This window comes from Muntiacus reevesi, chromosome 9 (assembly GCF_963930625.1).
Source record: "Muntiacus reevesi chromosome 9, mMunRee1.1, whole genome shotgun sequence".
NCBI classification, from domain to species: Eukaryota; Metazoa; Chordata; class Mammalia; order Artiodactyla; family Cervidae; genus Muntiacus; species Muntiacus reevesi.
In genome coordinates this window covers 55,514,631-55,586,003 of record NC_089257.1, presented here as the reverse complement: position 1 = coordinate 55,586,003, position 71,373 = coordinate 55,514,631, and the positions used below count along the sequence as shown (strand labels likewise).

At 48.5% G+C, this 71,373-nt stretch overlaps 1 long non-coding RNA gene across 1 annotated transcript; it reads left to right on the top strand.

Moving 5' to 3' along the window:
* Window positions 1-37,745: 37,745 nt before the first annotated feature.
* On the top strand, window positions 37,746-46,225 carry LOC136175282 (uncharacterized). Its single transcript, XR_010664446.1, has 3 exons — window positions 37,746-37,875; window positions 38,607-38,836; window positions 45,947-46,225. It is a non-coding gene; the product is annotated as an uncharacterized lncRNA (long non-coding RNA).
* Window positions 46,226-71,373: the final 25,148 nt, after the last annotated feature.

Below are 71,373 nucleotides of genomic sequence, written 5' to 3'. Positions count from 1 at the left end.
ATGCTTGTGGATTCAGACGGTAGGAACAGGATCCAAGGCGGATTTTTTTGTCAAGAGAAGATGAGAAAGAATGTCACTTCCTATTTGCCTGACTTCTTCATGAGAGTGAAACGGTTTATGAAAACTCCCAGCATTCCTGGGTATGAACGAATCTCAAGGGCCAGCCTCTCATCTGACATCAACTTCTACAGGCCTAGCAGCCAAGAGTGGAAAATGCTGCACTTCTGGAACCATCGCCTCCACTGTGGTTGGGAGCGGTTGGCTGATTTCTCAGCTGCTTCTGCGGCAGAAGAGAGTTCCCATCCCGCTGTGCAGCCATGAGTTGGCTCAAGAGTGAATGATATCAGCCTCTAATGGTCTGGGGTCTGGAGGTGGGGTAGTGGACCGAAGCGAGGCGGGCCCTTAAAGGAGACTGGCCAAACCAGCCAAGCCAGTGCTGTGGATCCAGAGGTTAGTGACCAAGGCCTGGAGAGGGAAATCAAGGGCTCTTGGGGGAGAGAGGGGAGGCACTTCGTTGCTCACACCCTGGGGCCTGACCACCACCCTGGGACTCTCACTTCGCCTTTTGTTTGAAGTAAATCTGTGCTGTTTTCTGTTTGCAAAATTTCCTCTCCTCTTTCAAAGTAAAAGTGAAGTCACTCAGTCGTGTCTGACTCTGCGACCCCATGGACTGTAGCCTATGAGATTCCTCTATCCATGGGATTTTCCAGGCAAGAGTACTGGAGTGGGTTGCCATTTCCTTCTCTAGGGGGATCTTCCTGACCCAGGGATCGAACCCGGGCCTCCTGCATTGTAGGCAGACACATCTGAGCCACCGGGGAAGTTCCTCTTTCAAACCCCACCCCAGATATTACCAACTTATCATTACCTTATCAGGCCTCCCCCTGCTCCCCGGGCAGTTTCAGGCTCTTCCAAGGTATGTGGAAAGAACCTCTATGATCACGTTATCTCATTGTAATAACCTGTTTCTGTGTCTGTCTTTTCTGCTAGATAACAAGCTACTGAAACCAAGGACTGTACCTTGGTCCTCCCAGCTCCCAGCACAGTGCTTGGCACAGAGTAAGTGCTCAACACTTGTTTGTGGAATGAATGTATGAGTGGTGGCAACTTGGCCTCTATGTGTGTTACAGATGCCTCTGAGCATCAGGCTCTTAGACGGTGGAGTGAGGGAGCCTGTAGAGGTACCGTGGTATTAGTTATTTCATTGGAGAATATTTTTACTTGAAACATCTGTAGTCATTTGAGGGAGACCATTTCAAGATGGAGTGATGGTTTCTCTTGATCAGACTTGAGGGAATCAAGTTCCCATGCTTTGAATGCCCAAGTTTCTGAGCCTAGCATCACTGCCCTGTCCTTCTTCCCAGGCATCCTGACTAAAGCATGGAAAAGACAAACCAGAAATAAGAAGTTTTACGGATTTGTCCTACACCTTGCTTAACATCCCAGGGCCCAAGATTACTTTCCACTCTGCCCAGCGATGAGGGGTATTGGCAGGTCCACCCCATGGACATCCACCACAGAAGCAGGGGGCTTCTTAGCTTCTCTGCCTGCTGGGGAGAAGACAGGTAGTGACTTCACAAGCTGTTTATTTAATATATACTCCTTCTTCAACAAAAGAAACTCATGGTCCAGGTAATAATGACTCTTTCCCTTAATAGTGCTCTAGAGCCGAGCCTTGCTTCCTGAAAATATGGTTCATGGATCAGCCTCATCATCACTTAAGATGCATTAAAGCACTTCCTGGACCAGGCTGAGTAGCAGGCTGTGATATACAGGAGCATCTGATAACTATAATCTACCTCTTCTTAGTCAATAACACACCATGGCATGGAGAGGTTAAGGATTATTGTCCTCATTTGAATTGTGAGGGTGTAAAGACAGGAATGGCACCCCACTCCAGTACTCTTGCCTGGAAAATCCCATGGATGGAGAAGCCTGGTGGGCTGCAGTCCATGGGGTCACTAAGAGTCGCACACGACTGAGCTACTTCACTTTCACTTTTCACTTTCACGCACTGGAGAAGGAAATGGCAACCCACTCCAGTGTTCTTGCCTGGAGAATCCCAGGGAAGGGGGAGCCTGGTGGGCTGACATCTATGGGGTCACACAGAGTCGGACACGACTGAAGCGACTTAGCAGCAGCAGCAGAGACAGTAAATGACCTACCCAAAGTCAGACTTCCCTGGTGGTTCAGACGGTAAAGAATATGCCTGCAATGTGGAAGATCTGGGTTTGATCCCTGGGTTGGGAAGATCCCCTGGAGAAGGGAATGGCTACCCATTTCAGTATTCTTGCCTGAAGAATTCCAAGAACGGAGGAGCCTAGCCTGGAAAGCTACAGCCCATGGGGTTGCAAAGAGTAGGACAGGACTGAGTGACTTTCACTTCACATACAAAGTCATGCAGAGGTTAAATAGCAATGTCAGAATGCACACTTGTATGTTTCAATTTTAAAAGCAGTTGACAGTATTGCATATGGCCCCACAATACTCTGTGAAGATCACAACCCTGAGTCTAGACTCCAGTTATCACGGGCATCCTGAGGTGTATCACTGTGGGTGCACTGAGGCATCTAGGGGCAGTGGCCTTTGACAGCTCCAACCCCTGCTCTGGTTGGGCCTGGTTCTTGGCCCAGGGCCCAGAAGAGACCCCCCACCCCCCACCCCCAGCTCTCTTAAGAACTTGTTCTATGGTCCCTCAAAAATTCTTCTTTGTTCCAGAAAATGTGAATTGCTCTGAAATGATCTGATTGCACTTGTCGCATATGCTGTATTGTGTCGCAGGAATCTAATGGATTCCTTTGTCTCATTCACTTTTTTTAATGCTATAGTCCTGGCACATACCAGTTTCTCCATACATGTGTGTACTCTTAAAACACTTAACAATAGGGCTTCCCTTATAGCTCAGTAGGTAAAGAATCTGCCTGCGATGCAGGAGACCCTGGTTCAATTCCTGGGTCGGAAAGATTCCCTGGAAATGGCAGGAAGGAAGGAAAATGGCAACCCACTCCAGTATTCTTGCCTGGAGAATTCCATGGACAGAGGAGTTTGGCAGGCTATAGTCCATGGAGTCTCACGAGTTGCACACAACTTAGTGGCTAAACCACCACCATTCTTAAAACAATTTGAAACACGAAGGAAAGAACTCTTCACCTCTGAGTTCCAAATCTTCCATACTCTGCTACTGGTAATTTTTTTTTTTCGGCCTATCTCCTAACTATGGCTCGGAACTCTCCAGACACATCAGCCTGTTTGTAGGGTATTTTCCCATGTCTTTGGACTTTTGGTCAATTCATGTTCCCTGTCTAAATTGCCCTTGGCCCACTTCTGTGATCACCATCTTTCCTTTCAGGACCAACTTGAAGTACATCTCCTTCAACAACCTCTACAAAAATCCTGAGTTGACGATGTAGCAGAAGCATTATTAAATGTTTCATTTAACCCTTAACAATTGCTCTGAATGCTAGGTATCATTTTCCCTGTTTCACAGAAGGAGATACTACAACAGGGATAAATCAATTTGCTTGGTCAGGGTCTCCCAGTTAGTCAGAATGCCTTTTGTTTGGATGGGCTGCCTCTCAGATTTCTTCAGCTCAGAAGGAATATCTTTCTCTCTGGTTCAGAGTTTCTTAACCTTTTTTTTCCCTTCATTATCACTACTTGAGACTTTTAGACATTTTCTTCCCCGATAGTGCTCTACCACCCATGGAATTTAAATAACACAAATACACTACCTATTGTGTACTCTATGTGCATCTATGCTTTATTCATTTAAAAAAATGATTTTTCACCCCTTATGAGCCAATTTTTGTCCCTTTAGCGGCACATTACCCTTATTGAGAATACATGCTCTGTATCGAGTTCACTTTGAGGTCTGGCCCTTACCATGGAGCTTGTAACAGTTTCCTTACTATACATTGAATACTGCATTCTGTTTACTAAGGCTTAGTAGCAATTTTCCACAGAACGTGGTGATATGAAACAACCATTTATTATCCTCATAAATTCCATGAGTTCACAAATTTGAACGGGGCACAACAGAAGGTTTTTCTCTATTCCGCAATGTCTGGGACCTCAGCTAGGAAACTCACAAACTGGGACTGGAATAAAATGAAGGCTCATTTGCTCTCATGTTTGGCCCAGTTGATGCCAGCTGTTGGCTAGAACATGTGGCCTCTTCATGTGACTCGGGCCGCCTTACAACATGGTGGCTGGGTGTCAAGGGGGAGCAGACCAAAGCAGAAAGAGTGAGGGCCAGGTTGAGTCCTCTTTTCTGGCCTAACCCCAGAAGTCATGCAGCATCACTTCGACTGCATTCTATCCACTGATGCAGTCAGAGTCATGCCTAATTCAAGGGGAGAGGAAATCAACTCCACCTCTCAATGGGAGAGTGATAAGCCTCTGTATAGTATGCAGGGCTGGATAGGCTGCTCTAGACATTTTTGGAAAATACAATATGCTGCACTCTGATATTTGTTTGTCTGTGGCTCTGTGCCCTACCTCCAACTACCACCTTATCTTTCAGAGGGCCTTGTACATGGTGTAGTGCTGGTGTATGTGCTTGAAAGTTATTTGGATACTCTGAGTTGAGAGGATAAAACCCCAAGCTGTGGCCCATTCCTGCCACTACCAGCATGTGGTTACCAGGTCCAGAGATCCCTGGGGAGGTCAGCTTTGGGCAGGAAACTCCATCACGCACCACAGTGCTCTAGAACAAATAGTAATGAGCAGCAAGCATTACAAGCAAGACCCTGGTTAAAGTTTGTTTTTGTTTGTTTGTTTGTTTTTTGTCTCAGAGGCCATCTGTTATTTCTGGAAATATTCAAGCCAGTCAAATTCCAGTATATATATTTATAGATACATAGTTAGATAGGCAGATAGAGTGAATGAGTGAGTCACCCAAAGTATTTGCAATAGGATTTGACTTATATTCATTTCTATAGAAGCCTGTCAAAGAAACTCACTACTCAGCAAAATACAGTCTATCTGCTTTCAATAATATTCTACCTGCATTGATATTTCTGTCAACACTACTATCATCAATACAACAAAAGATGTTTTAAAATGGTAATAATCGGTATTATGAATCATAAACTATACAAAAATTAGCATTTTTCAGACTTGGGAAATAGTAGTTTGATGTTCTAGCAGTCTCTAATATGACCTACAGTAGCAGTTAAACCCAAAAAGGTTAAATTGAGAAAAAAAATGTGAACCTTAAAACAATCTTTTAAATTTCTGACTTTGGATTAATATTAATCAGCTAATGGCTATTATCATACATACCCAAACCAGATCTAAACAAGCATGGACATTTAGCATATTCTTTTATTTGAATCCTACTTATAATTCTATTTTAAAATATTGCTATATGTTAATTTTAATAAAAACTCCACTAGTATTTCCAAGTGTCATTATATGAAAAGAATAAATGAAGCTGGATCCTTATCATTGAATGTAAAGTATAGAGATTAGATATATTTTTGGAAATAAAAGATGCACTGATATTACTGAATAAAACAGGCAGGCAGGAAAGTTAAGGCAAAACAAATAATTATATGACCACAAAGAATGATCAGAATTCTGACCCTGAGACAAGCCAATTGTTCATTCTTCCCTGATATGACTTCTACTGCCCTGATTCACCCTTGAGTTATTTAGTTGCAAAAAGTACTCATATAGTCTATATTTGGATAAAAAACATTTATGAGATCATCTAAATGCACTTTTGCAATTTAAAAAATTAATTCATTTAGAAAAGGCATTTGTTTATTAATATTGAAAAGAAGGCCCACTAAATAAATGGGGTTGAGCCACTGGAGAAATGAGAAGTAATTTCCCAAGCAGCCTTAGGTCTGGGTTTGGGAACACCTTTACTTCTTTACCTGCAGAGATAACTTGGATCCTCTGTGAATACCAGGAGGACAGATAGGAATTGATGTGCTGGCTACTCTTGGCCAAACACACTTGCCCTGGACAGAGCTATGGAAAAGACAAGTGTCTGGACCTTAAACTGTGTCAGATAAGACATACCAGGGGATAAATACTGCAGCTATAAATACAACTCAAGAAACTGGATCATTTTTCAGGCTGCTGAATTTCAGATGCTTGCCAAGCAGAGTGTAATATCTGGGACTCTCTATTTTTGCAACTCTACTGCAAGAAATGGCTAAAGTCCAATTAATTTAACCAAGAAAATCTAAGAAGTGAAGATCAAAAGAGTTAAATAATCCAATCAAAATTTGAAATTGAAATTAATTTCACAAATTTTAAGATGCTATTTGGAGGAAATTCAACTTAACCCTAAATTTCAGTCAACTCCACAATAATAGGCTAAAGAAATACAGGACACGCTGAAGAAGGTTAAATATTCGTTAATTTCTCTATTGCAATCCTAAGGATCAGACGACTGAGGTATATGAATTGCATCAAGTTTTCTGATTGGTAATCTGGGAGGATAATTCAGAGAGTTGAAGAGAACTGGGAAATCCCCTTTTCCAAATAAAACAAAATCCACAAAGACTTTGGTGAGATCAAATACTGTACTGAGTTATTTAGATTTTGTCAATTATAAGTGACTGAAACCCAATTTAGATGGCTTCTGCAGCCAAAAGGGATTTAGTGGCTTACATAACTGAAAAAGTGCAAGGATAGCACGGCTTCAGGCATGGCTAGATACAGGTGTTCAAAGAAGGCCACCCAGACTTGATGTCTCTATCTCTCCTCTCTGCTCTGGTTGGCCTTGCTCCCAGGTAGCCTCTTTCCATGAGCTATTCCTCTGCAGTCCCAGACTTAGAGTCTCTCAACTTTAAGTTCCACAAAAAGAGGGCTTATATAGCTGCCTGCTGGTTTTTTAGTTTTAAGAGTTAATGGCAGATTTCCTATTCTGGGCTTGAACTTCATTTACCTACATTTTGTCAGAGCTCACGGCTAAGACATGTGGAAAATTATAATTATTTTCTCTTTCCTATGTGGCAGATATCTAGAGATTCTCTGCTTCACCCTGATAGACACTAAGTCTCCAGTCTTGCTGGAGAGGGGAAGTTCAGTCAAGGTGTCTGTTCAGAGTCGGGGAGACGATTCACTTCTTAAACAGAATTTCAACCAGTTCCATTATTTTAGCATCCCTTTACTTTCACTTCCGGGACATCAGTAGGGATTCCTGAGCCTTTAGGTTCTGAAGCTTGGATGGTTCTACCATGCAAATCATTTTACTTCTATAAAATGTTGTGGTTTGTGGTTGCCAACTGTTGGCTTGGTCATCTGCTTTCCTGGGCCTGCTAAATTAGTTTCATTTCACAGTCTACTTTCCACGTTCTGAAATTTTAGTGGTAAGGTCTTCTCTATTGTTCCCTTTGTCCTCTAGGCTTACAACTTTAAAAATATCTCTTTAAGAATATTTTAGCAATATTTCAGTAAAAATCAGAGCTAAAATGTATGTGTTCAGTCTGACATTTTCAGATGTTTTCTGAATCCTTAGTGATTTTTTTTTTTTTTTAAAGAGAGTGAAGAACTTAAAGTTCTTCTGTACCTACTGTGGGCCAGATACAGAGTAAGGCACTTCTACCTACAGTATTGAACTTAAGCCTTGTAACAGTGCAGTTCTTGCAAATGTAATGAAAGGGTCAGAGAGATTAAATAATTAGATGATCGTTTTAACTCATCATGCAAATAATTGGTTAAAAAACTATTATGTGCCTTAAAACTGTGCAGGCTGTAGAGGATGAGTGAGTTAACATTGAATTCAGTCATCTGAACCTGAAACTTGGAAGTATCCTAAGCTCTTCCATTGTCCCTCCCATATTCTACACATTTTCCCTCCGCAGTGTTCCTTGACTGTACCCTCCCCTGCTTCCTGGATGGCCCTGCCTTGCTTCAGAACTTTGAGATCTCTTTTCTGGACCTTGCAGTAATGTACCACCTGGACTTCATGCCTCCAAGTCCCCAACGCCAACTGCAGCCAAGGTGGTCTTTCTGAACTACATTTCTGATCATATTACTCCTTTGCTTAAAACCTAAATGTGGTGGACATACCTTCTGCCTGCCAATGTCCGGCACAGCTGCCTGGCAGTGATTTCCACTCAGGGAAGCACCTAATTTGTCTCACTGTCCTCAGCACTTACTGCAGGGACTAGTATGCTAGTCAGCATCCATAAATGTTTATTGAACTGAGCTAAACATAACAGTCCAGCCATCATGAGCTTACATTCCAACTCCTAAGTGGATTGGATTCCACTCGGATTCCAACCCAGATCTGATTCCAGGCCTCTTGATGGCCTAGCTGTTGCACACCCCTGGCTTGCAGCCTTCCCTTTTCTGACTCTCAGATGCCCTCTGTGAGGTCCTTCCCACTGCTCTCCAGGCCGTCACCTGCTCATACCTTTCGTCTTCTCCTCCTCCATCCCTGCAGAGAAAACTAAGCATCTAGCCTGATATTCTAGATATCAGGAGGGTGGGAAGGGAAGGAGCCATAGCCCCTTGCCCTTGGCCAAGGCAGGAAATTCCCTCTCCCCATCATTTGGGGTGGCCTTGGAGGCTCAGCTCAATCGTAGGTCCTGAACCTTCCAGAGTTGTTAACTTCTATCCTAGGAGCAGTTGATTAGATTGTTGGGGGAGGGAGTGGGAAAGGAAGGGTAGAACAAGTTTATTTGCTTTTAGTATTACCCATACAGTATTAGGTGGGAATTTCCAAGAAATTATGTGGCAATGACGTTATAACTTTCACACGATTGCTGGAAGCAACGTTATAAAAATATTACCTAACACGACTCCATATGGACATATGAAATTTCATTCCATTTTACACATGTAATTAAGTGGCCCACATAATGAAGTACTGTGTGTGCAAAGTGGGAGATGCCTTTTGTAGGTGAAAGATAGCTGGGGCAGAAACAAGGCTGGCATTTTAAAGGGAGAATAATCAAGCAAGGGTGGCTGAAAGTTATTGCACTTTATTCTATAAACAACTTAAACTTGATGGATTTTTTTCCCCTTAGAGCTGGTCTTCTGGTGTAAGCAAGACAAATACACCCACTATCCTGCTGCTAATATGCTCTCCCATCCTAATGGTGGTGAGGCTTTACTAAGCTGGTGAGTGGGAAAGGTGCTGAGTTTGGAATCAGATAGAGCCAGGTTCAAACCCCAGACTGCCACTTCCTACCAGTGACCTTGGATGAGTGACTAAGCCAGTGCTCTCAGAATGTGGTCCCTGAACCAGCATCACTCATCATCTGGGTGCTTCCTAGAAATTCCAGATCCAAGCACCATCTCAGACCTATTGAATCTGAGTCTGAAGGCGAGGCCAGGAATCTGTGTTTTAACAAGTTTTCCAAGTGATTCTGATGTACACAAAGAATGAGAGAAGAAAAGTCTGTATTTCTTCCCCTGTAAATGGATTCTTTATGGCAGCAAGTCCATATCAAAGTAGCTGAAATAGGGAAAGGATTTAATGATTCACAAGACCAAAATGTAGAGGTAGAACTACCTTCTGGTGTGGTTCCATCCAGCATCTCAAACACTGTCACCCAAGCTCCCTTTGAGTTCTCAATATCCTAGAATAAAAAGAGTTCAAAAGAAAAATTCAATTGAGGTCTGAAGCTTATGGTTTCTGCATGCCTGAGTTTTAAAACCAAAATTCATACTATTTTAATGTTTATTGAACAGCTAACCCATGCCAGGCATCATGAGGGGGTTGAGACACGGTGTTTGGTCACCAATATCAAGTGCCTTGTAGTCCCCCAGGGCCTTCCCTGTAACATGCCTTGCCCCTTTGCTTTTGAACATGCCGGGCATCTTTTCTGAATTGCCCTCCTTCATCATGCCATCAGAGGAACTCCCATTCACCTTTCAGAAGCTACTTAGACATGGTCTACTTTCTAAAGCTTTCCCCAGTTCCCCAGCCAGTGCTAATCTCTGCTCCTTTGTGCTTCCAAGGCCCCTACCACGGGCTCTCTCCTCTACCTCATGTCCATTGGGTCATTACATGCTTATATGATCTGCCTTCCACACCAGCAAGTGCGCTTCTCAAGGACACAGCCCTTGGTTCATCATTTCAAAACCTCTAGCACCTGGCATAGGTCCCAGGCCAGCACAGATGCTCCACAAATCATATTGAACTGAACTGACTCTTCTTAGAATGGTATCTTTAGAAAGCAAAGTTCAGCACTGTGTAGAACACAGTAGGGGATACAAGCTGTTAGCCCCCACACTGTCCTACAGCCTCCATGGAGCTCACAAAGAACTCACAAAAATTAGCACAACATCATTTTGGAGGGGCTTAGTGATTATCTAGGATAGAGTAAGGCCGTCAAACACAGCTTTCTGCAGCGATGAAACGTTCTGTGTCTGCACTGGCTCAAGTCGTGGCCGCTAGCCACGTGTCTTTTGAGCACTTGAAATATGATCAGTGAGCCTGAGGAGCTGAATTTTAATTTAATTTGATTTAATTTAAAAACCACATGAGTCTAGTGGCTACCATATTGAACACTGCAAACCTGAAGGAGGACTGGGGGTGATCTGGTGAAAAGGAGAGTGGCAAGAATATTCCAGAAGAAGCATATACAAAAGTATGTTTGGGAAACTTCAAACAACCCTTTTCTAACTTCAGAGCAGGCTCAGTGGCTGCCTGCCTCCTAGTTCTACCGTCAAAGCCCTGGGGCAGTCAAATTTTCAGTTTGAATGAGTCAGCAGATACCAACAGCTACTTGGAAGCTGAATTCCATGAATCAATTCTAAAGATGTCCTATAGGACTCAATTGAAATATGATGAATTAGGCCAGCAGATATTCATATTCCTAACCTTTCCTTTAAAAATCTGTTTCCTCATCCCATGAAAATTTAAGGGAGCCTATGAATTTCAAAACATTTTTCTTGGGTATTAGTCCCCTTTTTATAGGCTCTGTGGGAACCTGGGACTCCACAGAGCCAAATACTTCAGGAAAAGGTTGTGTGAGGGTGCTGTTAAGTATGAAGGTAACACTAGGCTCATGAGGGTTGGTGGGTAGGAAAGTATCTAGTCTGGGTCTCTTGATGGGACTCCTTAAAACAGGTAAATAGAGAAAGCAAGAAGGGTCCTTTGGGAAGACCCTTTCCCACCAAAGCCTCTCAGCCATCTATGCAACAAGTGGCCAGTGTCTGAAAGCCCCATCCTTCATTGGGAACACCTGGCTTGTCTGAACTTGGTCCCCCAGATGGAACTGGAGGAGTGGGACTCACCTCCTGAAAGCCAAGAGGTTGAACTAAATAGGAAAGTGGCTTTGTGAGCCAAGATTGAGCAGCTAACTGATGCTCGTGAGGGAGAACGTAAAGCTAATGGAGGCCTGGGTTGGGGAGGATGTGACTGAAGGTGGATAAAGCTTAGAATTAGAAGTCTGGGAGTCAAACAGGAGCAAATCAGGAGTCGGCGATGGGCTTGTATGTGATATAAGGTGGTGATGATAGAAGTCCTGAGAGAGCAGAAAGAACAAATATCAGTTCCAGTAGGCCACAGGATATGACAGTTGTTCATTGTTGTTTAGACGCTAAGTCAAATCCGACTCTGCAATCCCATAGACAGCAGCATGCCAGGCTTCCTTGTCTTTCACAATCTCCTGGAGTTTGCTCAAACTCGTGTGCATTGAGTTGGTGATGCCATTCAACCATCTCATCCTCTGTCACCCCCTTCTCCTGCCTTCAATCTCTCCCAGCATCAGGGTCTTCTCCTGATGAGCCGGTTCTTCACATCAGGTGTCCAAAGTATTGGAGCTTCAGCTTCAGTCCTTCCAATGAATATTCAGGGTTGATTTCCTTGAAGATTAACTGGTTTGATCTCCTTGCCATCCAAGGGACTCTCAAGTCTTCTCCAGCACCATAGTTCGCAGACATCAATTCTTTGGTGCTCAGCCTTCTTTATGGTCCAGCTCCCACATCTGTACCTGACTACTGGAAAAATCATAGCTTTGACTATACCTACATTTGTTGGCAAAGTGATTTCTCTGCTTTTTAATACTCTATAGGTTTGTCAAAGCTTTTCTTCCAAGGAGTAAGCGTCTTTTAATTTTGTGGTTGCAGTCACTTTCCACAGTGATTCTGGAGCCCAAGAAAATACAGACTGTCACTGTTTCCACTTTTCCCCAATCTATTCACCATGAAGTGATGGGACCAGATGCCATGATCTTTGTTTTTTGAATGTTGAGTTTTAAGCCAGCTTTTTCACTCTCCTCTTTCACCCTCATCAAAAGGCTGTTTAATTTCTCTCCACTTTCTGCAATTAGAGTGGCATTATCTTTATATCTGTGGTTATTGATATTTCTCTTCTGTCCATGGAATTCTCCAGGCAAGAACACTGGAGTGGATAACCATTCCCTTCTGCAGGGGGATCTTCCTGACCCACAGATAGAACCTGTGTCTCCAGCATTGTAGGCAGATTATTTACCACCTGAGCCACCATGGACGCCTGAATATGACTGTAGCCTTTGAGAAAATAAGCAAAAATAAAACAAGATAGTCAAGAATGTACACATACAAATAGAGAATTATATTGATTACTTTTCAAATATTAAACCAACCTTGCATTCCTAGAATAAGCCTCACTTGATAATGATGTGTTTTTCTTTTACTATATTGCAGATTTGATTTGTTAATATTGTGTTAAGGAGTTTGTGTCCCACATCCATGAAGGCTGTTAGTCTATGATTTTTTTTTCTTGTAATATCTTTGTCTAGTATTGGTATCAAGATAACCATACTCTTAAAAATAAGCTTAAGTAAGCTTAGCAGTGTTTTCATAAATAATTGAGATAACTGACACCTTTGGACCTTGAATGTCTTTAGGGGGAAAACTTTAAATTACAATATCAATTTACTTAAAAGATATGAAATAATTTCTACTTTCTATATTTAAAGTAAGTTTGGTAATTTTTTAAAAATAATTTTTAAAATAATTTTGCCCTTTTCCTCTAAGTTTTCAAATTTATATAATTGATCAAAAGTGAAAAAGAGTCTTTGCATAGTATTTCCTTATTCTCCTTCCCTCTTTCATTCTCAATATTTGCATCTTTTGCTTTCTCTTCTTGCTCATTCTTGCTACAAGCTCATCAATTTTATTGATCTTTTCAAGGAAACAGCTTTTGGTTTTATTGATTTTTCTCAATTGACTGTCTGTTTTCTATTTCATTGATTTCCACTCCCATCTTTATTATTTCCTTCCTTCTACTTCAGTTCAGTTCAGTTCAGTTCAGTTGCTCAGTCGTGTCTGACTCTTCGTGACCCCATGAATCGCAGCACGCCAGCCCTCCCTGTCCATCACCAACTCCCAGAGTTTACTCAAACTTACTTGGGGTTAGAAGAGCTTTTCAAACTTTGCACATGCTGTTCCCTCTTACTGGAACCCTCTTTTCCAAATCTTCTTTGGCTCATTCTTAGTTCATTCAGATAGACTTAATCATCACTTTCTAAGGGAAGCCTTTGACAGCCTCTTCAACAGAAAAGTTGGGATTGGCTGAATCTATGGTACCTGTGGCTGTCATTTTGCTGGCATGAAAGGGAATAAGGAGTTAAGTTTTTTAGAAGTCCCAGGGGCGGAATATTTTAGGTCAATGATTAACCAATTCTAGAATCCCCAGGAATCACCTGGAAAGCATTTTAAACTTATTTTTGTTTTCAAGATGACTTCCCAATGTCTCTTTGGACTGAGAAACATTTCCCTGATCACAAAGGGCCTTTTTAGGGAAAAAGTCAGGCATGTTGGAGAGAAAAATGTTGACTGGTATGTGCGTGAGCATACTGCATGTTTCAAACAGGTGCTGTTTTTTATTTTTTAAGATAATGCATTGAAACATTATTTACCTTGTTTACTGGGTTTTGGGGGCACCCCCTTAAATTCTGCACCCAAACTGAGTGCCTCATCTTCCTCACACTAGTGCCAGCCCTTAGGGAATGCATCAATAAAGTATGTACTAAGTACCCAGCACAGTATGGGTCTCAAGCAGACCTCAGTGAATCACAGTTCCCAAGGTCATTGTCAGAATTTCAGTAGGGCTCAGTGAGCAGTGCAGTGGACACTCCAAGACAGGAATACAAATTCTGCCTTGGGGAGAAATCTGTGCTGATATTTGAGATAACTGAGCAAATCTTAAAAGCAGAGTAGGAGCTTGTTAGGTAGAAAAGGGGAAAGAAGAATTTTTAAATCTTTAAAATTTCAGAAGAATTTTAAAGAACAGTAAGACATTGTGCATGGCTAGAACCAGGATGGGTGGAAGGGCCTGGCGATGAATGAGGCAGCTTACATGTGTCTGATCCAGTTGGCCTAAAAAGCCCAGGTAAGGACCTTGAGCTTTGTCCAGTAAGTGAGGACCTGGCCAGAGGCATTTTAGTAACTGTTCACTGACTGATCTCTGCAGAGCACACTGCCTTAGCCTCAGCTTCCAAGGCCATATGATGGAAATCATAACCTACCCTGGGAGAATTAAGTGAGATGATGAATGTGAAACTTGGAATCTGTAAGGATCATGCTAGTGAGTAATTACATAAGATTCCCTCACACTCTGATTACTCCTTCCACCTGATTCTGAGATGACCTCTGCATCCAAGCTCATACAAGATGAGGGGGCCATGACAATGAGCCTGCAGTGCAAGCTCACCCACCTGGGAGTAGGTGGAGAGGACAGTCACAGTCTAGCAGAGTACTGAGAGGTGAGCTGTCCCCTCACTCCGTCTTGCCCCTAAGCTTCCTTCTCAGCCCTCTTCAGTGTTGAAACGGTCCCCAGCATCTATCGCTGGCACCCCACAGCCATGGGCTCCCTCCCTCCCCTTGATCCTGCTCTTCCTGCCCACACAGTGGCAGAAGGGGAGAGGGTCACGCCCTCTTCATCTCTGAGAAAGGAGACGATGCAAGACACACCAGTGGGAGTTGAAGCAAATCATCCCAGGCATCGTGAGCAGTCAGAGCCACGTGTCCACCCCACTAGCTGCACGCCGCCACTGAGTGTCACACGCACCCTCATTCAGTGTGACTCAGGTGTCTCCGGTCATCCTGCACACCCAGACACCACATTCAGGTGCCGGACTGCTGATCGCCATGGGCACGCAACAAGACCTTCCACACCTGCTCAGTGCCACCCACGCTCATGGCCACCCACATTCAGAGGCGGCCAAAATTCATGACTGAGGAGCTAGAAGGATGAAGGTGAGGGTGGAGGGAAGGGTAAAAAGAGGCCCCTCCTTGTTTTTCTTATGGAGTCATTTTCCTTTCTCACGGAAGTTCTGTCACTTTTTTTAGGTGAAGGCTACCATCTTGTTTTTCCTTCTTCTGTTGGCTTCTTCCTGTTTAGTCCTGGAATAACTTCCTGGGAATATTTGCTCTTTCAAGGGTTCTTCTGCCCCCTCAGTCTACTCCCTGACTCCTCTACACCACAGTCTGTACCATAGTCAATTCTGGAACACAGTACTTTAGAGTTTCTGAACATCACTTGAGTCTCACAGAGGGAGAGTCTGTTATGATTCTTATCACCCACAACATGGATGAGGAAGTGGAGTCTCAGCTCCATGTACGAGTTCAAGAAGCAGAGAGACCCATCTGTTGATTATGTCTGCCTGTCAGACCATCTAAAATCCTCTTCTGGTTACAGCCGTCTACCTCCCATGGGGACTCCCTGGGTCTCAGTTTTCTCATCTGTAAAATGGGAGTGATTACATGGTGTCTGGGGCCAGAGAATGAAAAACCCAGAAAAACTGACAATTCTGTCTTTCAAAGATGTGTGCTTTAAATATTTGTTCTATGCTCACTTAGTGTGGAGTAGTTTAGGAGATGGCTTAAGATGTGATTCTGAGGTTTCAGAGGCGAGGACGCTCTCAGCCCTGGCTGGTGTCCTCCAGGCCCTTCTGGTATTTCCCACGGGGAGGCTTAGGACGAGGGGGTGCTTGGATGGCAGAAGAATCAGTTTACCCTCCTCTCTTTGTGCAGGGACCTGAATTAGCCTCACATTTCTTTGCTCTGGTGATGTTTTAGTGCCCCTGGCTGTCACTCCCTGAGACTTGGTGGTGGTGAGGATTTGATAAGGAAATGCTTAGAAAAGGCAGGACACAGCTGGGCACGTAGTAGATGCTTCATTAAAAGTGGTAGTTGAGCTCGGACTGTAATTCGGCAGCCCAGGGCGAACGAGTTCAGCGCCTGCCCGGACTGTGTTTCCAGGCCTTGCCCAGGCAGGCCGGCCTTGCCCCCCGCCACGAGGAGACACTGAGCCCTCAGGCCCGACAGCGACCCTGCCTCCCGCCCAAAGGTGGATGGTTTGGCTGCCGAGTTCCCCGAAAATTGGTTCCGCATGTTGCCGACAGCAGGCCCGAACGTTTGCTCAGCACACAGCCGAGAGGGCCCTCCGGGGAGGCTGAAACCCCACACCGGCCTCACCATCCGCCCCCAGCCGCAGGCTGCCAAGCCGCTGCCCGCAGCCAACTCCCAGGGCCAAGTGGTGGGATCACAGGGCGCTGCCAAAGGCTGGGGCGGCCCAGGGCCCCTCCCGGCCCCCCAGGCGGCGCCCGCGGCGCCACCTGGTGGCTGGCTGTGGAACTGCACCAGCATGGCCGCCCCTCTCTTGCTTTGGCCCGGGGACTCGGAGTGTGTTGCTGGGCTAAATCCGCAGAAGATGGTCCTTCTGTTCCAGGAACTCCCTGGGGCAGGGAAATGCGGTTCCCAAGGCTGGGCTATTTTTAAACGTCAGCATCCGCCATGCAGATGCTCTGTTTACTGCTGATGTTCCAAGCCTGTGAAAGGAGCTGTGCATTTAACCAAAGGCGGATGCCAGGCTGGGAGTAATTAGGCTGGGCTGGGCCTGGATATTCCCAGGCTTGGGCAGCTGGGCAGCGAAAGGGCCGGCAGGCCACCCTGAGGCTGAGGTTTTCACCGGGCAAGGAGACTCAGGGCCCTGGCTAATCTCTGAGAACCTCTGGCACCCAGGCCCCTCTGGGAAGGGAATGATGTGGAAAGACTGAGGGGACGTCTCTTACTATCCCATTTGATTAGTATAATCACTACTGTCAACAACCTTTGCTGAGCAATAATGCTTCATAAAGGGTATTTTTCCCATTTTGCTGATGAGGAAAAGCTGAAATTCAGAGCTATTAAGATATTCGCCCAAGGTTACATAGGCAGTGAGGGCTTCAAAGTTTTTAGAAATTTTTTACAGGGGGGAGTCTGACCAGACATCTCACCTTCCATGGCTTCTAGTCACTTTCAGGTCCAAAATCCTTCAGGGACTGTTGAGTTTGTCCAGTGAGAGCCTGGGCCTGCCTTCACAGCCTGTTCTTCCCCTGTTCCTCTTCCTGCTTCTCCCCCAGACTCTTTAGACATCCCAGAGTTGGACTAGCCCTGTGTCACCACCGTTAAGAGCTTTCACATGAGCTCTTTCTCTGAGTTCTCTTCACTCTTGCCACGGCCCCAGTGGATCCCAAACTCAAAAATTCTATAATCTGATTTCGGGTCTGATGAGTCCTTGATTAAGGTCATCTTTGTCCTCCTATCCCTGCCACTTAGCATACAGCCTGTCTCAGACAAGTCTTTGCTGTTGTTGAATGAGTGAGTGAGTGAATATGTGAGCAGATTCAAAAGGAGAAGTTTCAGTGTGATTTCTTGAAGGAATCTAAGATCTGCTTTGAGAAAAAAAGACTATAAAATAAGGCAAGGCAGTACAAGTGACCTGCCAACCAGGCCTGGGAAACTGGGGCAGGCTTGGTGGAGGAGCAGAAGGTGGTAATGACGGAGAAGAGACTGAGTCTTGAGAAATGAGTAGCAGGACAGGAGAAGATACGGTAGCTGAAGGCAAAGAACACGGCGGGAATTCCAGCACAAAGGTCTGTCATACCTGTATGTGTGTTCCACCAGCTCCCAGGCCCATCCTGGCTAGGACAGGCTGCACGTGAGAGGCGTCAGCCCCCAGCCCATCCTGGGAGGGTGAGAGTTAAGATGAGCAGCAACATGGGCCTAGTTGACAACTAATGGGGCGTTTCTAACCCCACTGTCTCTCATGAGAACAAATGGCTGCCTCAGTTTCTCTGATTAGCCCTTTGGTTCCCGCAGAGCCAAGACCTGGCCTGAACCTCCAGCAGCTGGCTTAGTCCCAAGACAAAACTAAGTTGAAGGTAGCTTTTGCCATCTCTCCAGTTGTGCCTGAGCCTGGCCTTGGTGCCTATCATCTAACCCCGGGAGTCCAGAGAGTTCCAGGACCTTATTTTCCTCCAAGTTTAGCACAGCCCTGACCCAGGTCAGCCCCCATCTCCTTGTCTCTTTTGGACCCAGCTTCCTTCCCCTTCCTCCTGTCTTCTGGGTCTGGTGTCCCAGAACGCTTTGTACCTGATAATGAGCGACAGACTTTGAGAGGCCTCGAACATCAAGACAAAGAGTGTAGCTATTACATAGTGGCCAGTTGCACAGACCTCAGGGGCTCCTGTGGGTGGGCAGAGGGAGTGCCTCTTGCAGACAGGGGGCCAATGCAGCAACTTTAGGGTAGACAGGGAGGCCCGAGTGAAGGTTGGATGTGTTCTGAAGGGCAGAGCTCACTGTGGCCAAGTGTAAAAAAAAAAGGGAGAGCTACGGGAACAACAGATCTATGCCCTTTACTGCACAGATGCTGATACTCTAGACCGGAGAGGCGATGATAACTGCCTAGTGTTACGTAGCATGTGTTTCCAGCCCCAAGTCACCAAGGGTGTCTGGGCTCCTCCAGAAGCTCTCTTGTGTTCCCTTATTTCTCCCCAGGAGATAGTAAGAGGCAATCCTTTGGATTGAGGCAAGTCTGGGTTTCTGTCCCAGCATCCTCATTCATAAGCTGTGTGACCTTGGACAGGGCACTTAACCTCTCTGAGCACAAGTGTTTTTGCCTTTCAGATGTAGACAATGCTACCTTCTCACAGGGCTGTTAAGGAGAGTTAAGGGCCATTAAAGTGCTCAGTACAGCACCTGATACCTAGCAGGGCTGTCCTAATAGCTCTCTTAAACATTTTTAGCTTTTGAAGGATCCAGGGATCATTAGAAAGAGACAAGAACTAGTTGAATGGGCCAGAGAGGAGGGGCTCAGAAAGGAGACAGGGAGGGCTCAGAAAGGAGACAGGAGGCAGCCAGGCCATCCACCCAACCATGGGGTCAGCTCTCTGATCTCCAGGCCAGAAGAACCAATGCAGTAGACAGCGAAGCAGGCTCCAAGCCCAAGAAGTCACTCTCTGCCACCTCCTATGGCCTCTAGAGTCCCCCAGCTCTGCCAGGAAAAGCTACAAGGCCTTTGAACTGCCCAGGTCCTGGGATCCTGGCTGGCCTAGGGCTGGGGCGGCAAATATCTGGGCAGCCAGCGGCCACGTTCGGGGCTTTCTGTCCTTCCTGCAGGGTCAGCATGTGCCGGGGTGCCCAGCTGCGAGGACTGCGGCCCGGCCACTGCGTAGGCGGTGGGCAGACACCAAGCCTAAGGATCCCCGGCGCCTGCAGCGGAAGCCCCCAGCCGAGGGCGGAAAATGCCACTCGGGGCGCACAATCCATCCTGTTGTAATCCCCAGGGCTGGCGTCACCCAGGCCTGTCCAAAAGCTGTGTCGTGTAGGGTCTGAACTCATACTTGTGTGTCTGCCATGGGAGCCGGGGGAGTCGCGGAGGCCATAAAAACAACCCCAAATGTTTCATTTGCTTTTGCACTTTTTTGCTGCAGACCACTTGGCTGCCGGTGCCAGCTGGGAGCTGGGGCCCAGCAAGAGCGCAGAGTTATGGGGCAGCGCTAAGTGCTCTGTTTGTATGAAACTGCCAAAATGTTAGTACAAAGTGGTAGGTGTTTGTGCTGCAGATAATAACTGATGGGCTCCCGGGCGGGAGGCGGACGCCTGGTTATTATGGCCGCGGCTCTTCTGAGAAATGCTGCAGCCGCCTCCAGAGCAGCAGCAATATTTTTCTGAGCATTCAGGGCCGGCCTGGCAGCTAATGGGCACGCCTGGGCCTCAGGAATCAGCCCCGAGAGGGGTGGAGGCGGGCCACCGGTGTTTATCTGATTCTTGGGGTTTGCCCTCGCTGGCCGAAGAAGCCCATTCCTTGGAACGTTCCAGAACCTACTGTGCTGTGGAAGGGGGAGAGGCTGTTAGGGGAGGCCAAGTGCCTGAGGGTCCCGCTCTGGGGAGGCTGAAGCAGCTGTCATCTAAGGGGGCTTAGGAGCTGTGAGCAGAGTGGGCATCTAGGCCCTGAAGATACCTGTTCATTAACCTTACTGCTGCTTGCTCCTTGCCAGGTTTTTATTTGGACAGCAAGGCTACAGTAGTGAATAAAACCAGAAATATTTTCGTCCTTGTCCATTCTAGCGTATGGTGACAGACAACACAAATGAATGCAGATATATGATACATCAGGTGATGAGAAGAGCTAAGATGTAAAAGAAAAAAAAATACAGGTTAAAAAAATGCGAAAACAGTGGAGTAGGGCAGTTGAGGATGTCGGGGAGGCAGGGAGATGCCAGGTTAGAGCGGTGAGGTCTTGGGTGAGGTCCCTGCAGCACGTGGCATTCATAGTTAAGATGGGAGAGCAGTGAACATTCCATTCCTTCAGTGCGTGCTCTTTCCTGTGGGCTAGAGAAGACCTGTGCACTTAACATGTCTTGTCAGTACCACAGTATGAAGCCAAGGTGGGTGTCACGTGCGTGCTCAGTTGCTAATCATGTCTGACTCTTTGCCACCCCAATGGACTGTAGGGCTCCTCTGTCTGTGGAATTCTCCAGGCAAGAGTACTGGAGGGTGTTGCCATGTCCTACTCCAGGGGATCTTCCCGACCCAGGGATCAAACCCTTGCCTCCTGCGTCTCCTGCATTGGCAGGCAGATTCTTTACCACTGAGCCACCTGGGAAGCCGCTGGGCCCCTGAGACAGAGGCGTAAGCTGAGGCTCAGAGAGGTTGCTGGTGTGAGAAGGGCTGGGGCTTCTACCAAGGCCCACCTGACTCTAAAGCCCACCGCCTCCCACCCTGCATCGTTGGCTTCCGGTGTGCTGGTGGTGAATCCTGCCAGCCTGGAAGTCAGAGCCATGTGATTTCAGCAACTTTTTTTTACTTCTTTTAGTTTTGGTTTTTCCTAATTCCCATTGGGTTTTGGGAGCAATAACTATGAGATTTCTCTCTATAACATATACATAAAGCCTTTGACTTGATGCCTGGCACAAGCAGCCCTTTATAAATGGCTAAGCTAATATGGGCGTTTTGATTTTCTCCTGTGCCTGAGGGCCCTGGGAGGGTGGAATGTCATCCGCAGCATCCCTGGTGCCAGAGGCTGTGTGTGGCCCTTGTCGTTGGTCAGTTGGGCCTCCACGGGGCTCTGCAGCTCTCTGTGAGTGGCCCCTTAGCCCCTGGCTTCATCCCCCTGGACACACACCTTTGTCATTCCTGTGTCCTTAGAGGCCCTGAATCTGCCAGTGACTCTGATGCACAGCCTCCCGTGAGGGGTGAGGAAGCCCTTGAGCCCCAGCTCTGAGTTGTGTGCCCCGTTCCCACCTGGTACTCAGTTGGAGATTGGGAATCGTCTTGCTGAGGGTTGGCAGCATCCTGTTGGGTAAACAGGCCTCCAGCTATTAAGGAGGGCTTTCTTGGTGGCTCAGACAGTAAAGAATCCTCCTGCAATGTGGGAGACCTGAGTTCAACCCCAGGGTTGGGAAGATCCCCTGGAGAGAAGCATGGCAACCCACTCTGGTATTCTTGCCTGGAGAATCCCCATGGACAGAGGAGCCTGGTGGGCTACAGTCCATGGGATTGCAAAGGGTCAGACATGACTGAGAGATTAAGCACAGGACACAGCTATTAAGGAAGCCCTGGGGACTTTCCTGCTGGTCCAGTGATTAACCATCCACTTAGCAAAGCAGAGGACACAGGTTCAATCCTTGGTCGGGGAACTAAGGGTCCATGTGCCGTGGAGCTGTTAAGCTTGAGCAACACAACTGCTGAGCCCGCCTGCTCTGGAGCTGATGTGCCAAACCTAAAGAGTCTGTGCGCCGCCAGGAAAGATGCGACATGCCACAACTAGGATGTGGTGCAGCCAAATAAATGTGTGAATTTATTTTAAAGAAAAAGAAGCCCCCGCTCACCCCGCTTTGCTGACATGTGTGTTGATTCCTGGCTCTGTCTTTTAACAGCTGGTTCAAGTTTCTCCTCTGAGAGTGGGAAGAAAAATGGACTCCAGAGCTGACCATGAATAGACCGTGTTTATTTGCTGAGTTCTCTGACTCAGTGTCTCCAAAGAGGGCCTCTAAATGTCATTGCAAATTCAACATGCTTGCCAATCTAGAACACCCCTAGAAAGCTCCTTTTCAGTCTGAGAAGTTCCTTATCCCCCTCAAGGGTGAAAGGAGAGAGATGGTGTGGTAGAGACTGAAAATTGCCCTCCGATGTCTGTCCCCCTTTCTTAATATTAGTAGACTTTTCAGCTGGATGTATGGCTTCTCATCTAAAGGTGAGAGATCCTGTCTTCACTCTAAGTCGGCGCAGTCATACAACTAAGTTCTGTCTGGTGGGATGAGTGGAAGTGATGTGAACAACGTCTGGATTATGCTTTTAAGGGGGAAGGTGAGCCCTGGCTCCTCCAGCTTGCTTCCTGGAACACAGGGTGGTGGCCAGTTGACCCACTAGAGATGGCAGGGGCAACACCCAAGGGTGGGCAGAGCAACAGGTAGAAGATACTGGGCCACTGACATGATGGAGCCCTGACTCCAAGCCTGGGTTGCTTGTAATATGAAAGAGAAATACACTCCATCTTACTTAAGCTACTGTTATTTTGAGGTTTTGTTACAACAGATGAACCTCTATCTTACTTAATACAGCTAGGACTTGTGGGTCCCTTGGCCAGCCCCCAAAAGCTGATGCTCAAGAGAGGCTGCTGAGCCAGAGAACAGACCTGACTCCTGTATTGAAAAATATTATTGCTGCCAATGACATCTTCTTACTGTGACCCCCCAGGCATCCCTGTACATCAGGTGCTTCATAGAAGCCTCGGGTTGTGTGCTGTCAATGAGGCTCAGAAAGGTGAAGTGATTTGTCCAAGATCACATGCGAGTGAGTAACACAGCCAAAGTCAGAACTCGGCGTGTCTGATTTCTAGTCCAGGCCTCTTTCACCTCCAGCAGAGCCTCCTGCCCGTCTATAAATCTATAAATAATGTGTGAAGTGTGTGTGTGTGTGTGTGTGTGTGTGTGTGTGTGGTGTAGGGGGAGGAAAGGAGAGCCATAATCCTGCTTTAGTCTTTAAACAGGGACATCAAAGCAGCAGGCTCGGGGTGGGGTGGGGGCTCCTTCCAGAGACAGCTGGAGGAATCACACTTGCTGAACCCAGGCTGGTGCCCTTCACCCTCTGGCCTGCAGTGTCTGCCCTCTGGGGCTTCTCAGAACAAGGCTGTCCCTTGCCTCCAGAAACACCTTCAGGAGGAACTAGTGGTACAGTTCTGCAGGGAGCACTTCTGGGGACCCAGCAGTAGATGATCCCCAGGAATGAGTAAATGACCAAAGCAACCCAAGAGGCCAGCTCTGGCGTCCTCATCTGCGATCTGGCAGTAATGCTAATGCCACCGACCTCACTGGGTTTCTGTGAGACTTGAAGGAAGAATGCCCGTCGGGGTGCTCTGTAAAGTAAGAGCTGTTCCAGGACTCATGAAGCTAGTTGAAAAGTCCAGAAAACCAAAGGCTTGTCTGGTTTGTACTGGACTCAGAGAAATGGAAATAATTGATGTAACTACAAAGGGTGTGTCCTCTACAAACGTCCTGGCTGCTTTACACGTCTGGGCAGCATCCAAGAGGGTAGGGTGGAGGTGGGGACTTGGAGCCTTCAGTTACCATGTGAGCTTGAGTGAGTCAGCTTCCCATTGTCTTCAGTTTCTGCTCTGTAAGCATCAGCTGGCTGTAGGTCAACTCTGAGATGATTGTTTTATACATACACACACACACACACACACACACACACACACACACACACACACACACACATATATATCTGTTAATTCGGTTTATATATTTTCTAAATAGTTGGAATAAGATTTTTTTTCCTATTCCTGTTTCAGGTTTTTATATCTCTTTTCATGAGTGAGATTGGCCAGCTATTTCTTTTTTTTTTTTTTTTTTCCTACTATTCTTTTGTGGTTTTTATAACAATATTATACTTTAGAGAAGGAGTCTGGCATGCGGCAAACTGTCGGTTTGGTCTTCCAGCTCTGGTCTCTGCATTCTCCTGGACATGATTGCAGTCAGAGATGACATTTTCAGCTTTCTTGGAGTTGACTGTGACCCCTCCATGTGATTAAATGAGCACTGATGCAGCATGAGTTTAAAGTAAAATCGCTTGCCCTGGGCGCCTTTTCTTTCCACAAGCTGGCAGACAAATGTGTCCTAACTTCACCCATGCAGATGACAACAATACCCTAGGGAATGTTCGGGCGTCAACATGGAGGAGGTTGCACTCCCTAAATAATGTGGTAAAGTGGATCTGCCTAACCAGCCTACTGCTGCTGGCGGTGGTGATTGTTTGGTTACCTTTTTGTTACTGACTTACACCTTACTTGCTCAACAGGAATGTGTTTGCAGTTGGTTGAGAACTACTTTATAATTCAACATTGTGGTTGATTTTTTTATAAATGATCTTTATGTGCTTAAAAAGCTATGATCTGGGTACAGGGGCTTCCCAGATGGTTCTAGTGGTAAAGAACCTGCCTGCCAATGCAGGAGACAAAAAAGGGTTTGATCCCTGGGTCAGGAGGATCCCCTGGAGGAGTGCATGGCAACCAACTCCAGTACTCTTGCCTGGAAAATCCCGTGGACAGAGGAGCCTGGCAGGCTACAGTCCATGGGGTCGCAAAGAGTTGGATATGACTGAAGTGGCTTAACACACACAGACACAGACACATACTGGGTATAACGGGCTTCCCAAGGGGCACTAGCATAAAGAATCCGCTTGCCAATGCAGGAGACATAAGAGTGGGTTTGATCCCTGGGTTGGGAAGATCCCCTGGAGGAGGGTATTTCAACCCATTCCAATATTCTTGCCTGAAGAATCCCATGGACCAAGGAGCCTGGTGGGCTACACAAAGATCCGGACATGACTGAAGCGACTTAGCACACACACAGAGATATGGGGTACAGAGTTTTAATTAAGTTAGTGGATTATGTTGCTCAAATGTATCTTTCCTCAGTTTTTATTTGCTTCATCTGTCAGTAGAGAGATGTGTTGAACTCTCACTATGAAAGTAAGTTCATTTTCTCTCTATATGTCTAGCACGTTTAAAGTTATTTTATGAGATGAATGTAAGTAAATAGCCTGTGTATCTTCCTGAAGATTAACCCTGTTAAGATGTAATGACTTCTAGGCTCTTTGTTTGAAAGTATATTTTTATACCAATATGCATGCATGCCAAGTTGCTTCAGTCGTGTCTGACTCTTTGTGACCCCGTGGACTGTAGCCCGCCAGGCTGCTCTGTCCATGGGATTCTCAGGCAAGAATACTGGAGTGGGTAGCCCATTCCCTTCTCCTGGGGATCTTCTTGACCCAGGGATCGAACCTGCATCTCTTATGCCTCCTGCATTGGCAGGCAGCACGAGTGCCACCTGGGAAGCCCCATCAATATAGCTGCTCCAGATTTATTAAACTTGATCTAGTATATTTTTTCTACCCTTTTACTTTCAACTTTTTTGTGTGTGTCCTTATCTTTTAGACTTATTTCTTTGAAACAGCATATATTTATATTTTCTATCCAGTATGGTGAGCTCTGATATTTTATCTTGTGACTTAAGTCTCTTTATATTTATTGTTTTGGCTGACATGTTTGTATTTGCTTCTTAGAGCTTACTGTGTACCTCCTCCTTGCCTGGTATTTTTTTTCCTCTTTACTTTCTCTTGCTTTATTCTTCTTGCTTTTTATGGTTATTACTGGTTTAACTTTACATTTTTTTTCTTCCACATTTTTTAAGTTATCCATTTAATTTATATTCTTTTACTTACTGCATTTGCTTTTTACCTTGTACACTTAACATTGTTAAGCAACATCTAAACATTTCTTCTCAGCAGCATGGTGGTGGTAGTTTAGTTGTTAAGTCATATCTGACCATTTGTGACCCCCATGGACTGTAGCCCATCAAGTTCCTCTGTCCATGGGGATTCTCCAGGCAAGAATGCTGGAGTGGGTTGCCATTTCCTTCTCCATCTCAGCAGTATAGGAAACATCAAAAGAATGTTCAAATGCCTTAATACAGTCACGCTTCTCCTGAATGACATGGTACTGTCATTGGACAATTTAGATCTGTCCTCTTTAAACCTCATATTTGTATTTTACTGTTATTATTGAGGCAGTTATTATTATTATATTTACCTTAAAGATAATGTCTGGTTTGTGTTTACCTACATGTTCACCAAAATTTTCACTCTTTCTTGCACTTCTTCTGAGACTGTGTTCCTTCTTCTGAAGTTATTCTTTTAGGGAAGTTCACTGATTATAAACTGTGTTTTGCCCTCAACCTTGAAAGTGGTTTTTTTCACTTGTTTGTCTTTGGTTTTTGTTTTTTGGATAGTTACTTTCTCTTAGCACTTTGATGATCTTATTCTACTGTATTCTGGCTTCCATTACTGGTCAATCTAATTATCATTCCTTTGGGGATGATCTGCTTTGCTTTGTTGCAAAGCGGGATTTAGGATCTCCTCTTTGTCACTGGTTCTTCTGCACCCTCACTACAATATTACATGAATTTATTTACTTAGTCTTGTTTGATATATTTATGTTTATGTTTTATGTTTCCATATCTGTAAATTTATAAATTTTCATCAGTTCTGGACATTTTCTCAGCCATTACTTCTTTGAATATTGACCCTCTTTTATTTTTTATTACTCCGTCTCATTTCATCCTTCATATCACTTAGCCTTTCATCCATCTCCCTCTCTGAGCTACATTCTCAGAAATCTCATCAGCTCTGTCTTCCAGATCACTAATTGTCTATTCAATTGTGTCTTAATCCACTATTTAACTCAGCCACTGAATTTTAAATTTCAAAAATTTTTTTCACTTCTCAAAGTTCTGTGTTACTCATTTTCATAGTTGCCTGATTAGTTTTGATAATTTTCTGCCCCATGAACATTTTTAGTTCTTTATTCTAGCTCTTTATTTAATATAGGGTGATTTAATACAGGGTTATCATATCTTAGGTATTACGATTCCAACATCTAAAGCATTTGAAGGTCAAAATCATTTGGCTGGTTCTCACCCATTTCATATATGTTTGATACTTTCCATTGTGAGCTCATTTTTCATTGAACTAATCTGATAATCCCATCAGACCTTGATTGGTAGGTTATTTTTTCAGAGAATGATATATAGTTCTGATGAGAAGCAAGGAGTTCTAGAGATCTGGATCTACTTCAGTCCCCTTCAGAGTTACCCTGATTGAAGTTGAAGTCTTGGTCAGATCTCTGACCTTGCCTTCTGCACAGGGCTAGTCTCCTCTCCATAGTATTGCTGTTTGCACTCCAGCGAATTCTGCCTTTTACATGTGAGTTTCAGTTTGCTGATCTTGCTCTCTTTTTTGTCCATGTCTGGCCATGGGAATTTCCCTTACTTTCTAGGGAGCCCAGAAATACATTAAAGAATTCTGTTTGTTGTAATTAGTGCAGGATCCAAGGGGAGAGCTTTTCAGAGTTTATTGGGGCTTTACTGCAAGCAGAGAGGCGGCACACAAATCCGGCACTCTAACTGAGCCCTTTCAGTGGAAACAGGGCAGGCGGGCCAGGGCATTAGCAGCCCTGGGGACAGGGCAGGCTCCTGGTGCTGGGTGGTTCAGACAAGGGTCTTACCTGAGTGGACTGAGGCTCTTCATGGGTGAGGTGAGCACTGAGGGAAGGACCAGATGGCAGGCCTGAAGGAGGGGGAAAGGCTGAAGGCAGGACATGCTCTGAGGAGTTGGTATCTCTGGAACTGGGGGGCAGAAAGGCTTTGAGGCAATTCTTGTTGTTCCTCCTGGGGATCAGCTTTCCACACAGTCCTGGAGTGGGACACTTGGTTTAAAGAGGCAGAGACCAGCCATGTACATGTGCCTCTGTGGATACAGAGGAGACTTGCACAACACCTGTCCACAGCATTTAGTTAGCCTGTGAGCATCCCAGTCAGTGCAATAGGAGTCAGAGGAAAATGGGATCAGCATGGGCTAGAAAAGGCACACCAAGCTTGCCTGTCTTCTTGCCTGTGCATCATCTGTGGTGATGCGTGAAAGGGGTGGTCTCTCCTTTGTTTCTGCCCTGATGCCTCCTATACATCCTTCAACATCCAGCCCGATGGTCACCCTTCACTGAAGACCTCCGGCTTTCCTGGGTTGTTTGAGGCTGCCTCTCCTGTGACCCACAGCACTTGCAATATCTCTCTCTTTTCTGCTTATCTCAGTGGTTACAAAGTATCTCCTGCTCTGCCAGCTCTCCACTGGGCTCTGGGGCAGGAACCAGTCTTACTGACGTCTTGGTCCCAGACAGTCAGCTTGGCCTGCGGCTCTGAGTGTGGACTCTGCAACCAGAGGCCAACTCCATTACATAAGGCTAGGTCCCCTTGGCATTACTGCTTAACACCTCTGTGTGTTCCTTGGGTCCCTCAGCTGAAAACTGGACCTAAAATAGCACCTCTTCAAAGCACCGCTGCAAAGGTTTAAAGACTCAACACTGGCCAGGCACCTTGGAGGCACAGTACGTGTTGTCTGTAATCCTCCTGCATTGGCATGAAGTGAGCAGCGCCAGGCACTGGCGTTGTGAATGAACAACTTAAGTTGGTCCTTTTAGGCAGAGTCGCGTTCAGCTGGGAGGGCAAGCATATTTGTGGCAGAGGTTTCGAAGTTGTAGGAAACTGAAACTCACTCGCTCTACTTCCGGTGCCAGGAGGGACAGCTGGGCTTGCAGGACCTGATAGCCCCTCGGAAGTCGTTTCCTCTCACTTTCAGCTCCTGCTTGGGCCCTGTTCTCTCTGCAGGAGCTTGTATTCTCACATCTGGGGATTTGTGTACGTCTCTGGTGTGAGCTCCGAGTGCCAACAGATGCTGAAGCCTGTTAAGACTGATCCTGCGGCCAACAGACTCAGGGTTCCAAATCCAGATCCTCAAGGGGAACGTTCTGATGGTTCCAGCTTCCCTAGGAGCTGTGGCTCTGCATCGGTGAGCTGATGCCAGGGAAGAGGATGGTGTTTACCTGGTACTCAAAGGTCACAGGAGGTGGGAGGAGGCTGTGGCCAAGCAGACCACTGTGGAAATCCCTAGTTGACAGAGAGACAGCAGGAGCAGAGCCAGGACCGGGCCCTCAAAGAGGACTCTGGAGCACAAGGCATCTTGGAAGCTCTATCCCTGGGCCTCCCAGGCAGCCAGTGGAGCCCAGGAGTTGGGCGACAGGCCGGGTGGACCTGGGTCAGGGCGGAAGTCCTCTCAGTCGTTTGAATTGGGTGGGGTTGCACCTTGGCCAATCTGGAGCCCACCCTCAGGCTTTGGGACTGAGAAACTCCTAGTTCCATCAGATGGACAACCGCACAAGGTGTGTGAGCAGCTGCAGAGGCAGTCCACGACTTGTCACGGAAGCATCATCTCTGACACCGCCGCAGCCAGGGCCTGCCCTCACGCCAGATGCCTCACTGGCCGGCCACCGAGCCTCTGGCTTTGGAGCTGCTGAAGCCGCTCCCACGGCCAGCGTGGCTCCGGGCCCCCACCCCTTCAATACCTCAGCCTCTTCAGATACAACTCCTGTTTATTGGAGGCTGCACGGGGCAGGCCACACACGCCTGAGGTCCAGACATTAACCTGTGGTGTTTATGGCAGTGATGATTATTTCCATCGTTCATAGGAGCAAGCTGAGAACCAGAAAGTGAAGGGGTTGCCTGAGGTCACAGGGCTCCTAAGTGGCAGAACTGCAATTTGGATGGAGTCTCATAAACACAAGTTCTGTACTTCATTCCCACGCTGCCTCTGATGGGTGAGGGCTGGAGGCCATCCGTCCTCTGCAGCCACCTTTTCACTTCTTTCGGCTTATTCGTTAAACAGGATGTGTTTTCTGAGCACACACTGTCACACATGGGCATTGTGCTAGATTCAGAGGTAAATCAAACATGACTCTTACCTTCAAGTAGCTCACATTCTATTATTTGCCATGATTGTAAAGGAAATGCATAAAATCCATAAGAAAAGAGCCTCTGAGTAGAGCTGAGAACTGGCCCATACAGAGCAAACCAGTTCCCTCTTCCGTGGCTCCTGCAGGGTCAAGTCCAGACTCTTCTGCAAGGCTCCTCAGCCCTGGCGAGGTCCAGCCCCACCTCCCTCTCCAGCCTCATCCTTTGTCACTCTCCCGCCATGCCCTGGATGCTTGTTCCCCGAAGGTGACTACTCTTTCTCTTTCCTTTGTCTCAGCCCCTGCTCCTTCCTGCAAAGCCCTGGCTGCTTTTGTTCCCTTTTCATAACAGAGACCCCTGTTCTCCTCTTGGAGAGCTCCGCTGCGCCCTCCGCTGTGGGGCTCTACTGCCCCCGCCGTCCACAGACAGAAACCACTCCCTTCTCTGAAGCCTCTCTGTATCCTCAACAGTTGACTGTGGGTGGAGAGGTGGACCCCAGATGTGACGTCCATTTGGAACCTGTAAATGTGACCTTATTCGGAAAAAAAAGGGTCTCTGCAGATGAAGTTCAGGACCCCCAGGTGAGATCAGCCTGGATTAGATTGGGCCCTAAACTCAATGACAACTGTCCTTATAAAAGCTCGAAGGGGATTTGATACGACACAGAGGGGATGACCACCTGAAGATGGAGACAGAGGCTGCCCACAAGCCAAGAGAGGCCGAGAATGGCCGGTTGCCACCAGAAACCAGGAAAGAGACCCAGAACAGAGGTTCCAGAAAGAATGAACCCTGCTGACACCTTGAGTTCATTCTTCTGGCTTCCAGAACTGTGAGTGAATACACTTCAGTTGTTTCCAGCCACTCCATCTGTAGTCACTCCTTATGGCGGCCCTGGCAACTAGCACGGCATTGTGTGCAGAACACTGAAAACATTGTCACAGGCCAGTTCCCATGCACTGGTCTGGGAGCAGGATCTGGGTGACCTCTGTCTCTGCGTTCCCAGCTCAATGTCTGTGACATATAATTGGTGCTTAATAAGTGCTCATTGACTTGAACTGGCCAAAGCAAATTCCTCTGTAACGAGTACTTGAAAGAATCTGTTTCATGGACTCAAACTTTGCCCAGTAATAAATGAAATGGCCTGTTAGCATGGGCCTCAGGGAGGCACGAGATTTGGTGGGTCAATTAATAAATCATCAAATGCCTCTGGCCCTGAGTCCACATCCAGATAGATGTGTTTTGCCGGCTTGCTCCTCATTAAAGGATTTCAAGAACAAAGTCCGTTTGGGAAAGGAATAAGTGGTCCTACAGAAGCCATTTTTTCCACGGGCTGCACACGCTTCAGTGGTGGGTTCGTGCATTTACACAAAGAAGTGATTCCAAGAGGCCAAGCCTGAGGCAGAGGATGGGCATTGGGAGCTGGGTGGGGGGAGGGGGGGCGGCAGAACATCTGTTCTTCGACCCTCAACATCCCTGCACCTTTCTTTTGTTAAATAACTCTTAGAATTTCCTTTGGGAAATCCCATCACCTCAACTTTCAGAACCTTTAGGGTAGGAGCTCCACCCCCTGGCATTCTGGAGGCCACAGTGATTGGTTCATGGATGGGCACATGACTCGCAGGGCCAATGAGATAAAACACACTTTAGCTGAGAATTCTGGGAAAAGATGTGTGATTTCCCCCTTTGGATAGAAGCCCAGTGCCTGCAGGTTGGAGTTACTTCTCTTCCGGTTGCTACCATTAAGAGTTTAAGAAGAGGACAGTTAAAAGACATGCCCTGCTGATGAGGTTTGAAGTCCAGTCAAGCTGCAGCTGAAATTCCCCTCAGACTTTTCAGTTTTGTGAGCTGATTGATTCCAACTTAGTCTAGTTTGGGTTGAAATTTCTTCCATTAGTAACCAATAATTAAAAGTTTTAACTATTATAAGGGTGACATTATGACCAGCCTATATAGCATATTAAAAAGCAGAGACATTACTTTGCCAGCAAAAGTCATCTAGTCAAACCTATGATTTTTCCAGTAGTCATGTATGGATGTGAGAGTTGGACCATAAAGAAAGCTGAGCACAGAAGAATTGATGCTTTTGAATTGTGGTGTTGGAGGAGACTCTTGTGAGTCCCTTGGACTACAAGGAGATCCAACCAGTCCATCCTAAAGGAAATCAGTCCTGAATATTCATTGGAAGGACTGATGCTGAAGCTGAAGCTACAATACTTTGACCACCTGATGTGAAGAGCTGATTCGTTTGAAAAGACCCTGATGCTGGGAAAGATTGAGTGCGGAAGGAGGAGAAGGGGACGACAGAGGATGATATGGTTGGATGGCATCACCCCCTCAATGAACATGAGTTTGTATAAACTCTGGGAGTTGGTGATGGACAGGGAGGCCTGGTGTGCTGTGGTCCATGGGGTCACAAAGAGTCGGACAAGATTGAGTGACTGGACTGAACTGATGGGTATCATGGAAAATGAAATAGCTTCATACGCTAAAATAGTACAGGCTTTGGATTCAAATTCCACCATCCAGGTATTAGCTATGTGATAAACAACCTTGAGGAAAATATCTTGTTTCTCTGAGCCTCAGTTTTTTTCATCTGTGACATGGAGATAGCACCTGCCTTTGGGGTTTATGAGGATTAGAGTGAGCCCATACGTATCTCTGGACAGATGACTGGACAGATACATCTTCTGTACATTGTACCTTCAGAGAGGCATCGCTCCTTTCTTTGTCTGTCCTCTTTGTGAGTGTGTGAAAGTTGCTCAGTTGTGTCTGACTCTTTGCAACCCCATGGAATAGTCCATGGAATTCTCCAGGCCAGAATACTGGAGTGGGTAGCTGTTCCCTTCTCCAGGGGATCTTCCCAACCCAGGGATCGAACCCAGGTCTCCTGCATTGCAGGCAGATTCTTTACCAGCTGAGCCAACAGGAAAGCCCACTCTGAAAATACCTATTATCCTCCCAACTTTTGATTTGTCCTCAGAGACATTGATGTATTTTTTTATTAGAATTGTATCAGATTTTTTAAATTAAATTGTTTATTTTTGTCATTATTTTTATTCTACTTATTGACTTATTCATTTTGCTTGTACTGAGTCTTAGTTACGGCATGTGCGTTCTTTGGTGTGGTGCACGGGCTTCTCTAGCTGCGGTGAGTGGGCTCCAGAGTGCAAGGGCTCAGTAGCTGTGGCACGTGGGGTCAGTTTCCCCGCAGCACGTGGGATCCCAGTTCCCAGATCAGGGATCGAACCCATGTCCCTTGCACCGGAAGGTGGATTCTTAACCACTGGACTCCCAGGGAAGTTCCTACTTTTTATTTTTATAAGCAATAAATGTTCACTGAAGAAAATGAGAATATGCCAAGAAGGGAAGAAGTAAAAAACACCCATAGTCTTATGATTAAGAATTATTCACTGTTGCCACATTAATACTTGATTGTTTATAGCACAAGATTTTCGCTGACAAAGGTTACACCTCTCACATTCTTTGGGTATGTGGTCTTCAAAAGTTATTGGAGTGGTTGTAGAGATTAAGGACCATCTTAAGAATAAGAATAAAGTGCCTTTGGGAGAGGAGGGGATGGAATATCTGACCGTGACCACAGCCTGATACTCTGGAGGTGATACCAGAGGAGATTAGTGGGTAGGAAAAGGACCCTCTGCTGGGTTCTGCTACATAAGACAGAGACCTAAGCAAACAGAAGCTGGAAAAAATAAGAAAGAAGAGACATTGTTATTTTGCTTTCATTTTCAAACTTGGAGGTACATAATGCATGGCTGATAAAACATTTTTGCTACTCTTAAGCTCTTGCTTCTCCACTCCTAAAGTGTGGTTCTCATTCAAATGATCTGCAATGGAAGCTAAAGTTCAAGACATCCCAGGCAGCAGGATGGAGCAAGCGGTGACTCAAGAAGGGGAAACGTACATTCCAGCTTCCTTTAAAAAGGTTTAAGCACGTTGTTACCCTCTGCTTACATCTCATTGGCCAGAGTTTAGTCTCAGGACTTACCTCCCTGCAACAGAGTGTGAGAAAAGTAGTCTTTAGTCAAGATACTAATATACAGAGGTTGTGTCCCTGTGGAGGAAAGGGGAGGTTGACAGGAGACTCGTTTCGTGGGAGGGGATGTCTGAACTGTGATCAGGGCTCCACACTGGAGCTGATACTGCCCTGGGGATAGTTTGATGGGACACAATAGGAGGCCAGATCAGACGCCTCTCTTGATCACCCCCCTCCCCAGCCTAGCCCCAAGAGAGTTCTCTGGGATTATTGGTTCTGCAAGTACGGAGCTCAGGCCCAAGTTGGTGCCAAGTGAGAGGTTCACTGTTTCATCTTTCCCTCTCCTAGTGCCATCTGTCTAAGGTGCTGTCACAGCCATGGGCAGGGCAGCGTGTGTCTGATGAGAGGGGCAGACCCAGGAGGACCCAAAGGAAGGAGTGGTTATTTAGTCTTTGGATAGGTGGAGGAGGGGCGCTGAAAAGTCTCCACTAAGAAGATGATATTCAAGTCGAGTCTTAAAAGAGGATTGGGGTTTGCTGAGTGGGTGGGGAGGAGAAGGGGAGCGGATGGCCCTGCTGCAGAATGAGTGACTGGGGAACTTGTGTGGCATGTGGGTGTGACTAGGGCTCTGGAGTGATGGTGAGAGGTCAAGAGAGGGAGGGAAGCTGGGAAGGTTGAGGAGGGTCCTGTGGGCCCACCAGAAGTCAGGGGAGCAGGGAGTGGTGGGAGCAAGACAAGCCACCCTTGCTCTTGGCTTGAGTTGAGAGAGGCTTTGCCGCACCTCGTTAGGCTCTGACAAGGAAGAGAGTTTGAGATGGGTGGAGGTCCTCCAGGACCAGTGATGCTGGCTTAGGGCAACCAGGAAACCGGGTCCCTGGCTCACACCCAGAGGTGTGAAAGCTGCGAGGCTAGGTGGTAGGGCAAGGTGAAGGACCAGTTCTTGGGGTCAGAGGGCATATCCGTGAGCGGGTCCAGGAAGGCAGGTCTGTGTAACCATCTCCTTTGAAGAAAGCGAGACGAACCCACAAAGGAGGGACTCCCTGACCAGCCTCGTCCTACCTGCTCAGCCCTTTTGGACAAATAGGGTCTCTGCAGGTCCCTGACTGGGCACCCTCACGTCAGATGCCTGTACGGAGACAGTAGTATTACATGTGAACTTAAGATTGGGGTTTGAATTCTAGTTCTGTAGCCTACTTGACTTCACTGAGCCTCAGTCTCCTCATCTATACAATGGGAGTAGTAAGAAGATCAGCTTCAAAGTGCTGGATGAGGAAATGATTGAATGGGAGGTGGTCAGCCAGGAAACAGCCTGGCAGACTGTGAGGGTCCTGGTCTTAAAGAGGCAGCAGGAGGCCTGGAGCAGGACTGACTTCCTGGGGGTCAGCAACATCACCTCCGTCCGTCTGCCCCCCTCCGGAGGGAAGGTCCACGAAGAGCTGGCAGTGCCAGGGCCCCTCCTGGGGCTGCAGACTCTGCTGACCGAGCCCCCTCCTGTACTAATCAGGCCCGTGTGGTGGAGTGGTAGCTGGGCCTGGGTGCACTTGGCTAATCACTGTGCATTCTTAGCTGCTGCAGTTGAATATTTTAACTAGGAGATTTCCTCCCCTGAGCTGATTGCAGCATATCCACGCACCAGCCTGGGACAGGGCTTGCCAGGGCAGAGGGCCAGGAAGCCGAAGAGATGGGCTTGTTTTTTAGGACTCTGAGCAGTGAAGTGAGTTCCAGATGGGCAACACGATTACCCGTTTCCTTTGTAACTCAGACATCCAAGTGGCCAGTCACTCTGTTTGGGTCCACATACCGTAAGCAGATGGAGTAATAACGGCCACTTATTCATTTATTTTTCCACTCATTCTCCAGTCTATCCATCTTTTCTTCCACCCATCCCCTCATCTACCCTTTCATCTACCTGTCAGTCCATCCATCTATCCGTCCATCCATCCTTTAATAAGCTGTGCCTTCCCATTCTCTAGGCTCTTGCAGGCATTCTTTCCTTTTCCGTCCTAGTCTGATACCTGAGGCCCTTACCCTGCTGACTGGAGGAAACCTCAGCCCCACTTACATCTCACTGAGGCTTTCTGGGGAGTGTTTTCTTGGGGTGGCTGTTGCTGTCACCTCTTTCTGTGAGGTGCCGCTGTGGGCTTCTCCCCTCATCCTCCCCAGCTTGTCCTGACTTCTCCACCCTAACAGTTTGCCCCTAACCTGTCTTACTCTCCAAGTCTCCCTGACATACAGTCATCATAGGTAATGGATGGTATTGAGAACATTTTAAGGAAATTGTGCCCCACAGAGAGAAAACTTAAAATTTACCCTTCAGTATCAGTGTTCTCAGGCTTCCCAGACGGTGCTAGCAGTGAAGAACCTGCCTGCCAATGCAGGAAATACCAGAGACACAGGTTCCATCTCTGGGTCAGGAAGATCCCTTGGAGGAGGAAATGGCAACCCACTCCAGTATTCTTGCCCAGAGAATCCCATGGACAGAGGAGCCTGGTGGGCTACTGTCCAGGGGGTCGTAAAGAATGACACAACATAAGTGACTTAGCGTGCACACATCAGTGTCCTCATGGCCCATCACAAGGACGCCTGTCCCCGCCTGCCTCCCTGGTCCTGGGGGGGGTGTTGCAGCTCCCCCTCAGCTCAGCATCTTCTCTCTTCCCTTTTGTCTCTCTGGGTCCAATACTACGACACCTGTCCATCTCACTCATCAGGAATAACAAACCAGAACCAAAGGAAAAACTGCCATTCTTTTAACATGAAAAGACAAAAATGTCCAGATATAGGCCCTTGTCCCTAGGGCAGATGCTTAATGATTATTCTGTAAAGAGGCTGACCCTGAATTTCCTTAATCTACACTTTTAGATGGGGCTTCCCCAGCGGCTCAGTGGTAAAGAATCCACCTGCAACGCAGGAGATGTAGTTTGATCCCTGGGTCAGCAAGATCCCCTGGAGGAGGGCATGGCAACCCACTCCAGTATTCTTGCCTGGAGAATCCCCGGGGACTTCTGTCCATGGGGTCACAAAGAGTCGGATGCGACTGAGGCAGCTAAGCACAGCACAGCACACTTTTAGATTAAGCCTGGGCCTTGTCTTCACGAAACTGAGAGACCGTTAAACTCTTTTTTTCTCTCAAGAAAAAGTGGCCAGGTTTCTCTAGATTATAAAACTCAAGTGGACCTTTCCTGCTTTTATCCTGGTACCCACCCCTACATCCTCTTATCCTCCAATCCATGGTCATTTTTTTCATTTGCCCAATAGATATTTATTGTGCACCTTCTAAGTTCCAGGCCTTAAGCTGAGTATGGAAGATACAACAGTGAATGAAGCACGCAGTCTGTGTCTTCACAGAGTACATTCACAGGGTGGCTGGGAGAGGATATAGTAAATAAATATATAAGACATACTTACAGAAATAAGTGCTAGGAAGGGAAAGTGCCTCCAAGCAGACTCCCATCTAACTGGCTGTTTATTTCTTCACGTGTCTGTTTTTGCTCATTCATTGCTTCAGGCATCAATAAACATGGGCTCGATATTTGTCATTTATTTGGCACTAGGCCAGGTGTTGGAGACTTGAATACAAAAAAAGACCATGACCTTTCCCTTGAAGCAGGCACAGGCTGATAAGTGAGGGAAACAGATAAACACCTCACAGTGATACAGAGGGGCTGGAACTAGAACAGAGATGCTCGTGGGCCAGTAGGAGCCAGAGGAGGAAAAAAGTACCACTGCAATCAGAGGCTGAGGGCAGGCTTCCTGAAGGAGGGATCATTTAATCAGGACTTAGCAGATGAGAATGAATTTGCCCAGGCAGAGAAGAAGGTAAGGGTGTTGAGGGCAATGGGGAGAAAAGGCAGTGAGATCCGGGATTTTTCCTGTGATGGGGTGGAGCTGCCAGTGGCCAGAGAGAGTGCCTGGGGAAGACAGAGCCCTGGATGAGGCTGGGCTTTTTCCCGCGGAAGCTCCACAGGAGAAGAGCCTGACAGCTGAGTTGAAAAGGGGCACAAAACCGGGGCTGAGGCTGAAGAAGACATGGGGAGAGAGAAGAGGAGTAGGTTGGCTCTGTGGAGAGGGAAAGGAGCGATTCCAGAAGTATTTGAAGGCCCAGACTTTGCACTCACTACCTGCTGGGGTGTGTTTGGCTTCTCCAGAGAAGCCTGTTGCTGCAGGGTAAATTCTCCCTGGTTGCCTGCACTTACCTCCCAGTGTGCTAATGAGAGCAGAACTTCAGGAGATGCCAGAGCCTGCTATTTAGTGTTTGTTGAGTGGAGCAGGGTTGGATGGAGGTGCTGCCAGTCAGAGACAAGGAGAGCGGGCTGGCGCTGGGACCCCGCTCTGCAGGGCGAGCCCCAGGCTGGGGAAGGCAGGACTGGGGACAGCAGAGCCAGGAGCTCGTGTGGGAGGAGGGTGAATGCGCTGGACAGCAGGAGAGCAGGGAAGACGGTGTTTTGAACATGGCAAGTCGGCTCCCAGAATTCTTGGAGACACCCAGCGGGGCAGGTCATGTGGCTGGATGGTAGCGTGAAGCATTAACTTTTGCATTTTGACCCCAGGACCTTCCTTCTTCTGGCTGGCAGACATGAAAGAATGCTGGCTGGGTAATTTTTTTCCACCTGAGAAGAGATTAAAGCAAAGTAAAACAAAAACAAGTTTTCCCTGTGCCAGGAAAGGAAAACCTGGATCACATATGAGAGTGAAGTTCAGGTTGCTAAACGAAGAGGGTTAAAAATGCGACGTCTTAAAGAAGATGGAGGTTATTGCATCTTGGCCTCACCATCCTCAGGTGAGAGGGGAACTGGTGGGCCACAGTTTGGCTTCTCTAGGACTCTTGGGGATCCAGGTGCCCTCCATCCTGTGGCTCCATCATCCCTAGAATAATAATCTCCGCTTCATGGTCAATGTGGGTCACAGACACATCTGTGTTCCAGGTTGTGGGAGGGGGATGAGTACACTGGGAGGTTTCATGGTCCAGCAAATTTTCACTTCTTTTTTGGTCTATCAGAAACAGTTAGGAATAAACTCCACAGAGGGAATAAACTCCCCTGCCCCAGTTCCAAGTCTAAGCCTTAAGAGGCATCATAAGTTTCCATCTGATCCTCTGGGAGCTTCTGACCTCAGCCATAAGAAAAACCTGCCCAAGGTGACTGCTCTCTTGGGAGCCTCGGTGTGGGAACAAGACATGTGGGGCAGACCTGAACTTAACCTAGGACTGGAAATGAAGCAGCTGCTTTGAGACCTGTGGATGTGTCAGAAATAAATACTCACACTTGTTTACCACTGAATTTTGGGGTGGTTTTATGCAGTATTACTGCAGCAAAAGCAGGTGATATGAAGTGTGGAATGAGGGCAAGCAATTTTCTTTTAAGTAAGCATGAGTGAAGTTTAGAAAATTAATATTAATCATACGATTATAGTTAGCTGCAAGGGAGGCTGAAAGATATAGTCTGTCATGGCACAATCTGATGTCCAGTTTAAAAGAAGAGCTATGGACATAAAATATGCTCATTAGTCAGTAGAGAAGTTCTAATTAAAGCCATGGAGTGATGCTGCTAAATTCTCACTAGAATGGCTGAAAGGGCTGATCATTCCATGTGCCGATGAGGATGTAGAGCAACTGGAATTCTCAGACACCACCTGTGGGAATGTAAAATTACAACCACTTAGAAAAATGGCTTGGCAGTTACGTGGAAGGCTAAGCATACCTCTACCCTATGATCCAGACAATACACTTCTATATATTTACCCAGGTGAATGAAAACATATGTCTGTACAAAGACTTGTGTGCATGTAGCAGCTTTATTTGTAATTGCCCCAAACTGGAAACAATTCAAGTTATCCATCAAGAAGTGAATGAATAAGCTGATTGTGGTCCATCCGCGTGAAGGAATACTGCTTAGCAATAAAAAGGAATGAATTGTTGGTACATGTAATAACATAGATGAAAATCTCAAAGTAATTACGTTGAGTAAAAGAGGTTTGGGGAGAGAGTAAGAAGGACCTCTTCCCTGCCTGCATGGATCCCTGGGAGGCAAGAACTTTGCCGGAGTTTTCTGAGCCGGTGCTAGCAGAGTGGAGACGATGTGGCCACACCCGGGGAGAGGGTGGTGGTCAGGGGCACAGAGCACCTGAGACAACCCCTCTGTATCCCCCCTGTCCCAGTGCAACCAGAACAGTAAGATTTTTAGGAGCCCTTGAAAGGGTATCATCCAGACCCTCTAAAAAGTAGATGCTAGAATAAGAAGTTGTAACAAACTGCAACCTCCCTTCCCAGGGCCCCAGGCTCACCACACTGGACTTTGACACTTGGGATCCGTGTCCAGGGTGGGAAGGGCAGGAGGAAGAAGATCTCCTTGCTTTGCACTTGTGTCAAGACTCTGAAGTGAGCACCTCTTTCTAGGAGGGGGACAGAAGGGGCTCACCTGGCCTGGGTCTTTTCTCCTTCCTTAGTGGGCAGAGCTTTCTGCCATATCCTTGATGCTGGGCTCAGCTGGGGCCTTGTTTTGGCCAAAGGTGTGGTAATAGGTACAATGCAAGTGGAGGTTTCACAAGCACTGTGCATTGGGGCATGCTTTCTGGTCACTTTTGTTCCTTCATCACCGGTAAACACATCCAGGTCAGCTGCTGGAGACTCTAGGAGACTGACAGAGAAAACCACACTCATCACAGTCAGTCCCCTGCAGACCACTGACTGGCTGCAGATGGGTGAGTGAGCTTAGCCAAATCACTGGAGCCTGGTTCAGATCTTCAGAATTGTTCAGCCAACCCACAGACTGCTAAGAAAATAATCCACTGGTGGTGTTGCAGGCTACTATGTTTTAGGATTTGTTAAGTACAATAGCCAACGGATACGGGGTCCACTACTCTGACCCACATATGCGCCTTATTCTGTCTACTCAGCTGGGGATGCTATTTCCCCTGATACTGTCACCTTGTCTTGGTCCCTTCCTTGTTCTGGAGACTTCTGGACCGCAGAGATTTAGAGAAGGCCTGGCCCCATGTATGCACCGCTCACATCCCTCAGGGGAAAGCGTGGGGGTGGCGGTGGATGCGAGGGGACAGCTGGTTCAACAGGAGCCACTGCAGAGGAAGCCGAAGTCATGAAGGAGCAGGGAAGTGGCGAGGACGTGAATTCCACTCGGGGGAACGCACAACTTGATTACTACTCAACATTTGCAGTACCCAGATACTCTAATTAAGAGAAAAGGTCAATAGGTTAAATAAGTAACTTAATCAGAAAATTATGCAAAGTGCCACAAGTCAAACGTATTACATGGCTCTTGAGATCGATATGGTATGCAAATCGATCACCCGGGATCAGGACAGCGCAGCGATGGGAAGGGGGAGTCAACCCAGGAGACTCAGGAGACCCAGCCTGAGTAGGGGAGCATGGGGGCCTGGCACCCCGAAGTAGATTGGTGAGGGAGGTGTGGTCTCTAATCCACAGACCGGGGAGGGTGGTATGGCACAGAGCATAGGTCTGGGGGCCCACGCCCTGGGTTGGAGCCCAGCTCTGCCTCTGCAAGCTGTGTGGCCTTGGGCAAGCCATGCAGCCACCCGAGCTTCATTGACAAAGCAGGGATGTTAATACTGGCTTCTCAAGATTGGAGAAGGATCAGTTATCAGCTCTGACCCTGGTGGTGTGTGTGTGTGTGTGTGTGTGTGTGTGTGTGTGTTAGGGGTTTGTGGTCATGGGGCCAGTGAGGTTTCCTTCCTCTCTGCCACCTCTCTTTCTTCCTCCTAAGCCCTGCATACAGTCAGGACACTTAATCAGAGACCAGTCAGAGGCCCTTAAATGCATTTAGAACAGTGATCCTCAACTGGGGGGTGATTCTTGGTGTATATCTGAGCAAGTATTTTTAATATAACCCATAGGGGTGGGGTGTGCTACTGACATCTAGAGGGTAGAAGCCAGGGGTGCTTCCTAAACACTCTGACATACAGGTCAGCTGGTTATCCCGCCCCCAGCAAAGAATTATGCTTGTACCTTGTCGCTCAGTTGTGTCCAATTCTTTGTGACCCTGTGGACTGCAGCCTACCAGGCTCCTCTGTCCATGAGACTGTCCAGGCAAGAATACTGGAGTGGGTTGCCATTTCCTCCTCCAGGGGATCTTCCCGACCCAGGGACTGAACCTGCGTCTCCTGTACTGCAGGCAAATTCTTTAAGGCTGAGTCGCTGGGGAAGAACCAGCAAAGAATTATCCAGCCCCAAATGTTTGTAGTGCTGAAGTTGAGAAACCCTGACTTAGAAGAATTGAATAGCTTATGAGAAAGAGAATCAGCCAGAGCATAAAATGTGGCAAGAACTTTATGGAGTGATCCAGAACTGAGTGACGATAGCCTGTCAGGGTTCCAGGAACCTCTGGGGGTCCCCAACAGTCCTGGCCCTTCAGCGAATGTCCTGTAGGAGCCCCTGTCCTCGGCCTGTGAGCAGACAGACTCACATTCGACAGAGTTTGCAGGGAGCAGTCCTGTCAGCTTGGCTGCAGAGGGCCTGGTCTCAAGACAGCTCTTCCTGGCCTGGAGACGTCAGGCCTGGCCTGGCCCTGGTGGGGGAGGCGGCCGTGGGGAGACTGCCCTGGCCTGGCATTCTCTTGCTGCCTGAAGGAATGTGGCAGAAATGGACCCTTATTTGGGCTTGTTTTTATCCCCCAGGAGTGTTAAAGTGGCCTGGCTTTTCCCAGGCTTTCCCACTGCTCCAGGGAGGGAAGTGGGACCTTGGGGACGGTCCCACGCCTGGTATGGAGAGAAGAGACCCAGCCCCCACCTGGGGTACAGAGCAGGAGGCCTGTGCTACTGCTGGGGCCTGGGAAAAGCAGGGGCCCGATCTTTGCCTCGGGAGCCTCCTGTTGGCCCCTGGGCCCCCTCTGGAGTGCTCTCTCAGGGGAAGAGGTGGGGACCCAGCTGGGTCCTTGAGGGGAAGGGGCTGGCGGAGATCTGTTCAGGGCTCGTGGGGGCCGAAGGCAGGAGATATGCTTGGTGGAGAGGACCAGGGCAGTGAGGACAACTTTTCCTTCCAAGGGACCCTCAGTGTCTTGAGTTTCCTCCCACCGATCTGGAGTGCCCCAGCCTCTGAGGTCAGAGGGTGTCACTAAAGACTGACTCATGCCATAGGGCTCAGGTCTGGGGAAAAGGGCAGGGGGTGGTGCAGGGCCGTCAGGCATCTTCCTCCTCCCCTTCCTCATGACGTATGCAGTCTTCTCAGGCCTGGAAGCTTCCCTTTCTTAGGTCTCAAGTCACAGGCAGTTGGAACTGACCCAGAGTCCTCCCCAGCAGTTGGGGAAGTAAGGCCCATAAATGGTTAGGGTCCTGTCCAAGGCCAGAGTGTGGGTCAGCGGCAGGACCCAAAACGAAGCCTAGGTCTGCTGGCTTACCCAGTACCGGCATGTGGCAACCTCACAGATGCCTCTGCTCACTCTTGCTTCACCTGTCTCATGAAAAGTGGTCTTCCAAAAACAACATTGTATGTAGCCATCAACTACACTGTAACAAATTACTCCAAACTATGGCAGCTTAAAACAAGAAACATTTGTTATCAGGAAGTTCCTGGGGGTCAGGAAACTGGGTGCATATTAGTTGGGATTCAAGTCTCAAGCTCTCTTGTACAGACAGGATTAGGGTGCCAGCTAGGGCTGCAATCTTCTCGAGGCTCAACTGGGGAGGATCTGTGTCCCAGCTCACGCACATGGATGTTGACAAAGTTCAGGGTCTCACAGACTATCGGCCAGAGACACCAGTTCCTTGACAAGATGAGGGCTCCCAGCATGGTGCCCGGCTTCCTTCAGGGGGTGGTTGGAGGGAGGCCAGGGCAGGCCAGCAGGCAGAAGTAGCATCTTTTTGTAACCTCATTTACGAGTGACTTCCCACCATGCTGACCATATTCTATTTGTTAGACTCGAGTTACAAGGTCCAACCCACCTTGGAGTGGGGAATCACAGGTGTAGACCTAGGAGGTGGGGATTACTGGGAGCTGTTTGAGAGTTGGCTTCCCACATAGTCAGTCGGCAAAGAAGGTCTAGCGAGGTCCGTGGCTTCTTCTCTCACTTAATAGTTCATTTGCTTTCAAACTCTTGGGGAAATCCCAGTACATATGACAATTTAAATGGAGCTGGAGGAGGGGTGGGATCCTCTTCTCCCCTCCAGACAGGAACCTCAGCCTAGATGAAGCCCAAGTTTCTTTGCACTTAAACAGCCTAGATTTTTATACCCATCCAATGGAGGCTTCCCTGATGGCTAAAGCAGTAAAGAATCCACCTGCCATTGCAGGAGACATGGGAGATGCTTTCCTGGGTTAGGAAGAGCCCCAGGAGAAGGAAATGACAACTCACTCCAGTATTCTTGCCTGGAAAATCTCACAGACAGAGGAATCTGACAGGCTACAGTCCATAGGGTCAAATAGAGTCTGACATGACTGAGCATGCATACATCTGATGGAGGCAAAAGCATTTGGTCTCAGGTCAGAAATGTCAGGTCTTTGGCCAGGTCTTAAGGAATTCAGGCAAGTCACTCGGTTCACAGATGAACTTACCTGTAAAAGGTGGAACTTGGATGGAGATTTCTGGTGGAACATTCTCCTGAATTGAAATCTTCTCCCACTCTGGGGACAGAAATCTCCCACGTTCTTGCCTTCCCTCTGCCCTTTATGGACTCATAACTGGAAGATGCCATTGCATCTGAGAGGGGTGGTTGAATTCCTGGGGTGGTGCATTCCAGGGGTGGCGGGTGAAGGCAGGTGGGGGGAGCTGGTAGAGAAAGGTCAGGACACTGGCCTGGGCCTTATCAGTTTGGTATCTGCCCAGGCAACCACCCTAACCTAGCAGTGGCCCTTAACTCCCTGGAGGTGGAAGGGAGGGCCCCAGACAGAGGAAAGCAGGAAGGCTCCTGGGGAAGGTCCTACAGAGATCAGTGCTGTCCAAAATGCACCCCTACCCTGCCACCTCCACCAGGATCCACATCTCAGATTTGCCTCTTCATCTCAGCCTGGCTTCCTATGTTTGCCTGGGAGGCGTTACCTGCTCCTCATCCACACCTGCTGGCCCTTCACCTTGCTGCTTCCAGGCCAGCCTCATGGGCCGGAGTCAGAGTGTCCACAGGGTCTGGAGGACAGCAGAGTCATTCTCCTGGGAGCTGAGAGGGTATGGACTTGGGTTTCTGCATCTAGGCAGGAAGGTGCTGCTGGCCTTAGCGCAGGGAGGAGGCAGCAAAAACCCCTGCCTGCGTCTCAAACTCATTTCTAATTCACTTTCCTTCTGAAGTGGTTTTGAGGAAGTGCGATATCTGAAAAGGCAGCTAATGCAGGCCCTGTAAATAGTGCATCTGCAGCTGTAATGGAGGGAGAGAGAGAGAGAGCAAAAGATGGATTAAGTGCCCACTGTGGGCTTGGAAAAAAAACCCTTTTGATCTCTCCCTACTGTACAATGCCCTGTTACCTTGTTAGCTTGCATCAGCCAGAGAGAGGATGTTTCTTATTGTGATTGCTGCAAATTGGCACCTATTTCCCAGAGAGTAGCTTTCTCCTAAATTAAGTAGAGCACCCGGCTCCATCCTGGGTGATAAGGACCTCCTATTAGGGGGTAATGTCAGCAGGGAGCCGCCTCCAGTCTGCCTGCCTGCCTCAGGGACTCCTGGCTGGCCGCACTCTCTTAGCTTAGCCTCACAGGCCAAGGCAGATGGGGGCCCCTCCACTGAGGCTCTTCTTTCTCATCCTGGGGGTGGGTTCATTGCCCCTGATGGATCCTTCTGATGGCTGCAGGGGGCCCATAGAACTGCTTGGGACATGTGGTGCTGATCACTGAACTCATCGTCTTTCCCTCCAACATAAGCATCCTAGATTCTCCACTTATTTAATTAATCAATCCATTCGACAAATATTTATTGAGCTCATGCTATGTTCCAGATGCTCTGATGGTGCTGGCGACACAGCAGTGAACGAGACAGAGTCCTGCCCTCACAAGGTGTGCAGAGTGAAGTACCACCATCTTCCATTTGGCCATCCCAAACCCAGAGTCACCTGAGACTCCTTCCTCTTCCAAAGCATCCACATCCACTCAACTCAGTCCCTAAGTCTCCCCCTGTGAGCCCCTCCGTCTGTATTGGAAGGTACAAAAATTGTACTGTGTGCTTCTCTCTCACCACCTGGGACCAAACCCCAGCATCTCTCACTTGAACTCCTGGATTACCCACTTGTACTAGTCTCCTACTTGTTGCTGTAACAAAGTACCAAAATCTTGGCGGCTTGAAACAACACAAACTTGTTGTCTTGTTATTGTTCAGTCACAAAATCAAGTCCAATTCTGATTCTTTGTGATGCTTCCCTGTCCTTCACTACCTCCCAGAGTTGGCTCAGACTCATTCCACTGAGTCGGTGATGCCATCCAACCATCTCATCCTCTCTTGCCCTGTTCTCCTCCTGCCTTCAAATCTTTCCAAGCATCAAGGTTCTTCACATCAGGTGGCCAAAGTATTGAAGCTTCAGCTTCAGCATCAGTCCTTCAAATGAACATTCAGGGTTGATTTCCTTAAGGATTGACTGGTTTGATTTCTTTGGTGTCCAAGGGACTCTCTAGAGTCTTTTACAACACCACAATGAAAGCATCAATTCTGTGGTGCTCAACCTTCTGTATGGTCCAACTCTCACATCTGTACATGACGCTTGGAAAAACCATGGCTTTGACTGTCCAGAACTTTGTTGGCAAAGTGATGTCTCTGCTTTTTAATATACTGTCTAGGTTTGTCTTAGCTTTTCTTCCAAGGAGCAAGCATCCTTTAGTTTCATGGCTTTGTTATCTTACAGTTCTATAATTCAGAAGTCTGGCACAGATCTCACTGGGCTGGATCAAGTTATCAGCAGGGATGTGTTACTTTCTGGAACTTCTGGGGTGAGTTTCCTGGTCTTTTCCAGCTACCAGCAACTGCCTGCATTTCTTAGTCCTGCTGGACTGCAGAAACTGGTTGGCAGGAGCCTGACTTCCAGTCTCTACTGCTCTCTACTCAACCTCCCAGTCCAGGCCATGAACACAGTTAGGATCCCAGTGAATATTTACTGAATTGGTGAATAATGAATTTACCATGTATTGCTGTGTGAGAAAAAGAGCAGGATGCAGACAAATATGTGTTCTCTTAAGAAAGAAGTCCTATACATGGGTACAGCTGTGTGCATGTTTATGAAAATAGAAAAACTCAGGAAGGACCACATTTATTGCAGTGGTGACCTCTGGGGAGAGAACTGAATGGGAACAGACAGGAGAATGACTTCTCTGTCTTACTTCATGCATTTCTCATTAAAAAAACATTTTTTTAAAAAAATTTTGGTTAAAAGCATACATAGCCATTTTTAAGCACTTCCCTGGTAGCTCAAATGGTAAAGACTCTGCCTGCGATGCAGGAGACCCAGGTTCAATCCCTGGGTCAGGAAGATCACTTGGAGAAGGAAACGGCAACCCACTCCAGTATTCTTGCCTGGAGAATTCCATAGACAGAGGAGCCTAGAAGGATATAGTCCATGGGGTCACAAAGAGTCGGACACAACTGAGTGACGCACTTTCACTTTCAACCATTTTTAAATGGAAAAAAAATTAAAACACAACCAAACAACTGTCTTCGAATTGAATATGATCAAATGTCACAGAAACTGAACAATATATTTTAAATAAAAGCATGCCTCCTAAGTGCATCCACAGAGGTGTCCTTTGTGTCCACTCTGACCCTTAATTCTGCTCACGTGGCCCTGCGATGGCTGCAAAGGACCCTGCTGGGGCTTCACGTGGGTCCCTGAGGGTGGGTCTCCAGTCAGATACTAGCTCTACTGCACCTCCCTCCTGTATCACACCTGTGGTACTTCCTCACCTGGAGGACCAGTGTGAGCCCCTGGGCTGGGTGGGGTGTGTATGTATGTGTGTGTGTGTGTGTGTGTGTGTGTGTGTAGGGGATGGTGGGTCTGGGGTCTGGCTTAACTCTGCAGCCTCCTCCTCACACTCCACTTGCAGGAACCCAGAGCCATCATCCTCTGACATTTCTCTTTTCTACGCCTTAGTACCTGCCGCGCTTTTCACAGGGGTGGCTCTTCCCTGCCATAATTCCCTGCCGAATGTCTATGCATCTTTTGATACCTGGCACCCCTCTGGAAGTTTCCACTCAGCCCTTCCTGACTCTTCTCTCTCCCCCAGCAGAACTGGCCCCTCCTTTCTCTGGGCACCTGCTGGAGAGATGGTGTGAAGTGCTTTGGGCAAAGCCTCTGGCTCCTAACTGCCTGCTTCTAAACCCAAGCATCACTGCCTACTCACTGCAATTTTGAGTGACTTCAACGCTGAGGCTCGGTGGCCCCACTCGAGACTTGAATGATGACACCCACTGGTAAGGTGGCTGTGCCCTTTAAATGGGGTGGCCTATTTGAGGCTTACTGCTCGGAGGAGCCCAGTACTTGGAAGGGGCTCCAAGCCAGGTAGACCTCTGGCCCCTGGGGCTTGGTAGGTAGTCGGGGCTCATTGTCTCGAAGGGCCAGGAGAGCTCTTAGGAGGAAGCATATCTGAGTTGAGTTCTAAAGGCCAAGGAGATGGTTCCAGCCAGTGGGTGGGACCAGGAGCATCAACCACGTGCCGTGGGTGTCCAGAAAAGCAGGGTCACAGAGGAGGGGACGAGCCCAGTGGCCTAGAAAACCAGAGGCCTGGGGGTCGGCCCAGCTCCCCGCTGGAGGGACGTGAGGATTGACAGCCTTTGTGCCGCTTCAGTCCAAGCTGTTTGGGGTTTGGCGTGAACACACAATAGGGCCTGAAGAGGTGGCTGCTTTTTTTCCCCTGGAGCTCTCAGATGTCATGAAATTGGTCTGAATAATTTTTTCCTCTCAAATTGTTCAAAACATTCTGTTTCTGGCCTGAGCGTTCAGGTTTCCCATTGCCTCATGGAAAGGGTGCTGGGGCAGATTTGGAGGTCTTGGGAAGCACAGTGAATCGGGGCACCCTGTCCATGTGCTCTGCTTCCCTGCCAAGCCAGAGCCCCCCCAGGGGCCAGAGTGGAGGCTGACTGGGGGGCACTAATGGGCTGAGCGCTGCGGCCCCATGGCCCGGGCGGTGGCCAGTGCCTGTGGGCAGCCTGGGCTGCAGGCCCAGCACAGACCAGCAGGAGCTGCCGGGAGTCCAGCCAACTGAAGCCTGATACCTGGCTCTTGGCTCCATGGGTAGCTGCCCAGGAAGGTGGGAAGGAGGCGTGGGCCTTCTAGGGCGGCCCGGCCTGGGGGCGGCTCTGTGGCTCTATTTACATTGGCTTCAGTGGAGCAAGAGTGAGGAGCTGCTGATAGCATCTCAGGGCTCGTGCAGCCTCCAGAGAGATAGGGCTTGTACTTCTCCAGCATGGGTGGGCTCTCTCACACACATGCGCAGACACACACACACAGTGCCGTTTGTCCATGAGCCTCCTTGAAACAGACACTCACATGTGGGCATTCTAAATGAGGAGGAGACAGTAAGGGAAGGGGTGTGTGTGGGGAGTAGGGGTCCCGGCCAAGGGAGGCAGTGAATGTCTCAGACTCTGACACTTGGGGAGGGACGCAGAGATGTGGATGCTGCAAGACGAGAAGCTTTGGCAGGCCAGAGCACTCTGATTATAGAAAAGTCCTTTCGTACTGCCTGCCAGCTAGTGTCTACTTCCCATAGCCCTGGGGTCTCAGGACCCTCCTCTCTGCCACCCCGTGGTGGCCAGATGTTTTGCCTTGCACAGCAGAGCCCGGGGTCTCAGGACCCTCCTCTCTGCCACCCCGTGGTGGCCAGCCGTCTTGTCTTGCACAGCTGCAGGGACCCCATCTGCACCGAGCACTCTGGGACTCCTGTGTCTGGGGTTCAGGAGCTGTTCTTAGGGGTGCACTGTGAGCACGCCCCCTGGGGGCTGTGGGACAAGGCAGGCAGCACTGAGAGACCCTCAGACCCATGAAAGGCTCTGTGGGGAAGTGGGTGTCGGCTTCCTCTGGACCCGGGGAAACTGGAGCTTCTGAGTCATCCTGCAGATGCAACTCAGAAATTTGTTTTATTGTTTCTTGTGGACCGGGCGGGGTGGGGGTGGGGAGAGTCTACTCTGCTGATGCTGATAATCAGCGTCACAAGGTCTCCATGGGGTGACATGGCCCATAGCGGCTCAGAGCAGTTACTGTCCCTTCTTGAGAAACTCCTGCCTTCCTATCCCTCCTCAGACCACATACGTAGACTTTTTTTTTTTAATTTATTTTTTAATTGGAGGTGAATTGCTTTACGGGCTTCCCTTGTGGCTCACCTGGTAAAGAATCTGCCTGCAATGCAGGAGACCTGGGTTTGATCCCTGGGTTGGGAAGATCCCCTGGAGAAGGAAAAGGCTACCCATTCCAGTATTCTGGCCTACAGAATTCCGTGGACTGTATAGTTCATGAGGTTGCAAAGAGTCGGACAGGACTGAGTGACTTTCATTTTCACTAAATTGCTTTACAATGTTGTGTTGATTTCTGCCGTACAACAACATTAATCAATCATATGTATATCCCTGTCCCTCTTGAGCCTCCCTCCCCTCCCTCCATCCCACCCTCTAGGTCATCACAGAGCACTGGGTTAGGCTCCCTGGGTTATATAGCAGCTTCCTACTAGTTAGCTATTTACACATGGTCGTGTATACATGTCAATGCTACTCTTCGATTTGCCCCAGCCTCTCCTTCCCCCGCTATGTCCGCAAGTCCATTCTCTACATCTGTGTCCCCGTTCCTTCCCTGCAAACAGGTTCAGAATGAAATAACACACAGGCTTCCAATTCAGGCTTGGCTTCCATCTTGCAAACACAGGAACCGGCTCTGGCTTATTTGGGTGAAATGGAGATGTATTAAAGGGTGTTGGGAAATTTGCAGAATCTGGGCCAGAGCTCCTGACCTGGAGGCCCCCACCCCAAGCCAGGAACAACACCCAGATAGCTTCTCAGAACTAACTGGTCCGGGAAAGCCCCGCGGCCGTCACTGCAGGGTGCTGCCTCTGCCCCCGGCATTGTGTCACGGCCAGTGCCTGGTACTTAATGTCCCAGAATCTCAGCCCAGCTCCCCTAGAAGCTGGGTGCGGTGGTTGCTGCACCCTTACGGGAACGGGCTCCAGGCAGTGTCTGCTTTGTTGCATCATTTTCTTTCAATTCAAAGGTTCAAAGTTTGCTGTGGGTGAGTCCGGTCAACAGAGTGAGGTCACGGGCTTGAACTCTGGCTGCAAGGAGGATGGGAAAGTGGAGGTGGGGTGGGGAGGATCTGACTTCCACATGAAGGTAGTCTCTTACCTGGACTCAGAGTGGGAAATTCCACCAACACACAGATGTGTTCAAAGGTGGCAAATGACTACTGCAGAGATGTGCGGAGCCCAGCTCAAAAGAGCAGCGTGGAGGTTTTTTCTTTCTTGTCTCTGTCTTTTTTTCTCTCCCAAGAGCGGGAACAGTAAGCCTGGGATACACAGATGCCTCAGCCTTCCCTCATTTCCACACAGCTCCTCTGCCAAAACCTACAGTCTGGTGGTGTCCCAACCTCTTTACCCCGGAAGCTGCTCCTGTCCCTGGGGAAGATGTTTGGTCCCAGCGCCCATCCGGCAGCTCAGGGGTGGCCACGGGGTCTGTCTGATGTGCCCCCGGAGCAGCTGAGCTGCAGCCGGCTCCCTCCCCAGATGACACCTACAGCACGCGCACCAGAGGATCATCTCTCTGATCCTCCATGGAGAAGGGCCATGCACCCTGTTAGCTTGCCTCTGACCGCTGTGCAGCACCCTGAGTCCAGGGTGGACCCTTCCCTCACTGGCTCACATAAGGAGAGTTGGTTTTCTGGCTTAGCGTGAGTGGCTCTGGGTCTGGCGGCATGGCTGGGGTTGCGGGGAATGGGGGTATGCCATGGGGCATGTCTGGGGACCTGGTGTGGAACTAAACACATCAGAACATACACCCCTCCAGAAACCCCCAGTGACATAATCTTTCCCCTCAGTTATTTCACTGTTCCACCACACGGACTAATGTGTTGTTTTTTAAAACAACGTATTAGTGTATTTTAAATTTCAGAACAGTAATGTCCTTGTTGTTTTTCTATTGTAAAAGTAATGCACACTTTATAACAATTCAAGACATATATAAATCTGTAAGCTAGAAACAGGAGAGAACTAGAAACTTTTTATATGGAACGTAGAGATAACCATTATTAAAAGTTTTCTTTTTTAATCTATATATATAAATATACTTATATGTAGAGCTAAGGCTGAAACGAGTGTGTGAATGGAAAGAGATCCCAATATGGTATTGATTTTAAAAACTCAGTTGACAGGAGACTCTACCTGGCTTCATACTGGAAGCAAAGAGAACTAGGAAGGCTGTCTACTGGATACTCAGGCACAGTACTGAAGCTGGGCCTGAGCAGTGATTGTGTTTTCAGCAGTTATTCCTGGGATCTCATAGCCAGAAGGGCCGGGATCATGTCCACGGTCACCCCCTATGGAAGGAGGTGTAGTGGGGAGAGGGTACCCGGGCTCTGAGGGGTCTGGCCTGGGTCCCCCTGGCCTGCCTTCTCCCCTGACCAGACTGCCTGGGGGTGCGGGGAGCTGCTCCTCCCTGGGGATCCAGAGGAGGAAATGGCTGGGCCTGCTGACCTCCCAGACCCTGTGGTCCCCTGGGGCCTTCATAGCTCCAGAAGCCAGCCTGGGATGTTTCATGGGGCCCTGGGGCAGGACAGAAGCAGATGAGTAGCAACCGCTCGCCGGTTAGCACCCAGCTTTGCACTCAGCAGTCACCGAACATCTGCAGAATGAATGAATGAATGAAGGGTACACATCCCCTTGGGGGGATAATCTTCATCAGCTCTAATTATATTTCTGAGTCTCAGGGCATCTCCCCAACCTGTCCCATTTCAGGAGGTCGAGCAGTTCCTAGGAAACCGCAATCCGAGCCTCACAGAACTCAGACCTTCCGAGGAGGCTGGCCCTGCTGAGGTCACCTATCCTGTCCCCTCCTAGGCAGGCCTCTGGCCTGTGACTGCAGTTTTCTGAGGAGAGACTTTTCCAGACCCAGCTTCCCACGGGGATGTGACTACTTGCCCAGTGCAGAGGGAGGCTTCTCTGGTCACGTGTGCGAACAGGCCAGCGACTTGGAGGTGGCAGGGCTCTGCCCTGGGGACCCCTCCTCTTCACAATTCAGGGCCGTCGTGGGCTAGGGTGAAGGGCATCTCTCACAGTCTTGGGGTCTGAGGTGGATCCCCAAGATTTCCCACTTGGTGGGGGAGGGTCTTCAGGTCCCCTGAGCATGCCCCTGGTCCCCCTCCCCTGGTCTCGCTCAGTAGGGTTCTTTTCTCTGCCTCTCCTCCTCCCCCCCATCTCCCTTCCCCTCCCTGTGGTTCCCAGAACTAGGACCCAGGCCGCCAGCTGCAGCCCGTCCAGGTTTCCTATCGGATTATGAAGCTTAACATTTTTGTGAAGGAAGAAGAAAGCCGTCCCTCTGGGAAGTGATAAGAACATTCCATCCTCCTCTGGCTCCAGGGAGCCTGGGAAACAATCACCAAAGGGAGAAAGACTCCCCAGGGACAGGCTCTCCTGCGCGGGCAGGGCCGCCCTCTGCCGGCTCCCCTCCCCTTCCGCCCTGCGTCCTCCTCTCTCAGGGTCCCTGGCCAGGCCGTGGGCCTCAGGGGGTGGGCAGGCCTGGGGCCCCTAGAACCAGGTGCCCAGACCTAGTGGGCTTCTTCTCAGCCTGGAGCTGCCCCTGGGGACCTTGGGTACCAGCTCCCTTGAGGGCAAGCTGTATAATCTGGGAGAGAGGAAGCTTCCACTAAGAGGAGCCCCAGAAGAGACCGCCATGGTGGGGGTTGGTTAGCAGTGGGTGGGTGGGCCCCCCACCTGCGGTGACCTAGAGCCCATGAAGCGAGATGCTGAGTCCGTCTCTTGATGGCCTGGGGGCCTGCAGAAGGCCCTGTGGTTGGCATACCGATGAGGAATGGGGACTTTGTCCAATCAGCGCTCCTTCTGCCCACTATCATCTCCCTCTGTCCCTCCCTCTCCCTTTCAGGGACAACATTCACCAAAGCCCACTGGAACCCGGGTGCTATAGCAGAGACAAGGCCGGGTGGCACCTCCTCTTCATTCCTTCCTCGAGGAGGACCTGCCACGGCTTCGGCGCCTTTGCACTTCTCTTTCCTCAGCTTCATTCAGAATCCCTACCCCTTCACTAATACGAGATCTTTTAACGTTGTCTTCTCAGCGAGGTCTCCCTTGCCTTCTTGTCTCAAATGGCAAATTGCCGTCACCCACGAGAATTCCTCTCCCCCTTCTCTCAGCATTCACTACTATATAATATACATTTTACTTCTCGACTATACTTTTTATCAGTCTCTTCCCGCTAAAACTGAAGTTTCCAGAAGGCAGGAATTGTCACCCACCTCCCTTGCTTCAGTGGCTAGAAGAAAGTCTGGGAGTCTGAAGGGTACACTAAGGGGGGCCCTGCACCAAATGCAGGGGGAAGCGTGGGGAGTGGGCTTTGATTTATAAATGTTTATCAACCACGTGCATGGTTGACGGGAACAAACAAGGGTGTGAAGTGCCCAGCGCTAGCTACAGTGGGGTCCTCCCCAGCCCCACATGGGAGAACAGCTGCCAGACAGACCAGGGCCCTCGCTCCAGTGCCGCCCAGTCAGACAGGGGTCTCTGGAAGCCAAAGAACAAGGGTACCTGGATCATACAGTCCAGGTCAGGCCCCTGGGACCCCGGGTAGGATAGAGCCTGGACCTGGAAGAACACCTGAGAAGATCTGCACACAATAAATATGTGTGGAACACATGAATGGCTGCCCTTAAGAAACCCACATACTGGTGGAGAAGACACGCTCATCCTTTCACTCATTGCCCTCGTTCATAGAAGGCAGAACTGTTGAGCACTGGCTGGGTGTTTGGCTCCATCAGAGAACAGCGCAGAGACCGTCCCAGCCCCCCTGAAGCCCACCCCTGGGAAGGGCTTGCTGGAGAGAGGACACAGAGGGTGGGCACCCACATACCTTCCCTGTCCACAGTTCATGGCCTGTGTACCTGGGTCAGGGTGCATTGGACCCAGTGCAGGACGGGGCAGGTGAGAAACCCTTGGGTTCCTTGGGGAACTTGTTAAGTCAGGCCCGATTGGGTGGAGGCACTGGGTGTGGGGAGACATCATTTGTCATTTGTTTTTCTAAACCCTGGGGATTTGAAGTTGGGTGAAGAGGAGGTCACCAAGGAGGGCAGTCTAACCCTGCAGTCACCCATGCCAGGGCCACTCCCTGGGCCAGGGCTCCCTCCGGCACCTGACCTCCCTTAATCTCGGTGACTGACGGCCCTGTGAAGTCGTTATTCTGCCCAGTTGACTGTGGAGGGAACGGAAGCACAGAGCGGTTAAGTAACTTGCCCAAGTGCCACAGCTACTGAGTGGTGGAGTTGGCATTTGAACCCTGGTAATTGGTGTCTTGGAGGCCACACTGCCGGCCTTTATGCAGAAATCTTTTTTTGGTTATCCATTTTTTTAAATTAACTTATTTATTTTAATTGGAGGCTAATTACTTTGCAATATTGTAGTGGTTTTGCCATACATTGACATGAATCAGCCATGTGTGTACATGTGTTCCCAACCTTGAACCCCCCTCCCACCTCCCTCCCCATCCCCATGCAGAGATCTTTAATGGGAGGTCCATTCTGCGGGAGAGTGGCAGTCCTCTGAAGGTCTGGGGACACTCGTGGTGACTCACCATGAGTCTCCCCAGACCTTCTCCATCTGGGGAAGGGAGGAGCCTTGTCAGAGACGAGGGTAAGCTTCAGGCCGGGTGTTCCTTGAGGCCAGGTGAGGCAGGGCTGACGGGGGTCCCCGGTTCTGGAAGCCAGCCCTCACCTTCATCTGCACTGCCACCTTCTCTTTCTCACACCTGTCCTGCGGTGGCTCCTCCCTGGCCACCCAGGCTGCGGTCCCACCCTTGCCCCGAGCATCCTCCATACCAAGGTTCCAGAACTCCAACACTGTCACGTCACGCCCTCTACTCCTGACCTTCAGCAGCTCTTTTGGTACCAGGATAAAATGTCCAACTTTCTCCCCTGGGCCAGGATGGCTCTGCATGACCTTCCCTGGTCACCTCACCAACTTTATTTCTGGCCATATTCTCCTTGACCTCTTCATTCCAGCCCCCTAGTCTCCTTGCTGGTTCTAGAACACACCATGTCATTCTGGTCTGGGGACCATTCCACTTACCCCAAGTGTCCCTTGGGGGTACAGTTTTCTCAGAATACCTCACTCCATCAGGCACTTCAGTTCCAAAGGCCTTTCCTGAAATGCATGTGTCTCCCCTCACTCAGACCCTTTTCATTTCTTTATCTGAGGGATTATTTGTTTTCTTTCTGGACTTTATCACTGTCTGAAATGATCTTTTTATTATATTTATTTCGTGTCCTTCTTCCTCCATTAGAATAAAAGCCCCATGAAAGGAGGAAATGTGTGTTTTGGTTAGTGTTGTATCTTCAGGGCCTAGAACACTGTCTAGTGTACAATACATGCTAAACAAATAATTCTTGAATCAGAACTTGCTCTGCTATTTCTCACCGTGGGGCCTTCAGACACACAAATCCTTCTGCCACCTTCTTCATGCAGTTTAACTCCAATGAACTTTAGTTCTGAGCTCAAAGCCCACTTCTTCAGGGAGTCTTCTCCAACTTCCCTGCCACGCCAGCTATGCCCCCACACCCTGCACATTTGCTCTCTCAGAGCCCTGGGCTTCTGTGGTTGCGCCTCGTTCTTGCTCCTTACTAGGTCAACTGTCTCTCAGCGCTAGAGAGTAAGGTCCACAAGGTCAGGGGCTGTGCTGTTTTGTTTACTTCTGAATCTCTGGTGCTTCACCCTGAGCCTGGCCCACAACAATAGCTGCTCCAGGGTTATACGTTCAATCATTGAGGGGACAGCTGGGGCCCCCAGGTGGCCATCAGAGTGAGGGTACAGGTCTCTTCCAGTCACTTCTAACTTGAAAAGTCTAGAAAAGCCTGCCAGGAATTTTCATATATGTGATCTCAATCTTTTCAACACATCCATAAGTAGGTATTGTGATCTTCCTTTATAGACAGAGACAGAGGCTTGGCGAGGTTAAGGAAACTCCCCAAGATTACCCATCTGAGAGTCGCAGAACTGAGACTCAAACCCAGGCCTCCTGAATTGAGAGCTTTTCCCAGGGGTCTCTGGGAGAGAGCAAGCTGCAAGGCAGATTCCGGGCAAGGTTGGAGGTACCCCCTCTCCCCCAGGTTCTTCCCTTTCCTTATAGCCTGTATTAGACTTCTGATACTGTGTAACAGATTATCCCAAAACTTAGTGGCAACTATTATCTCACTGTGTCTGTAGGTCAGGAATTTGGGTGCAGATTAAGTGGGTCCTTCGCTTCTGGGTCTCTCATGAGCTGCCATCCCGGTGCTGCCTGGCACTGCAATGAGTCATCTGAAGGCTCATTTGGGGAAGGATCCACTCCAAGCTCATCTGTGTGGCTGCTGGCAGGATTCCATTCTTGCTGCCTCTTGGCTGAAGACGGTTCCCTGAGTTTTGTTTCAGGGGCCTCTCCAACATGGCAGCCCAGTTCATCAAAGCAAGCAAACCAGAGAGGCGAGAGTGCTGGAGAAATGGAAGCCAGTGTTAATAATAAAATCCTGGAACAGTGTCCCAGCACAGTGTGCCCTCCTCTGTCATGAGGAGCATGTACCTAGGTCCAGCCACACCCACAGGAGGGGATTACACGAGGGTATAAATGCCAGGGGCAGGGGTGGCTGGGAGCCGCGCCAGAAGCTGCCACCACACAGCCTGTTCTCTTTCGGCTGCTCTCAGATCACAGATTCCTGCAGGGCAGCTGACATCATGTTCACGGGCACCCGTGGGATGCTGCGTGCCTTCATTCATTCATTGTCTCACTCATCTGACAGACATTTGCTCCCTACCTACTGTGTGCAAAATCTTGATTGCTGGAGTGACAAAACTGAATAAGGCTCATTTCCTGCCTTGAAAGAGACAGATGTGTATAGAAATAAGTGAGGTTTAGTGTCTGCTACATGGAGACTCCTGAAAAGAATAGGGCTAATGCTCTTTTAGCACTGACTGTGTACAAGCATCAGCCTAAACACTTTATAAGTATTATCTCTTAATGCTCACAGCAACCTGTGAGGTAGCTACTATTATTATCACTCCATTTTGTAGAAAAAGAAACCGAAGTACAAAAAAAGAGGGGGGTGAATGTAGCTGGCAAGGCAGGGCTAGGGTTCCACCTGGGCAGTTTGGCCCCTGAGCCCATACATTGAGCCGTGTGTCATCTTGTCTCGTGCAAGACGGGCTCCACGAGCAGTCCTTTTAAAGGAACGACAGGTGTTGGGGACCATCCTTGGGGCCGGTTCTTTCTTGTTCTTCAAGAGCAATATGCAGACAGATCCTTTTCCATGGGCCTTGATGAAGCTGCCTGCTGGCGTATCTGGGGTGGGAAGAATGACTGGGAAGACCACTCGGCAAGCTGGGGAAGAGAGTTGTTTTGGTTTAAAAGATTGACATTTTAATAAACTGCTCTTAATTAACAGCACTTTGAAATTCTGAGTGGCGAGCTCTCCATCTTAAAACAGGCGGTCGGGTGGCTTCTTAGAGAACGCGATGCTTGTGGGTGATCTCCCTTTTTGAAACAAACCCAGACCCTCCAGTCACAATTTATTTTTCATTCCAAAAATGATCTTTACTGCAAATGTTGCTTTGGTTCGAGTGAATTAGAAATCCTTATTACACAGGCAGGCACTTCAAACAGTGCCCGGCTCACCGCGCCGGCTGTGGCATCAAAGACTCGGCTGGAATCTCTGATTACCACCCAGGCTGTGGGCCACTTGGGAGCAGGCGGCATCTGAAACGGGGCTCCGACTGCGGGAGTGGCGGGCTCGGGGAGCCCAAAAGCCAGGCAGCCTCCATGCCAGGCTCGGCGCCTCCAAGTTCAGGGGCTTGGAGGGGTTGCTGTGGGCAGAAGGGATGGAGAATGGCATAGTTGCCCTTGACTGAGCACCTACTGATGTCCCGGAGGCCTGCTTGGAACTTTTTCATGCATTTGTGCTGTGCTAATTTGCTTCAGTCATGTTGGACTCTCTGTGACCCTATGGACCATAGCTGCCAAGCTCCTCTCTCCACAGGATTCTCAAGGCAAGAATACTGGAGGTGGTTGCTATGCTCTCCTCCAGGGGATCTTCCCGACCCAGGGCAGGTTCTTTAACACTAGTGCCACCTGGCAAGCCCTTTTCACTCATTATCTCACTTAAAATTTAAAATTTCTGACGGCCACCTACTGTAATTGTTGTGAGGGTTTAAGAGAGCTTGAGAAACAATACACCTCTTTACCTCACTTATTGTGAACCTACTGAGAAATAAGGCAGAAGAGTGATGCAAATGAGAGATCAATATCAAGCTTCCCACTGATACCATACTTCAGTTCAGTTCAGTTCAGTCGCTCAGTCGTACCACACTTACTACTGATACTAAATATCCTGCTTACTACCAATATTTTAAGCTGGTATCACAGAAGGTGCCTGGTATTTGCAGGCAAGACGGGTTTGTAATTCTGAAGCTCACAGTTATCTAGTTCCTTCCCCATAAACACGCACGCTATGCTAGGACAGGTTGCATGGGGTGGGGTGGGGGGGCGGTGGTGGGAGTGGGGGAGTGGAGCACTGATCTCTAAATTGTTAAGAGAACAGAGAAAACGCAAGCTGCCTCCTCAGGTAAAGAGATGCTGAGGGAGCTTGGCCACGTTAGCTCTACCAAATTCACCAGAGAATTTCTTCTCACTTTTTAAGATCAGGTGAGGGAGGGAACTGTGGACCTCTCCACAAGTAAGGAGGCATCACACATCCACCACCCAGGCCCTTGGGATTATTTTCTTTGTTCTACAGGTGGAGAGGGCTTCCCTGGTGGCTCAGTTGATAAAGAATCTGCCTGCAATGCAGGAAACCTGGGTTCGATTCCTGGGTTGGGAAGATCCCCTGGAGAAGGGAATGACTGTCCACTCCAGTATTCTGGCCTGGAGAATTCCATGGACTGTATAGTCCATGGCGTTGCAAAGAGTCGGACACGACTGAGCGACTTTCCCTTCACAGGTAGAGAAGGAGTTTCACGGCTCCCCAGTGGGTAGGAGGTGAGGCTGAGATTCACGCTGCTTCGTCTGTTGGCCCTATTCTCTCTTCCCTTCTTGACTTTGAGATCCTCACTTTCAGGGTTGTGTCCTATGAATTGTGTCCTTTGGAGCTGACACAGGGTCCAGCTCAGGGGAGGCTTCAGGCAATGTCTTTGAAGTGAACAAAACAGATTCATCCTTTCATTCAGCAACATGTTTTGTCTCTACTAGGTGTTGATCTCACTATTGGTGGCATTAAGCTGGTGGAGTGGGGAATGGCAGCCCCCTGCCCCAAAAGATACATCCTAGCCTCTGGAAACTGTGAATGTGATCTTATTTGGAAAAAGGATCTTTGCAGATGTCATTAAGGATCTTGAGATGATATCATCCCTGATGATGACCTGAAAAGTGAAACTGTTAGCCACTTAGTCATGTCCCCATGGACACGTAGCTACCCCATGGACTGTAGCCCGTCAGGCTCCTCTGACCATGAAATTCTCTAGGCAATAGAGTCAGTTGCCATTCCCTTTTCCAGGGGATCTTTCCGACCCAGGGACCAAACCCAGGTCTCCAGCATTGCAGGCAGATTCTTCACCATCTGAGCCATTACCGAAGTCCATGATGACTTGGGTGGGCCCTAAATCCAATGACCACTGCCCTTGTAAGAATCAGAAGAAGCAGGAGAAGAGAAGGCATATGAAGAAGAGGCAGAGACTGGAGAGATGTGGCCACAAGCTAAGGGACACCTGGACCCACCACTGGCCAGAAGAGGAGAGCAGTGATCCTCTCTTAGAGACTTTGGAGGGAGCAGGGCCCAGCCGGCACTTTGATTTTGGACATCTGGCCTCCAAAACCATGAGGGGATAACTTTCTGTTGTTCTAAGCTCTCTAGTAGATGGTGACAGAGTGCCATCTGGGCAGTCCTAGGAAATGGCCACACTGGCACTGGGGGCAGAGAGATGGCTTGGCCCCTCCCCCTCGCTCCCGATGTGGGACAGCTGGCCATCTCATTGGGGCCTAGATCAGAACCACTTTTCTCTGGAGCTGCTGTCTCCCCAGGCTCAGGCATGGGGGCAGGAAGCCTCTCAGCAACCTGGACGTCATTGTTCACAGCATGTTGCTGAATCACGTAAAAGTAAGAGAAAACGAGCATGACCCTCAGACCCTCAGACCAAACCATGGAGACATGGCGGCTAGAGTGTCTGGTTAAAGACCGGTGACTTTTCTCTGCAACTGGTGTAATTCCCCCTGTTGTGATCTCTTGGTGTCCAAAAAGGAACGTCAGAGAATTGCCAACTGTTTTTGAAGGGACTTCAGGAGCCACCAGCGTTCCTCAGCATCATTCTTACCAAGCAGATATTCAGTTGTTGTCCAGCTGCCTCAGAGTCAGAGCAGACAGGCCACCTCCTGGGGAACCTCTTTTGGAAGTGCTTCTCTGCAGGGGACACACACCTGCCTGCCCCCATACATACTTTCACTCTCATTTCACAGATGGAGAAATTGAGTCTTGGCAACTTCCTAGGGTCACATGCATTGCTGTTGTTTAGTTGCTCAGTCACGTCCAACTCTTTGCGACCCTATGGACTGTAGCCCGCCAGGCTCCTCTGTCCTCGGGGTTCTCCAGGCAAGAATACTGGAGCCGGTTGCCATTTCCTTCTCCAGGGGATCTACCCAACCCAGGGATCAAATCCGATTGCAGGCAGATTCTTTACAACTGAGACACCAGGGAAACCCAGGATCACATGTATGGTATGTGCTCAATTCAGTCTTTTGAGAGATTAGGGAACCTCAACTCCCTGCCTTGGCTGTGAGAGGAATCAAGCGTAGGACACTAGTGTATGTGGTTGTCACTGCAAACACTGCTCAGGAGCCCCATTGTTGATGAACAAGCCCTGTTGTAACTACTCAGCCAGGGCTTAGCTGTGGTTCCTAGAAAACCAGGTAGGTTAACCAAGGTGTGGTTACACCTCTCTACACCTCTGTAGATGCATGCTTTTGGGGTGGAATTTTGATCAGAACATTTCCTGAGTTTTGGTCTCCTGGGTCCACTCGAAAAGAAGCGTTCTGCATGATGTGGATGATGCATCTAAAACCTCTTGACTCTTTCAAGGTAACCTTGGACATACTACATATCAATACACTTCAGAATACAAATGTAATTAGTTAGGGGTATTGGGAACATAAGGATTGTATTTAAACTTGAATTGTGGCTGGCAAATCTCCCTCCTTCCAGCTGGGGTGTTGGGTTTGTTACACACAAAGAAAAGGAACTATCACTACTTTATTGTGAGTTGAACCATGCCTGATGCCCCCCTGCAGCGGCCTGGTAAGGTAGGGGTGGGACAGTGGTGCAACCTCCCTCCAGCTGAGTTCACACCTGAACCTCATCACTGGCCAGGCACCTCATCCAAGTGTGGGGGTCTGACAGAAGAGTGCTACGTGGAGGAGTCCTCCTCAAGGTGTTACCCTTCTGCAACGAAGTGAGCATCATATGGAGAATGTAAATCAACACCCTACTTTCTTCATCAAGACAGCCTTGCTGGGAAAAACGTCTGCCAAGCGAAACGGTGCGCTTAGTGACACTGCTTACATTCGGTCGCAGGTCCTAATCTCCTTGCTGACCAGTGAAAACCAGTTCAGAGACTGACACTGGTCCAAGGACCACATGTTAGCAGCCCTGCTGTAGCACATGCAAGAAACACAGAAAGAAGAGTTGCAGGGCCTGCCATCAAGAGGGGCAGTCATGGGTTCCCCAACCAACTCTGCCAGGAAAAAAAAAAGCGGGGACTGGGTTGCAGGGGGTAGGGGGGCCCATGTGCGTCAGGTCTCTCCAGGGAGTGATCCCGCTGATCAGGAAACACAGCCCATCTAGCAGATTAGAAGATGTCCCATTGGCAACAGGGAGTGAGGAAAAGGCTGGTTGGAGGGTTGGAGAGAGGGATGTAGGCTTTCCCTTCCTCCACAAATATTTCTTTCATTTGTGCAATAAAGTCTTAGCAACAACAACAAATGAATTTCTGGCAATCGTACTGTCACACTTACATGTTCTTACTTTTTCCAGCTCTTGATAAATTTAACAGCGGAAGGCCTGTAGGCATCTTCCAGCCTTCCTGGAAAATGTGAAGATTTGTTGCCAGGGCCATGGGACACAGATTTTTGGATTGGCAAGGTCCCCGTGAGGGCTGAGATGCACAAATTTAAACCAATTCTTTCACTGGTCAGAACCTTACTATCAATTGACCAGAGGCCTGGGGACCCAAGAGGCCAGAGAGAGGTCTGGGCCGGAGGTGGGCAGGGTGCGAGGTGGGGAGGCAGGGAGCTCCCCCTGCCACTGACCAGAGTGGTCAGACTTTAAGGGGCTGGGGTGCATGAGCTTGTGTCCTGAGAACATACAGTGATACTCTTGGGGTCTGGGGTCCTGTTATATCCACAGGCCCTGCTGTGAGGCAGCCAAGAGCGAGAAGACAGAGAGGTCCTGGGGTTGCCTTGAGCTCTCACCTGTTTGCACGCGAGCTGGTCTTGAAAGGGTCCCAGAGAGGATGCAAATTGCCAACTGTCTGAGGAATGAGCCTGAGTGCTCAAGGAAGCCTCAGAGGGAGGTGGCTGGGGCTGGGCTCTGCCAGGCAGTGCTTGGCTGCCCAAGGAGCTCAGTTAAACAGATTCTAATACAGCACTTACCTCCCGGGTGCCTCTTTTGTGATGGGCTCTGCGGGGGACACAGAGCTGAGTGGCGTACACCCGCCTAAAGCCATACTAATGAGAGCTAATATGGAGTGTTTACCACATGCAGCGCTTCTGCCCCAAGCAGGATGCTCATTACCTAGTTTAAGTCTCGGGGCACTCCTCAGAGGAGGTGCTGTATTATCCCCTTTGGATAATTCTGGAAACTGTCAGTTTCAACAGCTGAGACTTGGTGACCTGCCTGAGGTCCCCAGCTGGTGAGGATGGACCTGGGATTTGACCTCTATGGTCAGGCTCTAGATCAGTGGCTTTGATCTTGGTGACCCCTTTTTGTCACCTGGAGAGATTTTAAAACATAACCATTTCTAGATCTGTCCCTAAACCAATAAAATCAGACTCTCTGAGGGTGAGATCAGGCATTGATGTTTAATAACTTCACCCCCAGGCTGTATGTCTTTTGCCAGGATTGAAAAAAGTGTTTCCAGAGCCTGTAGACTTAACCACTGTGAGGCCCTTCCCCAGCCGCGCCCATCTCTGTGCATCGTGAGGACCCCTGAGCTTTTGCTTTTTCCCACTGGACCATGATGGCCCCAGACAGTGGCTTGCACAGAGGTCTCTGATACAGGCAGGCCCATCACAGTGTCATAAGAGAGGTCCCCTTCCAGCAGGGAAGAATCAGTAACAGCTTCATGTTGAAGGCAAGAGATTTGGGAGAAGAGTCTGAGGTTGAAGAAGATGCTGGGAACTTAACAATGGCCTCAAGCTTTGTTTATTCATATGAACTCAATTGCCTAGGTACTGGGGAGCCATGGAGGGTTTTTGAGCATGGTAGTGACCCCATCAGAAAACCGTCTACTTGCTGAAGCCCCTGCAGTTCTTGCTCTACCCTCTTGCTCCAGGGGGAAGCTGGGAAATGGAATTGGCTGAGGAATTTTTTGGAAAAATTAGGGTGTAAATCACATACCAGGAAAAACCATCCTCTTGTTTCTGCCCACTTCCTTGTCCACACTAGTAATGCCAGTCTCCCAGCCACACTCCTCCTGGCCTCTGTCCCCATAGTTTATTCTACCTGGAACTCCCTTTCCTGTTTATAGGCCATGTAAATACATTTACATTTATACTTCAAAACCTGCTCCCAAAGTTTAGGAACCCTCCCAAGATAGACTTAACCCTTTCATCCTCAGCCCTCTTAGACCATGGACATAGTTCCAGGGGCCATGCAGGTTACCTAGCCATTGTAATTGTCCGCCTATCTGGCTCCCCGCTAGACTATGAGCTCCTTAGAGTACTCAACTTGTAATAGGTGCTAAAGTCCCGATTAGATCGAATTTATCCCCAAGGACAGGAGTTTTGAAAAAGCAGAATTTTAGGAAACATCCCAAAACCTCATCCGTAAACTCCTCTTGGAACATCTCTTTCCTCCCTGTCTGCCACACTCAGCAATTTTCCTTATTATCCTCACTGCCTGGGACCAAAGGATTGATTTAGAAGGTTTCTTTTGGAAGACAAAAGGATTACCTTTGATTTTGGTATCAATAGCTTCCTGACAGCCCAGTCCAGCTTGTCAAATTAGCTTTACCAGGACCTGGGAAAAAAGTGACATAGATGTGATGAGTCGTTTTATTGTTTCCTTTGTTTAATTGAAGTATAGTTGGTTTATGATGTATCATTTTCTGCTGTAGAGCAAAGTGAATCAGCTATATGCATACGTACATCCCCTCTTTTTGGATTTCCTTCCTGTTTAGGTCGCCGCAGAGCACTGAGTCGAGTTTTCTGAGTTATGCAATCATTTCTCATTATCTATTTAATACATAGTGTCAATCAGTGTATATGTGTCAATCCTAATCTTCCAATTCATCCCACCCCACCCGCCTTCCCCTCTGTGTCCACATGTTTACATCTGTGCCTGTCTTTCTGTTTTGCAAGTGAGATCACCTGCACCATTTTTCTAGATTCCGCAAACATGCATTAATACACTATATTTGCTTTCCTGACTGACTTCCCTCTGTGTGACGGTCTCTAGGTCCATCCATGTCTTAACCAATAACTCAGTAAGTTTTGAAGGGAGGGGAGAGGGCTAGGCCAGGGTGCAGATGGATGGGGGTGCTTGTCACTGCAGCCGGGGGAGCCTCGTGGGTGGGTTTATGGGGCTGCCAAATGGCCAGAGGGAGGCCATCGATTGTGTGAGTGTAGATGAATAGAGGAGAGACGGGGGCTTTAGGACGAACAAGAGCCCTCCAGCAGGAAGGGGAGGGGAACCTTGGGGACTCATGAGCTGGCATTGTTCAAACAGGTCGGGACCTTAATGCAGTATAGAGTGTGTGCCCCTAAGCACGTGTACAAGTGAGAGCAACCAGTTCTCCCCCACAGGCTCTGAGCAGACCCAGGCTCCCAGGGCCAGCCAAAGAAGGGATTACTTTCTGGTTTAGTAGATTAAATGCTGAGGTTTCTGTGAATTAAACCCCAAAGCAGCTTTGGAATGTTTTCACTATCTCCACTGAGAAAATGAGATCTTTTTCATCTGGTAACACAGGGATAATAATACCCAGATCCCTGGGCTAGAGTGAGGATTAAATGAGATCCTGTACGTCAAAGCCCCGGCCTATGCCTGGGACACAGCGAGGCCCAGTAAATGGTGCTTCTCAAGTGAACCAGGGCTCCGGGTGCTGGCTAGAGGCAGGCCTGAAATGAGAGCTTTCTTCCTTAAAGCAGCAGCAGTGCCTGCCTTTTTCCTTGGTGTCTTGAAGTTTTTGAGCTTCAAGTTTCTGGGGCAGCTCAGGCTCAGGGTCAAACGTGGGTTCCTTCCCAGTCTGTCTGCATCCTAGTGTAAGACCTGCAGCAAGTTCTGTAATGTCTCTGAGCCCCAGTTGCCTCGTAACAATACGACTTATCTTCTGGGGTTGTTGAAGGATTTGATGATCTCATCTGCCCCTTACTCAGCTCCCAGCCTCCACCCTCAACCCCCTCCAGACTGTTCTCCAAAGAGTGGCCAGATAAACCCTATAAAACTGAAATTGGAACTTGTTTTCTCGAGCACACATCTCAGTGTTTAGGATAAAATCTGAAGTCCCCACCGTGGACTGGCAGGCCCTATGCGATCTGCCATCTGCCTCCTCTCATCCCTAGTTAGAGTCTGCTCCTGCACATGGCCAGCAGCAACCTTCCTCTCTCTCCCTAAACAGAGCAGCTCCTGCCCCATGGAATCTGTGCTTGGGTTCCCTCTGTCTGCATGCCTTGCCCCAATGCGTGCATGCTAATTTGCATCCGTTGTGTTCGATTCTTTGAGACCCTTTGGATATAGCCCAAAGGCTATATTCTCTATATATTCAAGGTCATTTCACTCCATCGCTAACAATTCTGAATGCTCACCATGGCGTAGGAATGATTTTTCACAGGCGCTTCTCTATTCAAGGAATTCTACAGGCAAGAATACTGGAATGGGTTGCCATTTCCTCCTCCAGGAGATCTTCCCGACCCGGGGATCAAACCCACATCTATTATGCCTCCTGTATTGGCAGGCAGGTTCTTTACCACTAGCGCCACCTGGGAAGCCCTCAGAAAACAGAGCAAATCTTGTCTCCACCATTGATTAAACTCGGCTGAAATCTCTCTGTCACCTCCTGCTAGAGACAACTCCTGATCTCTCTCTTAAGCAGCATTTTGAGGCTTTCTCAATTCCCCTGTGTGAGTGTGCATGTGAGTGTGCAAATCCCCTGTGACTCAGTCAGTCACATCTGAGTCTTTGTGACCCCATGGACTGTAGCCCGCTAGGCTCCTCTGTCCACGGAATTTTCCAGGCAAGAATATCGGAATGGGTTGCCATTTCCTTCTCAGGGGATCTTTCTGACTCAGGGACTGAACTCGCATCTCCTGCATTGCAGGCAGTTTCTTTATAACTGCATCACCTGGGAAGCCCCCTCAATTCCCTTACCCTGATGTATTTTCCCCAAGTTGCTGAGCATCGGCTGACACTATCATGTACATTTATCTGTTGTTGTCTCCCTTGTTAGAATGTAAGCTTCAGGAGAGCAGAGACTGTTGAGCTCACTGCTGTAGGCCCAGCAAGTGAATAGCTCTTTGCTCAGTAACAGTTTCATGAAGGAATAGATGAATGAGTCAGCGCCTGCTGAAGATCATTCCTACCACACGGTGAGCATTCAGAATTGTTAGCGATGGAGTGAAATGACCTTGAGTGTCTAGCCCTGAGACCCAGTTCTTGCTGACTGTCAACTTACTGTGCAACCTCAATCAATTAACTTACCTCCTTTGGAACCCTGGGCAAGAGAGCCCAGGAATAGTAAACTGGAGGCCATTTTCTCTGAAAAAAGCCAGTGTCTCTGATTTTTCAATATGCTGCCAGCTGGGCCATGTCAGGTGGTTATGTGTAAGGGAAAAAATGCCTTTGACTGAAACGGTGATGTTTTACCGAGGCCACTTGGTTCTGCTTTCAAATAATTTCTTCAGGGCTCCCAAGTGCCTCCTCTTTCTTACTCATTAGCAGTCTACAGAACTTAAAGGGAGACTCTAATTAGGGAGAACTTTCATATCATTTACTAGGGAAAGATTGAGGGAGGGGGCTGCCTTATGGGCCAGAGAGAAGCTTCTGAATCTGCAGAAAGGCCCTTTGGCTCCAGGCCTCTGACTTGACCTCAGGAACTAAAATGAAAGCCACAGGTCAGGAGGATGCATCTGCCATTTGGAGTAAGCAATGGTTATTGTAAAAATACATACATTCTGAAAAAGTACACAGGTCTGGAACATCTGGGGTGCCTGGGGATGGGTCTAACTCTGGCTTGTCAAAGAAGTGCAATTATTGACTCTGCTGTTAATGAGGAATGTGGAGTTTACAGGCTCAGGGCAAAGGAAAGGCAATGAGGACAGCCTGAACTGGCAGAGAAGATTCCAGGGACTGTGCTGCCGAATCCTAGCTCTGAGACCCCATCAGGAAGCAGACAGGCCCACTCCCAGTCCCGCTGGAAATCGGCGGAGGTGAAAAATGTTTAGATTCTTGTGCTGATATTAGCTCAGTGTGTGTCAGCAGTGGTGGAAGGTTGCCTGGAGGGCTGATGTCTTGGGGTCTTACCAATGTAGGTAGAGTGTACTGAATCAGGGAGATGATAGTCCTGCCATCCTCCATAGTGATCATCTCCAAAGATATCAGGGTGTTTGCCTGTGGTCCCAAAATTGATAAGGAACATACACATAACTGGTTAAGCAACAGAACTAAAAAGGTAGCGGAATCTTTGTGACAAGGACATCTGTTAGCCAAGTAGCTATGAGCGTGACCTTGGAATTAAAGGGATCTAAGTGGGAATCCTGGTTCTATATTGCTGACTGTGTGGCCTTGAGCAGAAATTTTCCTCTTTGCGAGCCTCATCTTCTTCCTTATCTGTTAAAGAGAATGATCGTGTGTTCTATCTCATAGGAGTTTTTCAAGGGTCAATTTAAGTAAAATTACATAAAATGTTTAGCATGTAGCATGCACTCAACAAATAGCAACAGTTATGATTATGCTTACTCTGAGAGAAGGGAGGCATCCTTGAAGTATTAAGCACAAGAATTCTAGAAAGGATTCTCATCTGGGAAGGCTGTGTGCTAAATGGCCTGGGAGCTTTAGGTAGGGCCAGGGAGGCGAATCTTGGTCTTTTTGGGCAGTAGCTCTCTCCGGCAGCTCTGCTTCCTCTCCCTGCCCTTCTGCCTCTGCCAGGGTGCTGCTCACGTGATGCTTATGGGTGATGTTTGTCCTGTGGGTGGGGAGGCAATGGCTGTTCTTAGATGTGGTTCCTGAAAGCCTTCCTAGAATCCTTTTCACTATGTTGGGCCAGGATGTGGGAAGCAGTGGCTCGGAGGGTGTTTAGGAAAACTTGGACGATGCCAACCCTGAATAAGATCACCTGGGGGCTGATGACTTCAATCCCAGATGCAAAGGACTCTGGGTCTTAATCTTTCCCATGTCTCCTTTGGTCTGATTTTGACCACCAGCCTGGCTGAGGCAGCTCTACCTGGGGCCACTGGGATCTTAAAAGAGGTGTGCTCCTGGGACCCACCTGCAGCTGTTAGCATGAGACCGACCCTAGAGAGGAAATGGGCTTTGGTTTCAGCTAAAGCAGTGATGGGAATGTGATAGGTCAGGTCTTGCAGGTCTGAAACCCCTGAATGATCATCCTATTCTTGCATGGGCACTACCCCCATGGCATTCCATGTGGAGTTGGCGTCAGCAGCCCCAGGTTAACATATCCTGGTTTGGCACCATCCACGTCATTCACAATCACCTGGGTCCTAGACCCAGGGATCAGTGATGGAAGGTGGTCAGGAAAGGGGCCTCTGTGTCTGGTATTAGACTCGTATTATCTCATCCTTTATGACAGACCTATTCTCATCTCCATTTGACTGGTGAAGAAAATGCAGCTCAGAAAAGTTAAGCAAACTGCCCAGGATGGCATAGGTAGGGAATGATGAAACAGACTTTTGTGCCTGAGTCTGTGACTTCAAGATCTGTACTCCATCCATTGAGGCTTGTTTTAAAGGAGACTGGTAATGGGGAGAGGGAGAGAGGGGGCTTCCCTGGTGGCTCAGATGGTAAAGAATCTGCCTGTGATGCAGGAGACCCAGGTTCGATCCCTCGCTTGGGAAGATCCCATGGAGAAGGAAATGGCAACCCACTTCAGTATTCTTGCCTGGATGATTACATCCATGGGGTGGCGACTAACACTTTCACTTTGTGATTTCAAGGTTTGTGCTCCCTCCATTGAGACTTGTTTTAAAGGAGACTGGTAATGGGGAGAGGGAGAGAGGGTGAACATCTGCCCCAGGGTCATAGTTTGAGAAGTAGGACAGGAGAGCCCCCTTGAGAATGAGAACTGAGGTCAGTGAGTGAGTGTCTGGGATGGTTCCTGCCCACCCCTCCCTAAGTAAAGGGTGGTAAGGAAGACAGAGCCTGGCCTCCCTTTATTTTTTTTAATTTTTTTTTATTTTTCAGTGGGTTTTGTCATACATTGATGTGAATCAGCCATAGAGTTACACAAATTCCGGAGGCCCCTCCGGGGAGTCAGCTGTGGGAAGAGCGTGCGGAGGGGCAGAGTGGCCACCTCCTGCTATCGTGCTGGTTCTGCTGTGGTAAGAAAAGCCCCAGTTCCAGTTGGGCTGTGGCAGCACAGACGGGACAGACTGGGAGCTGGGGGGAGACAGTGTCACCCGCTCTCCCCTGACTTTGTGGCCTTCCGCCTGCCACTCACACCACCTCCACAGGTCTGTCTAGTTCTGATGTTCTATGCCAGGGCCCCCTAAACTTGAGAGTGCCTGAAAGTCATCTGGGGGGCTTGTTAAAAATTAAGTTCTGTTTCATGGAGCTCCCGGAAGAGGCTGGTGCTGTCACCCAGGGACCACTCTGACTAACCCATTCTCATCCTCTGGACTCTGAGGCCCATTGTGTAGACAGCACCAGAGTCGAGGTATTTTTTTCTCGTGTGTAGACCCCGAGTGTTAATAGATGAATTTGTGCCAAATGACATGTCTGTCTGGCCT